We start from the raw sequence: 71,910 nt of genomic DNA on the forward strand, positions 1-71,910 counted from the left end.
GGCTCTCGACCTTGAAAAACATTTCAATCGACTTCCAAACTTTCCCCCGTTTCCACCACTGCCATTACAGACTGAGCAAGAATCTTTGTCTGTTTGGGGTGTCCTCAGGCACAGAACAGCCATATGTTTAATACCAGCGCTGAACAGGTACAGTGAGGGGAAAAAAGTATTTGATCCCCTGCTGATTTTGTATGTGTGCCCACTGACAAAGAAATTATCAGTCTATAATTTTAATGGTAGGTTTATTTGAACAGTGAGAGACAGAATAACAACAAAAAAATCCAGAAAAACGCATGTCAATTTTTTTTAATTGATTTGCATTTTTAATGAGGGAAATACATATTTGACCCCTCTGCAAAACATGACTTAGTACTTGGTGGCAAAACCCTTGTTGGCAATCAGAGGTCAGACGTTTCTTGTAGTTGGCCACCAGGTTTGCACACATCTCAGGAAGGATTTTGTCCCACTCCTCTTTGCAGAACTTCTCCAAGTCATTAAGGTTTCGAGGCTGACGTTTGGCAACTCGAACCTTCAGCTCCCTCCACATATTTTCTATGGGATTAAGGTCTGGAGACTGGCTAGGCCACTCCAGTACCTTAATGTGCTTCTTCTTGAGCCACTCCTTTGTTGCCTTGGCCGTGTGTTTTGGGTCATTGTCATGCTGAAATACCCATCCACGACCCATTTTCAATGCCCTGGCTGAGGGAAGGAGGTTCTCACCCAAGATTTGACGGTACATAGCCCCGCCCATCGTCCCTTTGATGCGGTGAAGTTGTCCTGTCCCCTTAGCAGAAAAACACCCCCAAATAATAATGTATAATAATGTTTCCACCTCCATGTTAGATGGTGGGGATGGTGTTCTTGGGGTCATAGGCAGCATTCCTCCTTCTCCAAACACGGCGAGTTGAGTTGATGCCAAAGACCTCCATTTTAGTCTCATCTGACCACAACACTTTCACCCAGTTGTCTCTGAATCATTCAGATGTTCATTGGCAAACTGCAGATGGCCATGTATATGTACTTTCGTGAGCAGGGGGACCTTGCGGGCGCTGCAGGATTTCAGTCCTTCACGGCGTAGTGTGTTACCAATTGTTTTCTTGGTGACTATGGTCCCAGCTGCCTTGAGATCATTGACAAGATCCTCCCGTGTAGTTCTGGGCTGATTCCTCACCATTCTCATGATCATTGCAACTCCACGAGGTGAGATCTTGCATGGAGCCCCAGGCCGAGGGAGATTGACAGTTATTTTGTGTTTCTTCCATTTGCAAATAATCACACTGTTGTCACCTTCTCACCAAGCTGCTTGGCGATGGTCTTGTAGCCCATTCCAGCCTTGTGTAGGTCTACAATCTTGTCCCTGACATCTTTGGAGAGCTCTTTGGTCTTGGCCATGGTGGAGAGTTTGGAATCTGATTGATTGCTTCTGTGGACAGGTGTCTTTTATACAGGTAACAAGCTGATATTATGAGCACTCCCTTTAAGAGTGTGCTCCTAATCTCAGCTCGTTACCTGTATAAAAGACACCCGGGAGCCAGAAATCTTTCTGATTGAGAGGGGGTCAAATACTTATTTCCCTCATTAAAATGCAAATCAAATTTATAACATGGATTTTTTTGTTGTTGTTATTCTGTCTCTCACTGTTCAAATAAACCTACCATTAAAATTACAGACTGATCATTTCTTTGTCAGTGTGCAAACATACAAAATCAGCAGGGGGATCAAATACCTTTTTTCCCCTCACTGTACATTAGGATTCCTGTCTGTCAGAAAAGACTGACTGTTTGATCTATTATCTGTTGAACTTCTAACAGTTATAACTCTAACTGACCTCAAATTCATTCTGGCGTTGTCTGTAGACAAATAATGCATATTTGGTTTGTGTCAAAATAGAGTTAACGGACTGAACCAACGGGGGAGGGGTCGGGGGGGGCTTCTACGACTTGTCTGAAACGATTTGCGTTGCAAAAAGTTAAAGGACAAATTATATTTTTTATTATGAATCCTTTTTATTAATTTGTGGAAAAAAAAGAAAAGGATATCACGAGGGGAAAAAAAGACTACATCATCACACTGGGGGTGTGGTCTACTACAAGGATTAACCCCATTGGGCGGTGGAAGAGTGGGCAGGACACATATCCAGCTCATATTTTCTTATTATTCAGGTTAGATCCATTCTGGCAAAATGTATTTAGTCCCAACATGGCAACCCTGCTGGATCCATTTAGTCCCAACATGGCAACCCTGCTGGATCCATTGAGTACCAACATGGCAACACGGCTAGATCCCAGACACACCTCACCTGGCAACCAGGCTGGATCCATCGAGACCCAACATGGAATACCCATTACTCCTCTTCATCATCCTCTTCTTCACAGGAACATTCAGGCAGGGAACGGAGCTGCCACTCCAGTTCATTCTTTTATTTATCCATCACGGGAGAGGGTGTGTATAGTGGAGGTTGGGGCCGGGGGGGAGGGTGTATAGGGGAGAGTGAACAGGGATGTGATTTGTCAGTGTTTGCTCTTCTTTGATTTCTTGTGGGACCGATGCGGAGACCGTGATTTTGACCGTGACTTCTTAGCGGATTTCTTGGGTGTTCTGGAGCGCGATCTCCTGGACCGTTTGGGCGTGCGGGGTAAAGAGGGAGACCTGGGGAGAAAGCACACACAGGAGAGTTAAGGAGAACTGAAGACTAACAGCCTTTAAGAACGTTTTCTGAAAGTTATCCACAAAAGATAGAAGGATCAGATATTTGATTGCCAAACAGTTGTTCTTCCTCTCAAAGTTAAAAGAGAAAAGCAGAACAACATACTTCTAGAGGAATGTTTTGAAGACATCTAAATGCTTCCTGACCTTTTGGACAACTTCTTGCTGCTGGTGACGCGAGGGGAGTCTTTGTGGGAGGAGCGGGATCGTGACGACGCTACGTCCTTGGAGTAGGAGCGGTCCGAGCGTACGGAACGTTCTGACCTCTCCGAGCGGGGGGACGGGGAGCGAGCCCGTCTGCTGCTGCTCCTCGGGGGGCTGCCGGGCGAGCCGCTGTGACGCCGTTTCTTAGCAACCACAGGAGACAGACCACGCCTGGCAGAGAAGATGAAATTGACAGAATAATCGTTTTTTGTTGTTGTCATAAAACGACTGGCTATCGGTTTTTAATTTGAATCCCAGTGAGATATGAATCTCTGTCAAGGAAGCCCTGAACTGCCAGTCTTTTCAAGGGTGCATATGAATGGTATTTAATCCTAATAGGGAGTGCTTTCCTAGGATCTGATAGGAACCCATCACATAGCTCTATCACTAAGTTTGCTCTTGCTATCCAACCATAATTTATGTCGATCTTCATTTTAGATTTGTATAGAAATGTTTTGTTTCATCTTTCTCACCTCGTTTTATTTTATTTCTTAAGCACTTTGAAAGGCATTTGTTGGAAGAAATGTGGTCTATAAATAAAGCTTGATTGATTAATAGAGCCACTAATGTCATTAAGTCTATTGAATGCGTCATGAAGACTACGAGGGACTAACCGGTCTCTCCTGGTCGGAGTAGACTCATCCTTCTCCTTCTTGGCATCTTTTAAACGAGCTTCGCTTTTCTCCTTATCCTTTTTCTCCCTCTCTTTCTCCCGCTCTTTCTCTCGTTCCAGTTTCTCCTTTTCTTTTTCCTGAAAAAAAAAAAAAAAAAAAAGCTTTAAGTTAAATTACTGAATGGAAAGTGACATGATCCATATTTTCCTTTATTCAGCTATGATAGTACACCCAGTAACAATTGGAACTGTTCTCCAGGGAGTATTATTAAATATATATATATATATATATAAATATTAAATATGTCAATATCTGAGGTATCCTCTAGGATATGTCCTTAAGATGTACACTTCAGATCATTTGAGGTAAATAACAATGACCGTAATTCATGTAATAAATTACATTGGGAAACAATAGTACAGCTCCGACATTGCATTCGTAAAGTATTCAGAACCCTTTCCCCTTTTCCAACATTTTGTTACGTTACAGTCTTAGTCTAAAATTGATTAAATAAATAGAAAATCCTCATCAATCTACACACAATATCCCATAATGACAAAGTGCAAACAGGTTTTTAGAAATGTGTGCAAATATATAAAAAACAGAAATACCTTATTCACACATATGTATTCAGACCCTTTGCATGAGGCTCAGGTGCATCCTGTTTCCATTTATCATCCTTGAGATGTCTCTATAACTTGATTGGAGTCCACATGGGCTAAATTCAATTGATTGGATATGATTTGGAAAGGCGCAGACCTGTCTACATAAAAAGGTCCCACGGTTGACAGTGCATGTCAGAGAAAAAAAACAAGCAATGAGGTGGAAGGACTTGTCCGTAGAGCTGCGTGACAGGATTGCGTCGAGGCACAGATCTGGGGAAGGGTACCAAAACATTTCTACAGCATTTGAAGGTCCCCAAGAACACAGTGGCCTCTATCATTCTTAAATGGAAGAAGTTTGGAACCACCAAGGCTCTTCCTAGAGCTGACCGCCTGGCCAAACTGAGAAATTGGGGGAGAAGGGCCTTGGTCAGGGATGTGACCAAGAACCTGATGGTCAATCTGACAGAGCTTCAGAGTTCCTCTGTGGAGATGGGAGAACGTTCAAGAACGACAACCATCTCTGCAGGACTCCACCAATCAGACCTTTATGGTTGAGACAGACGGAAGGCACTCCTCAGTAAAAGGCACATGACAGCCCGCTTGGAGTTCGCCAAAAGGCACCTTTAGACTATCAGACCATGAGAAACAAGCTTCTCTGGTCTGGTGAAACCAAGATTGAACTATTGGCCTGAATGCCAAGCGTCACGTCTGAAAGAAACCTGGCACAGTCCCTACGGTGAAGCATGGTGGCAGCATCATGCAGTGGGGATGTTTTTCGGCGGCAGGGACTAGGAGACTCTAGTCAGGATCGAGGGAAAGATGAACCGAGCACAGCGAGATCCTTGATGAAAACCTGCTCCAGAGTGCTCAGGACCTAAGACTGGGGCGAAGGTTCACCTTCCAACAGGAAACGACTCTAAGCACACAGCGAAGACAACGCAGGAGTGGCTTCGGGACAAGTCTCTGAATGTCCCTGAGTGGCCCAGCATGAACCCGATCCAACATCTCTGGAAAGACCTGAAAATAGCTGTGCAGCGACGCTCCCCATCCAACCTGGCAGAGCTTGAGAGGATCTGCAGAGGAGAATGGAAGAAACTCCCCAAATACAGGTGTGCCAAGCTTGTAGTGTCATACCCAAGAAGAATCCAGGCTGTAATCGCTGACAATGGTGCTTCAACAAATTACTGAGTAAAGGGTCTGAATACTTATGTAAATGTGATTTCATTTTTTCTATTTTATATAACTGTAGACAAAAAAATACAGACCTGTTTTTGCTTTGTTGTTATGGGGTATTGTGATGTCATTATGGGGTATTGTGATGTCATTATGGGGTATTGTGATGTCATTATGGGGTATTGTGATGTCATTATGGGGTATTGTGATGTCATTATGGGGTTTTGTGTGTAGATTTATGGAGAAAAAAAGCAATGTAATCCATTTTAGAATAAGGCTGTAACGTAACAAATTGTGGAAAAAGTCGAGGGGGGGTCTGAATACTTTCAGAATGTACTGTATGTTCCGTCAGGAACCAAGAGGATTTGGTTCATACGTAATACCTTGTGTAACAGTTTGTCTCTGTAGTGTTCCACCTGTTCTTGGAGACTCTGGCCAGACTTCTTGGGCCTTTTCCCAGACTCCAGCTCGTCCTGGAACTTCATCACTTTGACCTGAAGAAAACAGATTATTTTTTACATGTAGAAAAAAAAAAGGGTCAACTTACATGATGTGGCCATTGAACATGTGGAGGAAACCAAACGTCTTGGTATCCTTATTACTATACTATTAAAATTAACAACTCCGAGCCTCATGTGAGTTGTACTTGTTTGTCTGTTTATTTGATAATAATAATATTATATGCCATTTAGCAGACACAGTCAAGCGCAAATGTATTATTATTATTATTATTTTTTTTTTTACATATGGGTGGTCCCAGGAATCGAACCCACTATCCGTGTGCTCCACCAACTGAGCTCCAGTAAAATGCTGCCATGTTTACCTCTATCTCTCGTAGCTTGGTACGTCTGTCCTCATTCATCTCAGAGTGCTTGGTTTTGGAGTCCAAGTCGTCTCTGATGGGGTTGGAGTAACTGGGAGGCTCCTCTGAACGAGAACTCTTGGTGTCCTCATCATCACTGTCGTCCTCGTCCTTATTCTCCTCCTCTGGCTGCTCAAAGATCTCCCACTTTGAGGTGGTCACGGCTGAGGAGGAAACAAATGCACAATTAAGACAAAAACAGGTTCAGGATACTTTCAAGTGGAATCCTAGCTTGGTAGACAGTAGCCTATTCAAGTGGAATCCTAGCTTGGTAGACAGTAGCCTATTCAAGTGGAATCCTAGCTTGGTAGACAGTAGCCTATTCAAGTGGAATCCTAGCTTGGTAGACAGCAGCCTATTCAAGTGGAATCCTAGCTTGGTAGAAAGCAGCCTATTCAAGTGGAATCCTAGCTTGGTAGACAGTAGCCTATTCAAGTGGAATCCTAGCTTGGTAGACAGTAGCCTATTCAAGTGGAATCCTAGCTTGGTAGACAGTAGCCTATTCAAGTGGAATCCTAGCTTGGTAGACAACAGCCTATTCAAGTGGAATCCTAGCTTGGTAGAAAGCAGCCTATTCAAGTGGAATCCTAGCTTGGTAGACAGTAGCCTATTCAAGTGGAATCCTAGCTTGGTAGACAGTAGCCTATTCAAGTGGAATCCTAGCTTGGTAGAAAGCAGCCTATTCAAGTGGAATCCTAGCTTGGTAGAAAGCAGCCTATTCAAGTGGAATCCTAGCTTGATAGACAGTAGCCTATTCAAGTGGAATCCTAGCTTGGTAGACAGTAGCCTATTCAAGTGGAATCCTAGCTTGGTAGACAGTAGCCTATTCAAGTGGAATCCTAGCTTGGTAGAAAGCAGCCTATTCAAGTGGAATCCTAGCTTGATAGACAGTAGCCTATTCAAGTGGAATCCTAGCTTGGTAGACAGTAGCCTATTCAAGTGGAATCCTAGCTTGGTAGACAGTAGCCTATTCAAGTGGAATCCTAGCTTGGTAGAAAGCAGCCTATTCAAGTGGAATCCTAGCTTGGCAGATAGTAGCCTATTCAAGTGGAATCCTAGCTTGGTAGAAAGCAGCCTATTCAAGTGGAATCCTAGCTTGGCAGATAGTAGCCTATTCAAGTGGAATCCTAGCTTGGTAGACAGTAGCCTATTCAAGTGGAATCCTAGCTTGGTAGACAGTAGCCTATTCAAGTGGAATCCTAGCTTGGTAGACAGTAGCCTATTCAAGTGGAATCCTAGCTTGGTAGACAGTAGCCTATTCAAGTGGAATCCTAGCTTGGCAGATAGTAGCCTATTCAAGTGGAATCCTAGCTTGGTAGACAGTAGCCTATTCAAGTGGAATCCTAGCTTGGCAGATAGTAGCCTATTCAAGTGGAATCCTAGCTTGGTAGACAGCAGCCTATTCAAGTGGAATCCTAGCTTGGTAGACAGCAGCCTGTAGTCGTGGTCTCACCCTGTGCCTCCAGCTCAGACTCGTCCACTGCTTCCCATTTTGAAGGGGCTACTTTAAAGGATGCAGCTTTGGCCGCAGCACGATCCACTAAAAGACAAGGAGGAGGTTGATTAGAAAACTGTCCTGTCGACGTTCGGGTTAAGTCCATAGACCTCTTCCAAGGTAAGGAAACAAATATGAAGTCTCCCTTCAATAATCAACGTGTCCGTATGAGGATGTGTAAAGGTTAAATGGTCACCCACAGGGCAGTCCGTCTATGTCCTCCTCCGGGGCTTTGATGGGCACTCCATCCAGATCATCCAGCCCCAGGGAAGCTCCGTCTAGAGGGGCGCCGGGCACCACGGCAGCCCCGTCCAGTCCTATAGGAACCCCATCCACGTCTTCCAGTGGGGCCCCATCCATGTCCTCCCCAATGGGGGCCCCGTCGATGTCCTCCACTGGCTCATTCTGGGCCAACAGACTAGGGGCCAGATGTTCAAACGTCAGTTTCTGTAGTGAGGAGAAGTGGAGCGGTTTAGGGATTAAAACAAAAAAGAAGCTTCCAGAAGTTATTAGTGCTGAGTGGATGACATTACACATCACCAACATTATCAAATCGTAATATTTCCAATAGTCACACAATATTGTCAAACCACGACAACATTTTCAAATCGTAGCTAATAATAAGATTAGCAAGCATTCGTTAGCAGAACCATGAGAAAGAGGACGAGACGGCGAAGTAGGCTAGCTGACCTCTACTGTGATGGGAGTGGAAGCCGCCTCCTCAGCTGACAAGTTGACTAGACCCAGGAAGACGTTCTGTAGCTTGATGAGGAAGGGATCTGGGTACACGGCCCAGTCCTCCCACGCACGGAAACACGCCATCACTCGTTGCTGTGGGCCAAGAGAAAATACTACTTTCACAAATTTGAAACGGTAAAACCCTGTCCAGAAGCAAACCCTATAGCCCCTAAAACCCAGGTCCTAAACCCAGGTCCTACACCCTAGCCTAGGCCCTGTGTAGTTCTGAAAGATATAGGTGTAGGTAACATGATTAAAACTGAGAGGAAAATGAATACAATTGAATATACCTTGAAGTTCTCTGATTGGAGGTGACCCTGTGTCGACTTGTATGTTGCATTGAGGTCCGAGAAGACCTGGCAGAGCTTGGCCTCAAAGCTGTGTGAGGGACACGTTCAACATATCAACTTGTGTTGGAAAACATCTTCAATGCCAATATATATATATATATACACTGCAAAGGAATGCAAACCAAAAGCAAGCAAAGGTCCTTGACACCCACAGTCACAAGCAAACATCACAACCACCGAACCCAAACTCAACTACTTACTATTTTCTGTAGTACGACGCGTTGGCTACTTTAGCAGACGAGTTGTACAGCACGTCAGACACAAGATATAAACGTGCAATCTGAAAAAAAACAAGGAACAATTCAAATAAAAACAACATTTCAGACAAACTGGCCAGTCCTCCCTGATTTAAATGGAATAACTACGATAAATAGGACTAATTTTCTTACGGCACGTTTTACACAAGCCACTCGAGGCTCTTTCAGAAAACCAAACACCACAAGGCAAAAAAGGAAGTTTACAAAGAAACAAACATGGGCGAACGCAAAAAACAAAAGTTGTGCCTACGACACGATCAAGTGTCTTTATATATACATTTACATGGAAATTCATTTGGGTGAGGTAAGCATACAAACCAATGCTATATACATGCAATAGAAAAAGGAAGATGTCTATTTCACATAGTATGTCAGCTAACCGACGGTTTACCTTCTTGGGGAGTGGTGTCTTGAGGATGGAGAGAGACTCTGTGACACACTCTACGATCTCCTCTGCAGCCTCGGCATGACTCAGACAGAACAACATGGCCTCTGCTATGTCACCCTTCCTAGGAGTCAGACCTCTCAACAGCTCTTCTAGCTGATCACGCTCTCTGGGGGGGGGGGGGGGGGATAAGTAGTTCAACATCATTTTTTATGTTTAAAGTTAGTACCCTTGTCCGACCCCGAATGACGCACAGAGGAGTCTATCTCCTGTTTCTGTAGTATGAGGCAGCGTGATGTACCAGTACACCCACTGGACAGGACACTAGTCTATCTCCTGTTTCTGTAGTGAGACAGCTTGATGTACAGGACACCCCTGGACAGGACACTAGTCTATCTCCTGTTTCTGTAGTGGGAGGCAGCGTGACGTACCAGTACATCCCCTGGACAGGACACTAGTCTATCTCCTGTTTCTGTAGTGAGACAGCGTGATGTACAGGACACCCCTGGACAGGACACTAGTCTATCTCCTGTTTCTGTAGTGAGACAGCTTGATGTACAGGACACCCCTGGACAGGACACTAGTCTATCTCCTGTTTCTGTAGTGTGAGGCAGCGTGATGTACCAGTACATCCCCTGGACAGGACACTAGTCTATCTCCTGTTTCTGTAGTGGGAGGCAGCGTGATGTACCAGTATATCCCCTGGACAGGACACTAGTCTATCTCCTGTTTCTGTAGTGGGAGGCAGCGTGATGTACCAGTATATCCCCTGGACAGGACACTAGTCTATCTCCTGTTTCTGTAGTGAGACAGCTTGATGTACAGGACACCCCTGGACAGGACACTAGTCTATCTCCTGTTTCTGTAGTGGGAGGCAGCGTGACGTACCAGTACATCCCCTGGACAGGACACTAGTCTATCTCCTGTTTCTGTAGTGTGAGGCAGCGTGATGTACCAGTACATCCCCTGGACAGGACACTAGTCTATCTCCTGTTTCTGTAGTGTGAGGCAGCGTGATGTACCAGTACATCCCCTGGACAGGACACTAGTCTATCTCCTGTTTCTGTAGTGTGAGGCAGCTTGATGTACAGGACACCCACTGGACAGGACACTAGTCTATCTCCTGTTTCTGTAGTGGGAGGCAGCGTGATGTACCAGTACATCCCCTGGACAGGACACTAGTCTATCTCCTGTTTCTGTAGTGTGAGGCAGCGTGATGTACCAGTACATCCCCTGGACAGGACACTAGTCTATCTCCTGTTTCTGTAGTGTGAGGCAGCGTGATGTACCAGTACATCCCCTGGACAGGACACTAGTATATCTCCTGTTTCTGTAGTGTGAGGCAGCGTGATGTACCAGTACATCCCCTGGACAGGACACTAGTATATCTCCTGTTTCTGTAGTGTGAGGCAGCGTGATGTACCAGTACATCCCCTGGACAGGACACTAGTCTATCTCCTGTTTCTGTAGTGTGAGGCAGCGTGATGTACCAGTACATCCCCTGGACAGGACACTAGTCTATCTCCTGTTTCTGTAGTGAGACAGCGTGATGTACAGGACACCCCCTGGACAGGACACTAGTCTATCTCCTGTTTCTGTAGTGAGACAGCTTGATGTACCAGTACATCCCCTGGACAGGACACTAGTCTATCTCCTGTTTCTGTAGTGTGAGGCAGCGTGATGTACCAGTACATCCCCTGGACAGGACACTAGTCTATCTCCTGTTTCTGTAGTGTGAGGCAGCGTGATGTACCAGTACATCCCCTGGACAGGACACTAGTCTATCTCCTGTTTCTGTAGTGGGAGGCAGCTTGATGTACCAGTACACCCACTGGACAGGACACTAGTCTATCTCCTGTTTCTGTAGTGGGAGGCAGCGTGATGTACCAGTATATCCCCTGGACAGGACACTAGTCTATCTCCTGTTTCTGTAGTGGGAGGCAGCTTGATGTACCAGTACATCCCCTGGACAGGACAATAGTCTATCTCCTGTTTCTGTAGTGGGAGGCAGCTTGATGTACCAGTACACCCACTGGACAGGACACTAGTCTATCTCCTGTTTCTGTAGTGGGAGGCAGCGTGATGTACCAGTATATCCCCTGGACAGGACACTAGTATATCTCCTGTTTCTGTAGTGGGAGGCAGCGTGATGTACCAGTATATCCCCTGGACAGGACACTAGTCTATCTCCTGTTTCTGTAGTGAGACAGCTTGATGTACAGGACACCCCTGGACAGGACACTAGTATATCTCCTGTTTCTGTAGTGAGACAGCGTGATGTACAGGACACCCCCTGGACAGGACACTAGTCTATCTCCTGTTTCTGTAGTGAGACAGCGTGATGTACAGGACACCCCCTGGACAGGACACTAGTCTATCTCCTGTTTCTGTAGTGAGACAGCTTGATGTACCAGTACACCCACTGGACAGGACACTAGTCTATCTCCTGTTTCTGTAGTGTGAGGCAGCGTGATGTACAGGACACCCCCTGGACAGGACACTAGTCTATCTCCTGTTTCTGTAGTGAGACAGCGTGATGTACAGGACACCCCCTGGACAGGACACTAGTCTATCTCCTGTTTCTGTAGTGAGACAGCTTGATGTACCAGTACATCCCCTGGACAGGACACTAGTCTATCTCCTGTTTCTGTAGTGTGAGGCAGCGTGATGTACCAGTACATCCCCTGGACAGGACACTAGTCTATCTCCTGTTTCTGTAGTGAGACAGCGTGATGTACAGGACACCCCCTGGACAGGACACTAGTCTATCTCCTGTTTCTGTAGTGAGACAGCTTGATGTACCAGTACATCCCCTGGACAGGACACTAGTCTATCTCCTGTTTCTGTAGTGGGAGGCAGCGTGATGTACCAGTATATCCCCTGGACAGGACACTAGTCTATCTCCTGTTTCTGTAGTGTGAGGCAGCGTGATGTACCAGTACATCCCCTGGACAGGACACTAGTCTATCTCCTGTTTCTGTAGTGTGAGGCAGCGTGATGTACCAGTACATCCCCTGGACAGGACACTAGTCTATCTCCTGTTTCTGTAGTGTGAGGCAGCGTGATGTACCAGTACATCCCCTGGACAGGACACTAGTCTATCTCCTGTTTCTGCAGTGTGAGGCAGCATGATGTACAGGACACCCCCTGGACAGGACACTAGTCTATCTCCTGTTTCTGCAGTGTGAGGCAGCATGATGTACAGGACACCCCCTGGACAGGACACTAGTCTATCTCAGGGTCTTTAGTGTCAAGGTGCGAGTAACTTTGTCCACATGCTATTGTGCACAGCACATTTAAGCCTGGCACATCAAGAAATTGAAAGTTAGCCTTAGTGAACATTGAATTATATGGGACTGACCTACTGAGTAAATCATTTGTCATAATAACATTTTAGCGAATCACATGACAGCAAGGCATGGCTCTATGCTTGTGGTGTGCTTGCGTACGGGAAAGGTGTTGTGGGAGATGATTGGTTGGTAGAATAAGCTGATTAAGCCAATGCCTATGTGCCGGGAGTTTCTCCAGGTCTTTCTGTGTGGACTAACAAAGGCCACGGTTGACTCGTTGCTTCACCAGATTCTTTGTGCATTTGTTCATTAGAGAATACCAATATGTTAATGACATTACAAACACGGAACATACTCCTCTTTTAAGCATCCTTTCTTCCCAGGCTCCTCCTCTTCCTCCTCTGGCTCCTCCCCCTCTTCAAAGTTGCCGTGTAGGTAGGGGTTGAGGGGAGGAGGGCGCCACAACGAGCCATTCTTGAACATGCGGAATTCGTCCGTCCGCCATTTTGTTGGCGCTTCTCCCTGTGGGGGGGTTAGGACATCATTCACATTAGATTAGACAACAAGGACATTGTTCAGGGTATCAAACAGTAGCAAGTTGAACAATTCCTCTTCTTCCTCCTTTTCAATGTGACAATATTAAGATGACAGACATGTTTGACCTAACCAATCATGAGAAGACAGACATGTTTGACCTAACCAATCATGAGAGGACAGACATGTTTGACCTAACCAGTCATGAGAGGACAGACACGTTTGACCTAACCAATCATGAGAGGACAGACATGTTTGACCTAACCAATCATGAGAGGACAGACACGTTTGACCTAACCAATCATGAGGGGACAGGCATGTTTGACCTAACCAATCATGAGAGGACAGACATGTTTGACCTAACCAATCATTTAAAGGCGGCAAGGTAAAAAAATCTGTCGTTCTGCCCCTGAACAAGGCAGTTAACCCACTATTCCTAGGCCGTCATTGAAAATAAGATTTTGTTCTTAATTAATTGATTTGTCTAGTTAAATAAAGTTTTATTTTTTAAAGGACAGACATCAGAGTGATAAAGGAGAAGGTAATAGGGGAGGATGTGACGCAGGAGAAGGTGTCTGGTCCATACTGACCTGTAGTATGGAGTAGAGTTTCCAACGGTAGTAGACATGCGCTGGGCTCTGGTTCTCAAACAGAAACCTGCCCAACAGAGGCAACACACGATGACTAACAAGTCAACTTGTTGACGAACAAAATACACTATGGTACATGACATAATCAAACCGGTGATCATAGGAGACACAGAAACATACCGGTACATGGGATTGCTGAGCTCTCGATTCATGATCATGGCTTCGAACATGGGGCCCTCACGCACCACAAACTCGATCATTCGGTGGATGAGAGAGAGCAAATTCCTAGAAGAAAAACACAGTTAAAACAAAACGGATTCAGAGCAGTCGACCCTTCTTCTCCTGAGGCCTGTCTGTCTGCTTGTGAGACCTAGAAACAGCCTCTGGGCTACACACTATCACAACACATCCAGATGTACTAGACCAGGGTTTCACAAACTCGGTCCTGAGGGGTACATGTTTTTTTGTGTGTTTTTTTTTTCTCCAGCTGATTCAAATAATCAAAGCTTTGAGTTCATTACTTGAATCAGCTGTGTAGTGCTAGGACAAAAAAACAAAACGTGCACACCTTGGGGGTCTCCAGGACTGAGTTTTGGGAAACGCTGTACTAGACAATTAAACTTTAACTATTTCTTACATTGTATTGTTTGACTACATGAACTAATCTAATGTGTAAGATTGATGAAAGAAACATCTCCCTAAATGTTTGACCGTAGCATTTCTGATATTATAAAAAAGACCTTAAAAATCAATTTTAAGAGCCATTAACAGTCTTAAAAACAAAACACTAGTTATTACTTCTACTAGTTACATAAGCATGCATGGGCCTTTATGAATCAATATAAACAGGCAATGCTATAACTACCATCTCCCCACAGTAAAGACTAGAAGGAAGGGAGGACAGAGAAGCTGGATAATAATACAAGTGTGATAGAGAGGTTTGAGTGACTCTTTATTGAGTGACGTATCAGCCAATACAGTGCCTGTCAAATCCACCCTGAACTCCTGACTGGCTGGCTGGCTGACTGGAAGAACCAAAGCAGTACAGGATTGTTGGCCTAAATAGGCTACATAACAAAAAGACCCTCTATTGGTCATTATGAATCACTAGTTAATGATGTATGAATAAATACCAATGTGTAAATGGGGGAATTAGGCCTTAGAGTGATCTAATATTGGTGCATGTTGGACAAATTAGTGGCCAACAAAAAAAACACAGGATGTCTTTAATTTATTTGTAGACAACACAAATCACATTGATGAGATAGTATTGGAGCTGATCCTACCAATGCATGGTGGGTAAAATTCTGTATACTTTCCCAATCCATCCCATGATGCTTTCAGGTCCCTCGCTGCCGCAGACAGTTCAACTTGTTCTGCTCACCAAGGCCAATGTCAAAGGTCACTGAGACTAATGGGAGGTTTGGATTGGATGTCTGAGCTGGGGCCAGGTGTTGCTGAGCCCGTGATTGGATGACAGAGGCCAAGGGGGCGTGTCGGTGGGAGTGAGCAATAGTCAGAGGGCAGGACCGGTCACTCTAAAGAACCCAACTACTACCAGAATGGTATGGTATGTACGTCATGTGAGAGTAGCTAGCGTCATAACATGGATATTATTAGCCTATGCATGCGAGTGGTGATATAGTGTAGTGAAAATGCTTTTGATGTCCTCTATAACATCAAACAAGTAATGGCATGGTGGTTCACGGACTGTATTGATGTTTGCAGGGAGAGTTGGATAAATGTGTGAAGAGAACAGCATATGGACACTGTGGTGGCAGGAAGCCAATGGTGTGCTGTAGGAATGAGCATCTTGCAGTCTGCTAGCATTAAACCTGATGGGGCTCTTTGGCTACGTCTGCTAGCATTAAATCTGATGGGACTATAAGGCTACGTCTGCTAGCATTAAACCTGATGGGGCTCTTTGGCTACGTCTGCTAGCATTAAACCTGATGGGGCTCTTTGGCTACGTCTGCTAGCATTAAACCTGATGGGGTTCTTTGGCTACGTCTGCTAGCATTAAACCTGATGGGGTCATAAGCCTACTTGTGCTTGCCTCAACCATTGCTCACCCATACTGAACGACCCCCGTAGCATGCAGAGATCTAATTGGTTTATTCATTACGGGTTGTTTTTATAAGTTTTTACACCAATTTAAAAAAGTAAAAACATGTACCTTTCTGTTGGGATAACCACTTTGACTATGGCTTGGGACAGAGTCTGTATATGAAGTCACATCAGATAATAAACATAGAATATGTGAGTATTATTAAAAAGGCAACAGGTGAAAGATATAAATATAAACTGCATCATATGAAAAACAATTTTCCTTTTTTACTGCTGTCAATTTTTACTAAAAAGGTCAAATGTATACAGTTCTTAAAATTACCACACAACTTACCACTGCCTTTTTATTTAGACTAGACACACACACACACACCCCTCTCTATACAGCCATTGTTCCTGTACTGTCATCTTAAATGACTTTCCTTCTAGCCCAGCTAGGAAAACAGAAGTTCAAAATCTCACCTCAATTAAAAGTAGACATTTTAAAAATGGGAACAAACCTATGACTAGTAGACGATATGCCCCCCCAAAACAACGTCACTGGCTGGCCAATGGCCTAAGTAGGCCTATAGGTCTATCAAAACACTTCTAAAACACTGGTACACAACAGGCCTAATACAGCAACATCCCAGACACGGCAAATTACCTTGTCGAATTCCTCCTTGTTCTTGGGCGGAGGGAGCATGACGGCGTTGGGGTTCTTCAGCCTCTCGCGGGTCTGTGCGTTGAAGGGCAGGCCGGAGGGGGGCGGAGGGAGGGTGTTCTCCACCATGGACGGGGGGATGTAGATTGGGTGAGGTGGGATGGGTACACCTTTACCCCAGCCCAGCTTCATCTCAAAGTTCATCATCATCTTCCCTGGATGACACACAAAAATATACTCTTAAAATATAAAAACACTAGTAGCCTTCCACCACATCTGATCTTACTAGCAATTCTACTGAATCAGCTGCTGTTTTCCAATATGTCATGGTCATGTTGTGTGATACAAAGAACCACTGCACAAAATAACCAATATTATCACTGGCATTGACAATGGAAGGCTGCTGATCCCATGCATCATATGTCCTTCAGTTCTGGCCTTGAGCAAGACACTTAACCCCCCCCCCCCCCCCAAAGTAAAAACACTGCACTGATGAGCACTGATAAATCTGATCCGTCAACCCTCCACCTGGAGAGCTACTGGGGGTGCAGGCTTTTGATCAAACCCTGCTCAAAACACAGAGTCAGCTTATCAAGGTCCTGTTGAGCAGCTGATTTATATATATATATATATATTTTTTTTTACAATGTGGTATGTTCGAGCAGGGGTGGAGTAAAACCCTGCATGCTCAGCAGCTCTCCTGGACTCTCCAGGAGGAGGGTTGGCCACCCTGCATGCTCAGCAGCTCTCCTGGACTCTCCAGGAGGAGGGTTGGCCACCCTGCATGCTCAGCAGCTCTCCTGGACTCTCCAGGAGGAGGGTTGGCCACCCTGCATGCTCAGCAGCTCTCCTGGACTCTCCAGGAGGAGGGTTGGCCACCCTGCATGCTCAGCAGCTCTCCTGGACTCTCCAGGAGGAGGGTTGGCCACCCTGCATGCTCAGCAGCTCTCCTGGACTCTCCAGGAGGAGGGTTGGCCACCCTGCATGCTCAGCAGCTCTCCTGGACTCTCCAGGAGGAGGGTTGGCCCCCCCTGCATGCTCAGCAGCTCTCCTGGACTCTCCAGGAGGAGGGTTGGCCCCCCTGCATGCTCAGCATCTCTCCTGGACTCTCCAGGAGGAGGGTTGGCCACCCTGCATGCTCAGCAGCTCTCCTGCAACATTGCAATTACCACCAAATACATTGTCCTTATAAAAATAATTCTAAAATATTTCAATGAAGCAGGCTAAGGTGGGTGAAGTGTAATAACGAAGATGTTTATCTATTTGTAAAGGTTAAAATATTCAGTGTTCAGGGGAGATCATGACAGCATAGGAGTTAATTGTCAATTAGGCTATTCTAAGAATGTTTATTTTTTATTTAAAACTTTGTCAGAATTACATGGCCAGTATTGAATAGAGTAGAATCCTAGCCAATTACGATCGCTTGAGAGACGGTTCTACAACCGGAGTACGCAACATTGGTTTCGTCAACTGTGCACCCGTATCAACTGCGTGTTGGACATCTGTTATTTTAGGACATGGGACATGACATTAATGCATGCTAATAGCTAACTAGCCAGATAGACAATTTTAAATATATTGTGTAGTTTGGCTGGTTATCTAGTGAGTCTGTTGTGTATCATCATTTTAAAGAAATAATTTATGTGCTGCACAATGCCTCTCTCTCCTCTAGCTACAGGCCCACTGGCACACGCGCAGGTGATGCACACAGCATGACTTTTCAAGGATTTTAATTGCTGACCAAAAACGTGCTATGACTGGGCAAATAACTCGCTAGCAATTATTATCAACAACAAATGCGCTTCGATCTCAAAAACGCATCTTGCGACTGCATGATTGAAAGACAGCTCGTGCCTGTCAATGCAAGGCCTCCAATCGTTATACTGCGATGCACTCTGCAGCGATTGGGAGGACAGGTGAGCAAAACGCTGCATCAAGAGGACGCTTTGATCCAATTATGATCGGAGCGGAGTAGCCTAATTATTTCATATTGTGATTTTTTGCGTGATTTGTTTTACTTGTCCAACCGGACAAAATTCAATCTAGAATCTGCTTGTCCAACCGGACAAAATTCAATCTAGAATCTGCTTGTCCAACCGGACAAAATTAAATCTAGAATCGGCTTGTCCAACCGGACAAAATTAAATCTAGAATCGGCTTGTCCAACCGGACAAAATTAAATCTAGAATCGGCTTGTCCAACCGGACAAAATTAAATCTAGAATCTGCTTGTCCAACCGGACAAAATTAAATCTAGAATCGGCTTGTCACACCGGACAAAATTAAATCTAGAATCTGCTTGTCCAACCGGACAAAATTAAATCTAGAATCTGCTTGCCCAACCGGACAAAATTAAATCTAGAATCTGCTTGTCACACCGGACAAAATTAAATCTAGAATCTGCTTGTCCAACCGGACAAAATTAAATCTAGAATCGGCTTGTCCAACCGGACAAAATTAAATCTAGAATCTGCTTGTCCAACCGGACAAAATTAAATCTAGAATCTGCTTGTCCAACCGGACAAAATTAAATCTAGAATCTGCTTGTCCAACAAATGTTTTTACTTGCCCCGCGGGGCAAGAGGACAAGCGTTAATGTTGACAAGGTTTTTGATCCATTATCAGTTTTCATATCATAACCATTAAACTCTTAACTGTTTTAAATGTCACCATTGGCCACATGGTGAAATTCCTGAGCGGTTTCCTTCCTCTCCGGCAACTGAGTTAGGAGGAACACCTGTATTTTTGGGTGTATTGATACACCATCCAAACCCTAATTAATAACTTCACCATGCTCAAAGTGTCATTATTAGTATTTTTACACGTCTACCAATCAGTGCCCTTCTTTACAAGGCATTGGAAAACGTGAAGAGTGATTGAAATTCAATACTCAATTGAGGGACCTTACAGATGATTGTATGTTTGGGGTACAGAGATGGGGTAGTCAATGCAACTTACTTCGTGATTCGTTAAGTACATTTTCACTCCCAAACGTATTTAGGTTTGCCTTAACAAAGGGATTGATTACTTATTGACTCAAGATATTTAATCTCTTAACTTTTTTAACAACTTGTAAAACTGCATAGAAACATAATTCCACATTGACATTATGGGGTATTGTGTGTAGGCCAGTGTCGTGACACAAACCCTTAATTTAGTCCATTTTATATTCAGCCTGTAAAACAACAAAATATGGAAAAAGTCAAAAGGGGGGTGAATACATGTGATACCTGCTGGTGTACTCTACAACTCCCATGTCCCACAGTGCAAAAGGAAAGCCCAGGAGGCAGTACATGTGATACCTGCTGGTGTACTCTACAACTCCCATGTCCCACAGTGCAAAAGGAAAGCCCAGGAGGCAGTACATGTGATACCTGCTGGTGTACTCTACAACTCCCATGTCCCACAGCGCAAAAGCAAAGCCCAGGAGGCAGAAGCGTTAATTGATGTAATGTACGTGAAGTTGCATTGTGGGTCAGTGGTGTGATGATAACTAAAGCTTTAATACCGTTGAGGTTCTTCAGAGCTCTCTCCGCATCCCTCCGATTCATAAAGGCCACAAAGCCACAGTTCCTCTCCCTGGCCCTCTCCTCGTCCGTCCGTGGCCACATGATCTTCACGCTGGCCAGAGGGCCATAACGCCCAAACTCCTGACACAGCATCTCCTCGTTCATCTATACAGCAACCAGAAGAACACAGAGGGGGAGGGAGGGACTTTGTGTTATTGGTGTCATTTTACATTGGAATATCCTCAGTAATACAATATATTAGTAGCAATTCAGTTACTAAAATATTCAATTAGGAAAATAATACATTCATACAACACATTTAGAAGCAATTTCTAAACCACAAAAAAGGTTTACCTGTGGGTTGATGTTTCCGAGATATAAGTTAGTCGTAGAGGGGTCTCCAACGTCATGGGAACCAGGTGCAGAGTCGTCCAGAACTGCAGAGAGAGCAGAGCAGAGAAGTTAGATAAGTTAGATAAACTTAGTGAGACGTAGATATTAAAAGCAACCCACGGTATTAAGTTATCAAATTACCACTGGACGGACGGTTTCTTCTTGAAGAACCATCCACTAAAAAAAGCAGAAAAGCAGGATAAATGTTGTTTCCCAGCGAAGTGGAAATGGGGTGGGAGGAGGACGGAGGCAGTTGGCACGAGGGGCGTGGAGGAGGGGGGGGGGCAGTCAGTAGGAGGAGGGGGGGACAGTCAGTAGGAGGAGGGGGGGGACGAGAGTCAGAATGAGGAGGAGGGGGGACGAGAGTCAGAATGAGGAGGAGGGGGGACGAGTCAGAATGAGGAGGAGGGGGGACGAAAGTCAGAATGAGGAGGAGGGGGGACGAGAGTCAGAATGAGGAGGAGGGGGGACGAGAGTCAGAATGAGGAGGGGGGACGAGAGTCAGAATGAGGAGGGGGGACGAGAGTCAGAATGAGGAGGAGGGGGGACGAGAGTCAGAATGAGGAGGAGGGGGGACGAGAGAATGAGGAGGGGGGGGGACGAGAGTCAGTATGAGGAGGAGGGGGGGACGAGAGTCAGAATGAGGAGGGGGGGCGAGAGTCAGAATGAGGAGGGGGGGCGAGAGCCAGAATGAGGAGGAGGGGGGGGTCGACAGTCAGTATGAGGAGGAGCGACAGTCAGTATGAGGAGGAGGGGGGACGAGAGTCAGTATAGTATGAGGAGGAGGGGGGACGAGAGTCAGTATGATGAGGAGGAGGGGGGACGAGAGTCAGTATGAGGAGGAGGAGGAGAGTCAGTATGAGGGGGGACGACAGTCAGTATGAGGAGGAGGAGGGGGGACGACAGTCAGTATGAGGGGGGACGACAGTCAGTATGAGGGGGGGGGGGGAACAGTCAGTATGAAGAGGGGGGGACGACAGTCAGTATGAGGAGGGGGGGACGACAGTCAGTATGAGGAGGGGGGGACGACAGTCAGTATGAGGAGGGGGGGACGACAGTCAGTATGAGGAGGGGGGGACGACAGTCAGTATGAGGGGGGGGGACGACAGTCAGTATGAGGAGGGGGGGACGACAGTCAGTATGAGGAGGGGGGGACGACAGTCAGTATGAGGAGGGGGGGACGACAGTCAGTATGAGGAGGGGGGGACGACAGTCAGTATGAGGGGGGATGACAGTCAGTATGAGGAGAGGGGGACGACAGTCAGTATGAGGAGGGGGGGACGACAGTCAGTATGAGGAGAGGGGGACGACAGTCAGTATGAGGAGGGGGGGACGACAGTCAGTATGAGGAGGGGGGGATGACAGTCAGTATGAGGAGGGGGGGACGACAGTCAGTATGAGGAGGGGGGGATGACAGTCAGTATGAGGAGAGGGGGACGACAGTCAGTATGAGGAGGGGGGGACGACAGTCAGTATGAGGAGGGGGGGACGACAGTCAGTATGAGAAGGGGGGGACGACAGTCAGTATGAGGAGGGGGGGACGACAGTCAGTATGAGGAGGGGGGGACGACAGTCAGTATGAGGAGGGGGGGACGACAGTCAGTATGAGGAGGGGGGGACGACAGTCAGTATGAGGAGGGGGGGACGACAGTCAGTATGAGGAGGGGGGGACGACAGTCAGTATGAGGAGGAGGAGGGGGGACGAGAGTCAGTATGAGGAGGAGGAGGGGGGACGAGAGTCAGTATGAGGAGGAGGAGGGGGGACGAGAGTCAGTATGAGGAGGAGGAGGGGGGACGAGAGTCAGTATGAGGAGGAGGAGGGGGGACGAGAGTCAGTATGAGGAGGAGGAGGGGGACAGTCAGTATGAGGAGGAGGAGGGACGACGAGAGTCAGAATGAGGAGGAGGGACGAGAGTCAGTGTGAAGAGGAGGAGGGGGGACGAGAGTCAGTATGAGGAGGAGGAGGGGGGCGAGAGTCAGTATGAGGAGGAGGGGGGACGAGAGTCAGTATGAGGAGGAGGGGGGACGAGAGTCAGTATGAGGAGGAGGGGGGACGAGAGTCAGTATGAGGAGGAGGGGGGACGAGAGTCAGTATGAGGAGGAGGGGGGACGAGAGTCAGTATGAGGAGGAGGGGGGACGAGAGTCAGAATGAGGAGGAGGGGGGACGAGAGTCAGAATGAGGAGGGGGGGCGAGAGTCAGAATGAGGAGGGGGGGCGAGAGTCAGAATGAGGAGGGGGGGCGAGAGTCAGAATGAGGAGGGGGGGCGAGAGTCAGAATGAGGAGGGGGGGCGAGAGTCAGAATGAGGAGGGGGGGCGAGAGTCAGAATGAGGAGGGGGGGCGAGAGTCAGAATGAGGAGGGGGGGCCGAGAGTCAGAGTGAGGAGGGGGGGCGAGAGTCAGTGTGAGGAGGAGGGGGGATGAGAGTCAGTATGAGGAGGAGGGGGACGACAGTCAGTATGAGGAGGAGGGGGGACGAGAGTCAGTATGGGGAGGAGGGGGGACGAGAGTCAGTATAGTATGAGGAGGAGGGGGGATGACAGTCAATATGATGAGGAGGAGGGGGGACGAGAGTCAGTATGATGAGGAGGAGGGGGGACGAGAGTCAGTATGATGAGGAGGAGGGGGGACGAGAGTCAGTATGATGAGGAGGAGGAGGGGGACAGTCAGTATGAGGAGGAGGAGGGGGGACGACAGTCAGTATGAGGAGGGGGACGAGAGTCAGTATGAGGAGGAGGAGGGGGGACGAGAGTCAGTATGGGGAGGAGGACGGGGGACGAGAGTCAGTATGGGGAGGAGGACGGGGGACGAGAGTCAGTATGGGGAGGAGGAGGGGGGACGAGAGTCAGTATGGGGAGGAGGAGGGGGGACGAGAGTCAGTATGGGGAGGAGGAGGGGGGACGAGAGTCAGTATGGGGAGGAGGAGGGGGGGGACGAGAGTCAGTATGGGGAGGAGGAGGGGGGGACGAGAGTCAGTATGGGGGGGTTTGAGACAGTCAGTATGGGGGGGGTTGGAGACAGTCAGTATGGGGGGGTTGGAGACAGTCAGTATGGGGGGGGTTGGAGAAAGTCAGTATGGGGGGGTTGGAGACAGTCAGTATGGGGGGTTGGAGACAGTCAGTATGGGGGGATTCGAGACAGTCAGTATGGGGGGGTTGGAGACAGTCAGTATGGGGGGGTTGGAGACAGTCAGTATGGGGGGATTCGAGACAGTCAGTATGGGGTGTTGGAGACAGTCAGTATGGGGGGGTTGGAGACAGTCAGTATGGGGGGGTTGGAGACAGTCAGTATGGGGGGGTTGGAGACAGTCAGTATGGGGGGGTTGGAGACAGTCAGTATGGGGGGGTTGGAGACAGTCAGTATGGGGGGGTTGGAGACAGTGTGGGGGGGTTGGAGACAGTGTGGGGGAGGGGAGGGGGGGTTCTAGGCAGTCAGTGAGGGGGAGGTTCTAGGTAGTCAGCCAAAGGGTCTGAGAGGCGGGGGCCAGTCAGCCAAAAGGTATTTTTGTATTTTAGATAGACTAGCGGTTTCCTAGCCTGAAATCTTAACTGACATGCTCTGTTTGACCATTGAAACAGAGCAAATGAGTTTGGACTCCAGCCTAACCTTACCCTGTCAGTAGTCATACAGCAGACACTTACTTGAGGAGCGTTTTCCCTCCATCCCAGAGAGAGGTTCGAATCGACTGACTCTGCCTTTTATCTTGTGTCTTTCATCTCTCTCCTCCTGTATTCTGAGAGATACAGACAGAGAATATGATGTTATGCAATCAACAAGTACAGTTGTGGCCAAAAGTTTTGAGAATGACACAAATATTAATTTTCACAAAGTTTGCTGCTTCAGTGTCTTTAGATATTTTTGTCAGATGTTACTATGGAATACTGAAGTATAATTACAAGCATTTCATAAGTGTCAAACGCTTTTATTGACAATTACATGAAGTTGATGCAAAGAGTCAATATTTGCAGTGTTGACCCTTCTTTTTCAAGACCTCTGCAATCCGCCCTAGCATGCTGTCAATTAACTTCTGGGCCACATCCTGACTGATGGCAGCCCATTCTTGCATAATCTATGCTTGGAGTTTGTCAGAATTTGTGGGTTTTTGTTCCTCTTGTGGTCAATCCTCTTGAGGATTGACCACAAGTTCTGAATGGGATTAAGGTCTGTGGAGTTTCCTGGCCGTGGACCCAAAAGATCAATGTTTTATTCCCAGAGCCATTTAGTCATCACTTTTGCCTTATGTCAAAGTGCTCCATCACGTTGGAAAAGGCATTGTTCGTCACCAAACGGTTCCTAGATGGTTGGGAGAAGTTGCTCTCGGAGGATGTGTTGGTACCATTCTTTATTCATGGATGTGTTCTTAGGCAAAGTTGCGAGTGATCCCACTCCCTTGGCTGAGAAGCAACCCCAAACATGAATGGTCTCAGGATGCTTTACTGTTGGCATGACACAGGACTGATGGTAGCGCTCACCTTCTCTTCTCCGGACAAGTTTTTTTCCAAATGCCCCAAACAATCAGAAAGGGGATTCATCAGAGAAAATGACTTTACCCCAGTCCTCAGCAGTCCAATCCCTGTACCTTTTGCAGAATATCAGTCTGTCCCTGATGTTTTTCCAGGAGAGAAGTGGCTTCTTTGCTGCCCTTCTTGACACCAGGCCATCCTCCAAAAGTCTTCGCCTCACTGTGCATGCAGATGCACTCACACCTGCCTGCTGCCATTCCTGAGCAAGCTCTGTACTGGTGGTGCCCTGATCCCGCAGCTGAATCAACTTTAGGAGATGGTCCTGGCGCTTGCTGGACTTTCTTGGGCGCCCTGAAGCCTTCCTCACAATTGAACTACTCTCCTAGAAGTCCTTGATGATCCGATAAATGGTTGATTTAGGTGCAATCTTACTGGCAGGAATATCCTTGCCTGTGACGCCCTTTTTGTGCAAAGCAATGATGACGGCACGCGTTTGCTTGCAAGTAACCATGTTTAACAGAGGAAGAACAATGATTCCAAGCACCACCCTCCTTTTGAAGCTTCCAGTCTGTTATTCAAACTCAATCAGCATGACAAGAGTGATCTCCAGCCTTGTCCTCGTCAACACTCACACCTGTGTTAACAAGAGAATCACTGACATGATGTCATAACATTCTTGAGATTTGCACATTGCCATCACACAAACTGAGGCAGCAGACTGTGAAAATTAATATTTGTGCCATTCTCAAAACTTTTGGCCACGACTATACATTGTGACGACCCTCCCACTCTGTCTGCCAAATTATTTTCTCTTTGCTCGTTTTCCTTAATAGGATGTCGGTGGGCCGGAGCCGGGAGGGTCGTCAGCGCAATGGGGGACACCTGTGCTTGGGTGTGTCCCAGGATAAATACACCTCGTCCCCATTCACTGAGGAGACTCTCTCCATGCAGACACACCTGGGCCTGGGTGTGTCCCAGGATAAATACACCTCGTCCCCATTCACTGAGGAAACTCTCTCCATGCAGACACACTGATAGATTTAGGTTGTGGCGTTTTTGTGGCTGTTTTGTTTGTTTGCGTTGGCACCTTTTTAACACCCCTCATAGTCACATTTATACACGCAAACACTCACTTACACTACTGATTACTGACACCATTGTTAATTGTATTTAGTTTACTTTAGTTAATAATTATTTTGTTATTCCTTATCTCCACGTTGTCTCCCTTTTTGTGACGAACTTCGAGCCGGTTCGTGACAACATGGAGCATAAGACGAGGGATGTGAAATTGCTTACTGTTTCAGTTCTTCTTTAAAGAGCTCTAGGTTGCTTTTCTTCTTTCCCTTTTCAGTTGTTTTCTTCAGTGTCTGAAAAGTATTTTTTTTTAAGTTTATTTTTCTTCATTTTTGAAGAAGCCAGTAAAAGGACTACCTATTTTGGTTAATAAATGCTTGTTGCAATAATACATACATGTTTTTTATCTAATGTTAAAAATTGTGGAGGGATATCCAAAGGCAGGAAGCTGCTTTTCGCTGGTGCTGCTGCTGTTGTTTCGAAGCGAGACTTGGGTTTATACAGCTTGCCCTTCTTGTCATCGGAAGCAGCCTCCTCTGTAGGAAAAAGCATACAGTATGTCAACACGAGAGATAGTCTAGTTTTTTTTTTACTAGAATGTACAATACAATACCTCACAACTGTATTTATCCAATACACAGAGACAATGGAAAATGGTCATTTGACTCCCCAACGTACAGTTGAAGTCGGAAGTTTACATACATACATACAGGTGTGAGTCATTATAACAAATTTATTGTTAACAAACTAGTAACCATCTGTCTTCACTAGGTTATGTGGGACGTTAGCGTCCCACCTCGTCAACAGCCAGTGAAACTGCAGGGCGCCAAATTCAAAACAACAGAAATCCCATAATTAAAATTCCTCAAACATACAAGTATTTTACACCATTTTAAAGATACACTTGTTGTAAATCCAGCCACAGTGTCCGATTTCAAAAAGGCTTTACGACGAAAGCAAACCAAACGATTATGTTGGGTCAGAGCCAAGTCACAGAAAACCACGACCATTTTTCCAGGCATAGAGAGGAGTCACAAAAAGCGGAAATAGAGATAAAAATAATCACTAACCTTTGATGATCATCAGATGACACTCATAGGACTTCATGTTACACAATACATGTATGTTTTGTTTGGTAAAGTTCATATTTATATCCAAAAATCTCAGTTTACATTGGCGCGTTACGTTCAGTAGTTCCAAAACATCCGGTGATTTTGCAGAGAGCCAGATCAATTTACAGAAATACTCATAATAAACATTGATAAAAGATACAACTGTTTTGCATGGAATTTTAGGTCCTCTTCTCCTCAATGCAACCGCTGTGTCAGATTTCAAAAAAGCTTTACGGAAAAAGCAAACCATGCAATAATCTGAGTACAGCGCTCAGACAACAAATCAAGCCAAACAGATATCCGCCATGTTGGAGTCAACAGAAGTCAAAAATGGCATTAGAAATATTCACTTACCTTTGATGATCTTCATCAGAATGCACTCCCAGGAATTCCAGTTGCACAATAAATATTTGTTTTGTTTGATAATGTCCATCATTTATGTCCAAATACCTCCTTTTTGTTCGCGCGTTTAGCCCAGTAATCCAAATTCATGACACGTGATCACTAGAAGCAGAAAGTTCCGTTACAGTCCGTAGAAACAGGTCAAATGAAGTATAGAATCAATCTTTAGGATGTTTTTTAACATAAATCTTCAATAATGTTCCAACCAGAGAATTCCTTTGTCTGTAGAATTTGTCTGTGAGCTAACTCTCACGTGAACAAGCATGGCCAGCTCGTTCCTCTCTGGCAGACCTCTGACTCATTCCCCTCTCATCAGAGTCGAAGCCTTAAACAAGGTTCTAAAGACTGTTGCCATCTAGTGGCCTCAGGAAGTGCAATATGACCCCATAGACACGGTGCATTCGATAGGCCAAGAGTTGTTATTGTTATTCATATTTGTCCACTACCCTAGAGAAGTTATTTCACTTAAAATGCACTGTATCACAATTCCAGCAGATCAGAAGTTTACATACACTAAGTTGACTGTGCCTTTAAACAGCTTGGAAAATTCCAGAAAATTATGTCATGGCTTGAGAAGCTTCGGATTGGTTAATTGACATCATTTGAGTCAATTGGAGTTGTACTTGTGGATGTATTTCAAGGCCTACCTTCAAACTCAGTGCCTCTTTGCTTGACATCATGGGAAAATCAAAAGAAATCAGCCAAGACCTCAGATTTTTTTTGTAAACCTTCACAAGTCTGCCTCATCAATGGGAGCAATTTCCAAACCCCTGAAGGTACCACGTTCATCTGTACAAACAATAGCACGCAAGTATAAACACCATGGGACCACGCAGCCGTTATACCACTCAGGAAGGAGATGCGTTCTGTCTCCTAGAGATGTACGTACTTTGGATGCGAAAAGTGCAAATCAATTCCAGAACAGCAAAGGACCTTGTGGAGATGCTGGAGGAAACGGGTATAAACGTATCTATATCCACAGTAAAACAAGTCATATATCAACATAACCTGAAAGGCCGCTCAGCAAGGAAGAAGCCACTGCTCCAAAAGTGCCATAAAAAAAGCCAGACTACGGTTTGCAACTGCACATGGGGACAAAGATCGTACTTTTTGGAGAAATGTCCTCTGGTCTGATGAAACAAAAATAAAACTTTTTGGCCATAATGACCATCATTATGTTTGGAGGAAGTTAAAGCTTGCTCGCAAATGGGTCTTCCAAATGGACAATGACCCCAAGAATACTTCCAAAGTTGTAGCAAAATGGCTTAAGGACAACAAAGTCAAGGTATTTGAGTGGCCATCACAAAGCCCTGACCTCAATCCCATAGAAAATGTGCGGGCAGAACTGAAAAACGTGTACGAGCAAGGAGGCTGACAAAACTGACTCAGTTACACCAGTTCTGTCAGGAGGAATGGGCCAAAATTCACCAAACTTATTGTGGGAAGCTTGTGGAAGACTACTATAAACATTTGACCGTAGTTAAACAATTTAAAGGCAATGCTACCAAATACTAATTGAGTGTATGTAAACTTCTGACCCACTGGGAATGTGATGAATGAAGTAAAAGCTGAAATAAATCATTCTCTCTACTATTCCTCTGACATTTAACATTCTTAAAATAAAGTGGTGATCCTAACTGACCTAAGACCTTTTACTGGGATTAAATATCAGGAATTGTGAAAATCTGAGTTTAAATGTATTTGGCTGAGGTGTATGTAAACTTCTGACATCAACTGTATCTACACATTTAATATTTAGCTAAAAATTTCCCTGATAGTTTTGTGCAGTTTGAGTTGGTTCTACTTACCTTTAGTTGCATTAGCAATGCCTCCCCGGACAAAGGCCTTGACCTTGCCCTCTCCTCCCTCGAACGCAGCCAGGAACTCTTCATAGATCTCTGCAGCTGCCCGCTCATCCTCCTGCCAAGGACCAGACCATCAACATATCTCACAATACCAGAGCACTTGTCCAATAATAAATACTTATTGTACTTTCTGCTGCAAAAACGTTTGCTACTGTTTTCTCTAATATACACGACACTGATTCAACAATCTAATTTAAACACAAACAGTTAAGGCTACAGGAATCCATTTTGGAATGATCAAGTTTATCGAAAATGCAAGGTGCATTAGGATGTTGCCCAAAACAAACACGAGGGCATATCCAGATTTCAATTTGATCCCTTGTTTGGGCCACAACTTGTAACTTGTAACATGAAATACATTTTTGACACTTATATTTACCTTTTTTTTTATTTCCTCTTGTTCCTTCTTGCTTAGGGTCCTCTTGGGCACGACCGTTTTGCCAATGCTGAAGGACTTCAACTTGCTCTCTAGTAGCGCCTACAAATGTAAATAAAAGACAACCCTCGATAGCTAAAGAATTGAATACACTCACATGTCTCATTACAATAACAGTTAAGAGATTACTAATTTGTGCATTTTCCTTGAGGTTGCACGCTGACCTGACAGACACAGTTGTGAAACAGCCAGCTTACAGTATGCTAACTGGTGAAATGACAGGTTGTTGCTAGCTAGCTGCTAGCTAATAGCCAACTGGGTATTTCCTAATACTGTGGATAGTATTGATGTGTTGTTGAATTGGAATGATCGAAATGTTGAGTTTGTCAGTAGCTTAGCTAACTAAGGTAGTTAATCACAGCCTGTCAGGAGGCCTACGGCGGGTCCAATGATTTTTGTCCACCAGCTACAGCCTCAAAACGGCAAAGGACTAGTGGAGGCTATTGTTAGCTAGCTAGTATTTATTTATTCACCACGCTGGTACAACAACCAAAAACAAGCACCAACTCACAGCAACTAGCTAAATGGAGCCAAATGCTATAATAGTAATCAGCTAACTCGGTAAACACATGGCGAAATCAGTCCAATGTTTGAAAACAGGAAAAATACCGGTGTATCAGGCCCTTACAGTAGCTAGCTAGCTAGCTAGCTAGCGTTAATTAGCTAAGTGGTCGTTTCGTACACAAACGCCCCTTATAATTAGGAACACGTATGGCAATAACTGCACAACGTTTATAACCACACAAACTACAATAGACCGTTCGTATAGAGTTTAATTGCCAATGCATCAAGTAAATGTCGATTAATAAATTCACCTTTGCGCTAGATTTCTGCGAACCACCTGGCGTTCGGTCCGCCATCTTGGTTGTGCTAACTCTAATCAATTACCGATTTTGGGATACTTTTTTTTTTACCTAGTCCAAAATAGTCGAATATAGAAATATCGATGACTGTTTGCATGGCTTTGTTGTGGTTTGAATGGCCTACTACCTAAATGGTGGCCTTGCAATAATACGCTTCTGGATAAAAAACAACAACAACTAGAACTGTTAATTAATCATCCAACTGTAAATCACAGTCGTGATTTCTTTTTTGTAGGGTTGGTGCCTACTCCATATTTAAATCCAGTGGTGTAAAGTACTTAAGTATATTTTAGCAATTACAATTACTTTTGATACTTACGTATAATTAAAACCCAATAATTTTAGACTTTTACTCAAGTAGTATTTTACTTGGTGACCTTCACCTTTACTTTAGTAATTTTCTATTAAGGTATCTTTACTTTTACTCAAGTATGATAGTTGAGTATTTTATTCACCACGGTTTAAATTGCATTACCCAACTTGTCTATTGACGACCTGGCTTTTCAAGCCAAAATCACACATTCAGACAACCTGAAAACATGTATTGGAGAAGCGATGCTTCATTTGCTACACCAGATGGAGCCATTTATAGCCAAACCTCTGTGTGTGTGTGTGTGTGTGTGTGTGTGTGTGTGTGTGTGTGTGTGTGTGTGTGTGTGTGTGTGTGTGTGTGTGTGTGTGTGTGTGTGTGTGTGTGTGTGTGTGTGTGTGTGTGTGTGTGTGTGTGCGTGCGTGTGTGTGTGCGTGTGTATGTGTTAAAAGATCTAAAATTTGACCAACTTTTATCTAGGGCTTTAGTGTTGTGAGAATTAGAGTTAGAATTACATTCAAGATTAGGGTTCGTTTTAGGGTTTAGGAGCTAGGGTTCGTTTTAGGGTTTAGGAGATAGGGTTAATTTTAGGGTTTAGGAGCTAGGGTTCGTTTTAGGGTTAGGAGCTAGGGTTAATCTTAGGGTTAGGTTTAGGGTTAAGGTTAGGTTTAGGGTTAGGGTTAGGGTTAGGTTTAGGGATAGGGTTAGGTTTAGGGTTAGGGTTAATGTTAGGTTTAGGGTTAAGGTTAGGTTTAGGGTTAATGTTAGGTTTAGGGTTAAGGTTAGGTTTAGGGTTAGGGTTAGGTTTAGGGTTAGGGTTAATGTTAGGTTTAGGGTTAAGGTTAGGTTTAGGGTTAATGTTAGGTTTAGGGTTAAGGTTAGGTTTAGGGTTAATGTTAGGTTTAGGGTTAAGGTTAGGTTTATGTTATGTTATTGTGAATTGGAAACATCTAGGAGAAACAACGGCTCAGCTGTGAAGTGGTAGGCCACACAAGCTCATAGAACGGGACCGCCGAGTGCTGTAAAACGTAGCATGTAAAAATGGTCTTTCCTCGGTTGCAACACCCACTACTGAGTTCCAAACTGCCTCTGGAAGCAACTGTGTTTGTTGGGAGATTCATGAAATGGATTTCCATGGCCGAGCAGCCGCATACAAGCCTAAGATCACCATGTGCAATGACAAGCGCCGGATGGTGTGGCATAAACCTCGCCGCCATTGGACTCTGGAGCAGTGGAAACGCTTTCTCTGGAGTGATGAATCACGCTTCACATTCTGGCAGTCCAGCAGACAAATGTAGATTTGGTGGATGCCAGGAGAACGCTACCTGTCCCAATGCATAGTGCCAACTGTAGAATTTGGTGGAGGAATAATGGTCTGGGGCTATTTTTCATGGTTCGGGCTAGGCCCCTTAGTTCCAGTGAAGGCAAATCTTAATGCTACGGCATACAATAACATTCTAGACGATTCTGTGCTTCCAACTTTGTGGCAACAGTTTGGGTAAGGCCCTTTCCTGTTTCAGCATGACAACGCCCCCGAGGTCCATACAGAAATGGTTTGTCGAGATTGGTGTGGAACAACTTGACTGGCCTGCACAGAGCCCTGATCTCAAACCCATCAAACACCTTTGGGATGAATATGAACACCGACTGCGAGCCAGGCCTAATCGCCCAACATCAGTGCCCGACCACACTAGGGCTCTTGTGGCTGAATGGAAGCAAGTCCCTGCAGCAATGTTGCAACATCTAGTGGAAAACCTTTCCAGAAGAGAGGAGGCTGTTATAGTAGCCAAGGGGGGGGAACGACTCCACATGAATGCCCATGAATTTGGAATGAGATGTTTGACGAGCAGGAGTCCACATACATTTGGTCATGTATTGTAGTTGGGGTGATTGATTGAGGTAATATGTACATAGGTATGTACGTAGGTAGGGGTGAAAGCAGAAAGTCCAGGTACCCATTTGATTAATAACTATGCAGCAGTCTTATTTATGGCTTTGGGATAGAAGCTGTTCAGGAGCATTTTGGTCCCAGACAGACTAAGACTTGGGTGGATTCTGGCCATTTTTAGGGCCTTCAATTTTTAGAGGCTTTTTTAGGACCTTCCTCTGGTATAGAGGATACATATGGTGTACTGTTCGTATGGTGCATAAGGGCACATTTTGGAATATGTACTGTAAATACTGTAACATACAGGGCATTCAGAAAGTATTCAGACCCCTTCACTTTTTCCACATTTTATTCCACTACAGACTTATTCAAAATTTGATTTTTAAAAAAAATAAACATCTTCATCAATCTACACACACCCCATAATAACAATTCAAAAACAGGTTTTAATTTTTTTTGCGCAAATGTATTAAAATTATAAAACAGAAATACCTTATTTACACAAGTATTCAGACCCTGTGCTATGAGACTCAAAATGGAGCTCAGGTACATCCTGATTCCATTGATCATCCTTGAGATGTTTCTACAACTTGATTCGTGTCCACCTGTTGAAAATTCAATTGACTGGACATGATTTGGAAAGGCACACACCTGTCTATATAAGTTCCCACAGTTGACAGTGCATGTCAGAGCAAAAACCAAGCCATGAGGTCAAAGGAATTGTCCGTAGAGCTCCTAGCTCCTGGGGAAGGGTACCAAAAAATGTCTGCAGCATTGAAGGTTCTCAAGAACACAGTGGCCTCCGGCATTCTTAAATGGAAGAAGTTTGGAACCACCAAGACTCTTCCTAGTGCTGGCCTCCCAGCCAAATTGAGCAATTGGAGGAGAAGGGCGTTTGTCAGGGAGGTGACCAAGAACCCAATGGTCACTCTGACAGAGCTCCAGAGTTCCTCTGTGGAGATGGGAGAACCTACCAGAAGGAAAACCATTTCTGCAGCACTCCACCAATCAGGCCTCTATGGTAAAGTGGACAGACGGAAGCCACTCCTCAGTAAAGGCACATGACAGCCCGCTTGGAGTTTGCATACTGGTGGCAGCCTCATGCTGTGGGTAGGGACTGGGAGACTAGTCAGGATCGAGGGAAAAATGAATGGAGCAAAGTAATAGGACCTCAGATTGGGGTCAAGGTTCACCTTCCAACAGGACAACGACCCTAAGCACACAGCCAAGACAACGCAGGAGGGGCTTCAGGACAAGTCTTTGAATGTCCTTGAGTGGCCCAACCAGAGACAGGGCTTGAAACCGAATAAACATCTCTGGAGAGACCTGAAAATAGCTGTGCAACGACACTCCCCATCCAATCTGACAGAGCTTGAGAGGATCTGCAGAGAAAAATGGGAGAAACTAGCCAAATACAGGAGTGCCAAGCATGTAGCATCATACCCAAGAAGACTTGAGGCTGTAATCGCTGCCAAAGGTTTTCAACAAAGTACTGAGTTAAGGGTCTGAATACTTGGGTAAATGTCATATTCCAGTTTTTCATTTTAATAAATTACCAACATTTTCTAAAAACTTGTTTTACTTTGTCAAATTGATGAGGGAAAAAAACATTTCATCCACTTTCAAATAAGGCTCTAACATAACAAAATGTGTAAAAAGTGACGTGTAAAAAGCCTACTGTAATAGTCTTATCTAAAAAAAATTAAAAAAGATGTATAGACTATTTTAGTTGTTTAGGCATATTTTACATTGATGTATTCATTATTCACTTTTTTTTTTTTTAAACGCATGTCATTCTGAAGACCACATAGAAACAGTCTATTTTCAAAGTGCATACATTTTGTTCGTGTGGAACTCTGTTCCCTGGACAAATCTTTCACTAAGGATATTCACATTATTCTATCGAAGGTAAAGTTATTATGCCAGGTGTGGTATTAAACTAAAGCAAGAGTCCCCATTCCCCCATACTCCTCCCACCCCAATACTTCCAGTGCGTCTTTGATCCCAGGGTTTGGAAAAAGGCAGCTGCCTGCCGATAACCACCAGAACAAATGCCATATTCAGTCTGTGTTACAGCTTGCAGCCTGCGAAACTCCCTCCACGAACTTCCCTGCGTACTTTTCCCCACCGCTCGAGCCACTGAATGTCATTCATGCCACGGAGCGAAAACAGGCGAACTGGTGCCTGGTCCGTTCACCCGACAATGTGGAGAATTTGCTATATTTCTTGCGTTTGGGGTGTCCTGTCTTTGACAGAGGTCTGCGCGCAGTCTCTACTGGGGTCACGACAGAGGTAGGTTACCTTTTCCCTTCACTTTAATCTAACAATCTATAGTTTTTTGGGCTCTGTGTTAAACTATTGGTCAGGAAATACAACGGTGTAGCACTAGCCTACTGTACAAAGCCTTATCACGAGTTGTCAATGATACGTTAGTCTACAGCACAATGCTGAAGGAACCGCATCAATCATCATCATCATTTATCATCATCACCACCCGGGAGTTATTATTCTGGAGGAATCTGCAGTGTGCGCTGTAGGCATAAGGACGCACACAGGCGCATTGCCGAGAAAATCCCATAATAAACACCAACAACACCTTTACACCTAAGTTTTTTTCTCATTTCAAAGATTCCCTGATAGACATTTGAATTAGAGTGAGAAGTTGTCACAAATATTTTTTCTCATGTTTCCAGACCAACGTTTACATGCGGGGGCAATATGACGGAGGATTCTGGGGTCGTTGGGAGCCTGGGTTATCCAGGGGTGTATCCCCCAAATACCAAATGTGTTTGGAGAATCACGGTGAGCCAAACATACTTGTAGCCTACTGTGAATACATGATTCTTGTTTAACAGTTATCAACTTAGTGTGTTCCTAATTAGCTACTGAATGCTATTACTTTACCAGGGCCATGTCAGACAGAACGAGAAGCAATATCAGTGAACTAAAATGATTCTTGAAATACACTTCAATGGTATACCAATCCACAAATTTTAACTGTGTAATTGGTAGTCTGGTATTTGGCTAGTGGCTACAACACCCCCTGGGGCACTTTGAGCTGCCTGCTTGGTATTTTCAACATGCAGTCTAGTCACATGGCTGGAATGAATGCTAAATCAAGGAAATAATCACCAACAACACCAAGTCCTGTAATTAAAGAAAAACTGTATGTTTCTTACTCGTTAATAACATGTGTATCCTTGCTAGATTTAGACTTTGAATGATTTGACTGTTGATTGCAGATTGGTGTTTTTAAAAGAGGAAGAGTTTCATATAGGTTCATTCATTGCATATCAGAGGAAGATCTGTTTCCTGTTATATTGAGTTGTCAGATAGGCCCCTTATGTGATTGTATAGATTGTACTGTATACTGTATGTGATTGTATAGATTGTACTGTATACTGTATGTGATTGTATAGATTGTACTGTATATTGTATAGATTGTACTGTATACTGTATGTGATTGTATAGATTGTACTGTATATTGAATAGACTGTACTGTATACTGTATGTGATTGTATAGATTGTACTGTATACTGTATGTGATTGTATAGATTGTACTGTATACTGTATGTGATTGTATAGATTGTACTGTATATTGTATAGATTGTACTGTATACTGTATGTGATTGTATAGATTGTACTGTATACTGTATGTGATTGTATAGATTGTACTGTATACTGTATGTGATTGTATAGATTGTACTGTATACTGTGTGTGATTGTATGTTGTCTCAGGTCCCTGAGGGTAAAGTGGTGGTCCTGTCCTTCCGCTTCATTGACCTGGAGAGTGACAACCTGTGTCGCTATGACTACGTAGATGTGTACAGCGGCCATGCGAGTGGCCAGAGGCTGGGCCGCTTCTGTGGGACCTTCAGGCCAGGCGCCTTGGTCTCCACCGGCAACAAGATGCTAATTCAGATGGTGTCTGATGCCAACACGGCTGGGAGTGGCTTCCTGGCGGTGTACTCGGCTGCCGAGCCGCACGAGAGAGGTAAGCAGAATAGAATATAGACGAAGAATAGAATAATACTATACTCGTTTTTAAGGGTTTACGTGTCTTACTCAAGTGCACAGTGGCAGGAGACGGATCTAGGATGCTATAGGGGAGTCTATTTGTGCTTCTACACCTGCATTGCTTGCTGTTTGGGGTTTTAGGCTGGGTTTCTGTACAGCACTTTGAGATATCAGCTGATGTAAGAAGGGCTATATAAATACATTTGATTTGATTTGATCTATTTAAACTTGAGATTTGAGATTCTCACCGGTTGTCTAGGCTACCTCCCGGGCCAGGAACCACTGTGTGGGTTGAAGAGGGGCTGGGCCATCTCTAAGCTGTTGTAGCCCTAGGTGTAGTGTGTAGGGAACACTGTAGTCATCTGTATCCAGCCTCTACCCAAGCATGTTCAGCGGAGCCTTAGACGCTGAGTCCTAGACGTGACTCTTCTCTGACACATCGTGACACATCGTAAAGACATCCGATGTCAGTGAGTGTTTGTGTGTTTAGGGCCAAAGGTCACATTTTAACAAGCTAATTAACGTGCCTCTTAACCTCCTCTAGCTGCCCCTAGTAATGATACAATACCCAGATGGAGATATCTGAGAGGGGAATTGTTTACATCTGAGAACGAAAAGGCAGTTGTAGCTTGATAAATCACTCCCAACGGATAGCAGGTGAGTGGAAGGAACAGTGGAACTTGGTAAGATAAAGTTCAGACTTCATATGTAGTTTAAGACGAGACCTATTGACGTAAAGCTTGCTCCAGGACGAGGTGAATGAAAAACAGGAACGTCTCGACACATTTCACAGTAGGACGAGGAATTTGTCATGGCTTGTTTTTCCCGGACGGAGAGCTCTAGAGGCAGACGGGTCAGCGCCGTCCCGTCCTCTTCTCACCAGGTGACGTCTCCCGGAATTAGTTTGTGGAATTTTAATGGTTGGTTGTATACCTTCTCCCTTGTCTCCGTACCTCTTCAGTGGCTGACAGCTAGAATGTCTCTGGGTCTGTCAGTTTAGATAGACTGGTGTTCTTCACACACCTGATGCTGGAGCAGATGGACTGTGGTTGCTCTGCCTGTCTCCCCGTTCCTGGGAGTGGTTAAAACTGAAAAGCACCACACAGCCCTCTTCCATTGGTTCAATGTCTATTTTAGTTACTCAGACAAATTGCACTCGCCGTCGTCTGCCAGCCATGAGTATGGGAGCTCAGCTGTAGTGGAAACACTGTTAGTCACTAAACTGCATGTTACAGGAGATCCAACTGTGTTTTTTTTTATAGATCCACAGATCTCTTGCCAGTCCAAAGCAGCTTGTGTGGTAGGCTGACGTGTTCTTTCTCCGATGTGTGATGGCTTGCCTAGACTTCCTGTTAACAACACATTCCAGCAGGGGACCAAGGCATAGAGACAGACAACTGTCTTTTTTTAGTTACTCGTAAATCACAAAGTAAACATGAGATGAGAGTTAGCCTACTGATTAGAACATTCTAGGTCTCATTATAGAATTATTTCATGCACAACATTCCGTCCTTTGACGTTAAAGAGGAAGAGATATTTTGCACAATAAGGAACGATGTTCAGTAGTTCTTTAAAGTAACAGCATGTGAAGCAGTATTATCTGCCAGGGACTATAACTAAACATTGTGGTTTGACTTTTGCACCCATCAGGGGACCAGTACTGTGGAGGTCATCTGGATAAACCGTTCGGGTCAATTAAAACCCCTAACTGGCCTGAGAAGGACTACCCCGCTGGGGTCACTTGCTCATGGCACATAGTGGCTCCTAAGAACCAGGTGAGTGTTACTACCAGATGCCTCAGCAGTAGTTAATTGGGGATCCTAACAAATACTACTACTGCTCACAGTTCAACTTGACGAATGACACCATTGAGAGTGATTGAGATCGTTTTAGGTTTTCACATCATTGCTTTGTGGTTTGCTCACGTTTAGTGCTGCACAGTGTAATACACCTTTAGAATGTGGGCTGAAAGCAATGTGTTCTATGTAACCTGTGTTCTATGTAACCTGTGTTCTATGTAACCAGTGTTCTATGTAACCAGTGTTCTATGTAACCTGTGTTCTATGTAACCGGTGTTCTATGTAACCTGTGTTCTATGTAACCTGTGTTCTATGTAACCCGGGTTCTATGTAACCCAGGTTCTATGTAACCTGGGTTCTATGTAACTTGGGTTCTATGTAACCTGGGTTCTATGTAACTTGGGTTCTATATAACCTGTGGTCTATTTAACCTGTGTTCTATGTAACCTGTCCACTAACACAGATCATTGAGGTGAAGTTTGAGAAGTTCGATGTGGAAAGAGACAACTACTGTCGCTACGACTACGTGGCCATTTTCAACGGGGCAGAGGTCAACGATGCCAAGAGGATCGGGAAGTACTGTGGCGATAGCCCCCCAGCGTACGTCACACACCTGTTTCTACTACGCATTTATCTTGCTAATGTAGCTACCGCTTATCGTTTTGATCTTGATCAACAAATCAATTCACATTTGATTTGTCACATGCACCAAATACATCAGGTGTAGACTTTACCGTGAAATGCTTACGAGCCCTTTCCCTACAATGCAGAGTTAAAAAGTAAGACAAAAACTACCCAAAAAAGGAAACAGTAACAGAATAAAATAACAACAATGAGACTATATACAAGGAGTACCGGTTCTGAGTCAATGTGCAGGGGTACCAGGTAGTAATGAGACTATATACAAGGAGTACCAGTACTGAGTCAATGTGCAGGGGTACCAGGTAGTAATGAGACTATATACAAGGAGTACCAGTACTGAGTCAATGTGCAGGGGTACCAGGTAGTAATGAGACTATATACAAGGAGTGCCAGTACTGAGTCAATGTGCAGGGGTACCAGGTAGTAATGAGACTATAAACAAGGAGTACCAGTACTGAGTCAATGTGCAGGGGTACCAGGTAGTAATGAGACTATATACAAGGAGTACCAGTACTGAGTCAATGTGCAGGGGTACCAGGTAGTAATGAGACTATATACAAGGAGTACCAGTACTGAGTCAATGTGCAGGGGTACCAGGTAGTAATGAGACTATATACAAGGAGTACCGGTTCTGAGTCAATGTGCAGGGGTACCAGGTAGTAATGAGACTATATACAAGGAGTACCGGTTCTGAGTCAATGTGCAGGGGTACCAGGTAGTAATGAGACTATATACAAGGAGTACCAGTACTGAGTCAATGTGCAGGGGTACCAGGTAGTAATGAGACTATATACAAGGAGTACCGGTTCTGAGTCAATGTGCAGGGGTACCAGGTAGTAATGAGACTATATACAAGGAGTACCGGTTCTGAGTCAATGTGCAGGGGTACCAGGTAGTAATGAGACTATATACAAGGAGTACCAGTACTGAGTCAATGTGCAGGGGTACCAGGTAGTAATGAGACTATATACAAGGAGTACCAGTACTGAGTCAATGTGCAGGGGTACCAGGTAGTAATGAGACTATATACAAGGAGTACCGGTTCTGAGTCAATGTGCAGGGGTACCAGGTAGTAATGAGACTATATACAAGGAGTACCAGTACTGAGTCAATGTGCAGGGGTACCAGGTAGTAATGAGACTATATACAAGGAGTACCGGTTCTGAGTCAATGTGCAGGGGTACCAGGTAGTAATGAGACTATATACAAGGAGTACCAGTACTGAGTCAATGTGCAGGGGTACCAGGTAGTAATGAGACTATATACAAGGAGTACCAGTACTGAGTCAATGTGCAGGGGTATGAGGTCGTTGAGGTAATGGAGGTATTTTTTCCCATGTAGGTGGGTGTAAAAGTGACTAGGCAATCAGGATAGATGGGAAACAGGATAGATAATAAACCTACAAATGCCTGATTTACTGATAAACCTTTGCACAATGTATTCATTAGCCCATGTGATATCTCTCTCTCTCTCTCTCTCTCCCACCCTTCAGTCCAGTATTCTCTGAAGGTAACCAGCTCCTGATCCAGTTCCTCTCAGACCTCAGTTTGACTGCAGATGGGTTCATCGGCCACTACAAGTTCAGACCTAAGAAGTTCCCCACCACCCCGGTACCACTGACCACCACCACCCCCCCAGCTGCTACCACCAGACCCATACGTAGGTAGCTCTCTTTCCTCTGTTTAATCCAAGCAGGAGATATATGTCCTCTTGTCCAGCACATTAAAGTCTTGTTGTTACAATATAAAAAGCTTTTAGCACTACAGAAATCCAATTCAGAATCATCATCATCATCTTCATCATCATTATCTTCTTCAGGCCACACGTGTGGCTTGAAGTTCTACTGTGGTATTAGCCTGGTCCCAGGTCAGACCTACTGTGGTATTAGCCTGGTCCCAGATCAGACCTACTGTGGCATTACCCTGGTCCCAGGTCAGACCTACTGTGGCATTAGCCTGGTCCCAGATCAGACCTACTGTGGCATTAGCCTGGTCCCAGGTCAGATCTACTGTGGTATTAGCCTGGTCCCAGATCAGATATACTGTGGTATTAGCCTGGTCCCAGATCAAATCCACTGTGGTAGTGTCTGTTGCCCAGGATGAAAGGCAATGGAGCACACACTAGTTGAAGTATCCTGAGGTAAGGAATGATAGTTACTAGTTGAAGTATCCTGAGGTAAGGAATGATAGTTACTAGTTGAAGTATCATGGGGTAAGGAATGATAATTACTAGCTGAAGTATCCCGAGGTAAGGAATGATAATTACTAGCTGAAGTATCCTGAGGTAAGGAATGATAGTTACTAGTTGAAGTATCATGGGGTAAGGAATGATAGTTACTAGTTGAAGTATCCTGAGGTAAGGAATGATAGTTACTAGTTGAAGTATCCCGAGGTAAGGAATGATAGTTACTAGTTGAAGTATCCCGAGGTAAGGAATGATAATTACTAGCTGAAGTATCCTGGGGTAAGGAATGATAGTTACTAGTTGAAGTATCCTGAGGTAAGGAATGATAATTACTAGCTGAAGTATCCTGGGGTAAGGAATGATAGTTACTAGCTGAAGTATCCTGAGGTAAGGAATGATAATTACTAGCTGAAGTATCCTGGGGTAAGGAATGATAGTTACTAGTTGAAGTATCATGGGGTAAGGAATGATAGTTACTAGTTGAAGTATCCTGGGGTAAGGAATGATAGTTACTAGTTGAAGTATCCCGAGGTAAGGAATGATAATTACTAGCTGAAGTATCCTGGGGTAAGGAATGATAGTTACTAGTTGAAGTATCATGGGGTAAGGAATGATAGTTACTAGTTGAAGTATCCTGAGGTAAGGAATGATAGTTACTAGCTGAAGTATCCTGAGGTAAGGAATGATAATTACTAGCTGAAGTATCCTGAGGTAAGGAATGATAATTACTAGCTGAAGTATCCTGAGGTAAGGAATGATAGTTACTAGTTGAAGTATCCTGAGGTAAGGAATGATAGTTACTAGTTACTAGTTGAAGTATCCTGGGGTAAGGAATGATAGTTACTAGTTGAAGTATCCTGGGGTAAGGAATGATAGTTACTAGTTGAAGTATCCTGGGGTAAGGAATGATAATTACTAGCTGAAGTATCCCGAGGTTAGGAATGATAGTTACTAGTTGAAGTATCCTGAGGTAAGGAATGATAGTTACTAGTTGAAGTATCCTGAGGTAAGGAATGATAGTTACTAGTTACTAGTTGAAGTATCCTGGGGTAAGGAATGATAGTTACTAGTTGAAGTATCCTGGGGTAAGGAATGATAGTTACTAGTTGAAGTATCCTGGGGTAAGGAATGATAGTTACTAGTTGAAGTATCCTGAGGTAAGGAATGATAATTACTAGCTGAAGTATCCTGAGGTAAGGAATGATAGTTACTAGTTGAAGTATCCTGAGGTAAGGAATGATAATTACTAGCTGAAGTATCCTGGGGTAAGGAATGATAATTACTAGCTGAAGTATCCCGAGGTAAGGAATGATAGTTACTAGTTGAAGTATAATGGGGCAAGGAATGATAATTACTAGCTGAAGTATCCTGGGGTAAGGAATGATAATTACTAGCTGAAGTATCCCGAGGTAAGGAATGATAGTTACTAGTTGAAGTATCATGGGGTAAGGAATGATAATTACTAGCTGAAGTATCCTGGGGTAAGGAATGATAATTACTAGCTGAAGTATCCTGAGGTAAGGAATGATAGTTACTAGTTGAAGTATCCCGAGGTAAGGAATGATAGTTACTAGTTGAAGTATCCTGGGGTAAGGAATGATAGTTACTAGTTGAAGTATCCTGGGGTAAGGAATGATAGTTACTAGTTGAAGTATCATGGGGTAAGGAATGATAATTACTAGCTGAAGTATCCCGAGGTTAGGAATGATAGTTACTAGTTGAAGTATCCTGAGGTAAGGAATGATAATTACTAGCTGAAGTATCCTGGGGTAAGGAATGATAATTACTAGCTGAAGTATCCCGAGGTAAGGAATGATAGTTACTAGTTGAAGTATAATGGGGCAAGGAATGATAATTACTAGCTGAAGTATCCTGGGGTAAGGAATGATAATTACTAGCTGAAGTATCCCGAGGTAAGGAATGATAGTTACTAGTTGAAGTATCATGGGGTAAGGAATGATAATTACTAGCTGAAGTATCCTGGGGTAAGGAATGATAATTACTAGCTGAAGTATCCTGAGGTAAGGAATGATAGTTACTAGTTGAAGTATCCCGAGGTAAGGAATGATAGTTACTAGTTGAAGTATCATGGGGTAAGGAATGATAATTACTAGCTGAAGTATCCTGAGGTAAGGAATGATAGTTACTAGTTGAAGTATCATGGGGTAAGGAATGATAGTTACTAGTTGAAGTATCCTGAGGTAAGGAATGATAGTTACTAGCTGAAGTATCATGGGGTAAGGAATGATAATTACTAGCTGAAGTATCCTGAGGTAAGGAATGATAATTACTAGCTGAAGTATCCTGAGGTAAGGAATGATAGTTACTAGTTGAAGTATCCTGAGGTAAGGAATGTTTTTTGGGGCGCACACACAACCCTTTATTGTTTTTCCTTCACTGAGGCCAGTACTCACAATATCAAATCCCTAGTCAGATGATCGCCTTGGCAGCCCTCCACCATGATGTAATCTGGGCCCTGTGATGACCGCCTCAGATTGGCTTATCTTTCAGTCGTTTTGTTCTCCACCAGTAGAAACAACATTTGGACAATGGTTGGAGAGTCATTTTCTAGTCTTCCTGATACCGTTACCATAGTAGCTTTGATTGTAAAAAAAAAACAGATGGTAGCCAGCAGTAACCAATTTTTGTTTTATTTTTTATTTAACTAGGCAAGGCATAAGAACAAATTATTACATATGACAATGGCCTTGTTCAGGGGCAGAACAACAGATTTTTACCTTGTTAGCTTGGGGATTTGATCTAGCAAACTTTTGGTTATGAGTCCAATAGCTCTAACCACTAGGCTACCTGCTGGTTACTAGTCCAATAGCTCTAACCACTAGGCTACCTGCTGGTTACTAGTCCAATAGCTCTAACCACTAGGCTACCTGCTGGTTACTAGTCCAATAGCTCTAACCACTAGGCTACCTGCTGGTTACTAGTCCAACACTCTAACCACTAGGCTACCTGCTGGTTACTAGTCCAATAGCTCTAACCACTAGGCTACCTGCTGGTTACTAGTCCAATAGCTCTAACCACTAGGCTACCTGCTGGGGCAGCACACCTATACTTTGAGCATGAACTGTACATCATTATTTGATTGTTTTTATTAATATTATTATTCATATTTTTAGCTCCTTGGGTGTAAGAAAAGTGTTTTTCAACTTAAATGTATTATGAATATGAATATTATGAATATGAATATTATGAATATGAATATTATGGATGTGAATATTATGAATATGAATATTATGAATATGAATATGAATATTATGAATATGAATATTATGAATATGAATATTATGAATATGAATATTATGAATATGAATATTATGGATATGAATATGAATATTATGAATATGAATATTATTAATATGAATATTATGTGGGGCAGCAGGTAGCCAAGTGGTTAGAGCGTTGGGCCACTAAACGAAAGGTTGCTTGTTCAAATCCCCAAGGTAAAAATCTGTCTTTCTGCCCCTGAACAAGGCAAGGCCGTCATTGTAAATAAGAATGAGTTCTTAACTTAATAAAGTTTAAAATAATAATGTGATCTGTTATGTAGGATTCAGTGGTGGTCGGTGGCGTTTTAAGATGAGGGAGGATTAACATTTTTTAATGAACATCGCTTTACAGCATATTGGATGACTGTCATTCATATTCCATTCACCCAGGTCAATGTAACATCGCTAGGTTTAGATTACTACATGATACTCTAATTTTCCCTATAACCATCAGGAGGTTGCTACAACCTAGCCTATGAATGAAAGTTTACAACGTAGGTGTACACAGGTCGAGAGAATTTTGAGTAATCAAGGTAATAGACAGTGACACATTCAATACTACCTTGCACACTCTTGCCTGCATCTAGCTGATCTAAGGTGTAATCATTAGTCCAACAGTTGCAAACAAGAGTTTCTATTGGATAAATTCAGGTATGTTTATCCCCATTTCATTACGTTTAAGAAACGTTTTTCAACAGAATCGGGGCAATGATTACACCCTTGATCACATGCAAACACAGTTCACGTTCATAGCAGCCACATACAAACAGCTGGTTGTATATATATATAATTCCTTCTCGCATCTATCTACGCGCTCTCCTTCTCTCACCTTTTCCCTTCGCTTGTGGACTTCAGTGCACAACACATCAGCTGTCTGTGAACAGGCAAAAAAAAACGTTCCAAGTCAAACCTTCATATCATGACCGCTACACACAGCCACCATCGTTAACACATTTTGTATTGAAGTCAGTGTACCCAGAGGAGGACGGAAGCTAGCTGTCCTCCGGCGACTCCAAGGTGCTACCTTACAGACTGCTGTTAATTAAAGGCTACTGTAGGCCTTCATCGCAAAATAGTGTGTTTTAGTCAATTATTTGGTGACTTGAATATATTTAACTGTAGTTTTATCTCAAAATGTTTCACTATTTAAGATGGTCCTCCCTTTCCTCCTCTGTCCTCCTCTCGGGAGCCTCCACTGGAAGGATTCGAAGTTACTTACAGTTTTCAATGGGACGTGTTTATACTAATTAATTAGCCTATGTTAGCCTATATATAATATATAAATATATATATATATATATATAATTGATTGATTAATTAATTAATTGATTTCAATGCATTCCCTGAATTGTCTCGAGGTTAAATAAAATCAACCCAAATCCTACTTGCTAGCATCACCCGAATGTGGAAGAATGTGAATTAAGGGACTGTGTTCTCTTTTCCTCTCTATGTCTCCCCAGCTCTGAAGTACTCTGTAGGTCTGTGCCAGCAGAAATGCAGAAGAAGTGGAACCGCTGAGAGCAACTACTGTACCAGTGACTTCGGTAAGAGAAATACTATTTTCCCTCAGCTAATGCTACATCTGTTACTATGGCTGCCCTAACCTAAAGCTGCCAGTACTACTGTCACAAATACTTAGCAGGAACAAACAATAACAGGTCAACAGTGTGTGTGTGTGTGTGTGTGTGTGTGTGTGTGTGTGTGTGTGTGTGTGTGTGTGTGTGTGTGTGTGTGTGTGTGTCAGTCAAATCAAATCCAACTTTATTTGTCACATGCGTGGAATAGTGTAGACCTTACCGTGAAATGCTTACTTACAAGCCCTTAACTCTCAGTGCAGTTCAAGAAAAGTTAAGAAAATATTTACCAAATAAAGTAAAGTAAAAAAAGAATAAAAAAGTAACACAATAAAATAACAATAACGAGGTTATATACAGGGGGTACCGGTACAGAGTCAATGTGGAGGCTATATACAGGGGGTACCGGTACAGAGTCAATGTGGAGGCTATATACAGGGGGTACCGGTACAGAGTCAATGTGGAGGCTATATACAGGGGGTACCGGTACAGAGTCAATGTGGAGACTATATACAGGGGGTACCGGTACAGAGTCAATGTGAAGGCTATATACAGGGGGTACCGGTACAGAGTCAATGTGGAGACTATATACAGGGGGTACCGGTACAGAGTCAATGTGGAGGCTATATACAGGGGGTACCGGTACCGAGTCAATGTGGAGGCTATATACAGGGGGTACCGGTACCGAGTCAATGTGGAGGCTATATACAGGGGGTACCGGTACAGAGTCAATGTGGAGACTATATACAGGGGGTACCGGTACAGAGTCAATGTGGAGGCTATATACAGGGGGTACCGGTACCGAGTCAATGTGGAGGCTATATACAGGGGGTACCGGTACCGAGTCAATGTGGAGGCTATATACAGGGGGTACCGGTACCGAGTCAATGTGGAGGCTATATACAGGGGGTACCGGTACAGAGTCAATGTGGAGACTATATACAGGGGTACCGGTACAGAGTCAATGTGGAGGCTATATACAGGGGGTACCGGTACCGAGTCAATGTGGAGGCTATATACAGGGGGTACCGGTACCGAGTCAATGTGGAGGCTATATACAGGGGGTACCGGTACCGAGTCAATGTGGAGGCTATATACAGGGGGTACCGGTACCGAGTCAATGTGGAGGCTATATACAGGGGGTACCGGTACCGAGTCAATGTGGAGGCTATATACAGGGGGTACCGGTACCGAGTCAATGTGGAGGCTATATACAGGGGGTACCGGTACCGAGTCAATGTGGAGGCTATATACAGGGGGTACCGGTACCGAGTCAATGTGGAGGCTATATACAGGGGGTACCGGTACCGAGTCAATGTGCGGGGGTACAGGTTAGTCGAGGTCATTTGTACATGTATGCAGGGGTAAGGTGACTATGCATGGATAATAAACAGAGGGTAGTAGCAATGGGGGGGTGACAGAAAATCCTCCCAACATTAATTAATCCCACATTAACATTAATCCCAGTCCATATGAACCATCCCTCCCACAACAAGCCCATGTTGTCATGGTCCCCTCCATCATGACACACTACCCATGGCCTTCTGGGTGTTTTCAGCGCGTCACAGAAGCTTCCTTGAGTGTTTTCTGAGAGGGCAGTGAATTTGCGTGGGACAGACACAGTTCTCTTCTCACAGAGTAAACGGTTGCTAACAGAAAGTGTTAATTCAGCCAACATTCTCCAACATCCTCCAACATTCTCCAACATACTCCAACATTCTCCAACATACTCCAACATACTCCAACATCCTCCAACATTCTCCAACATACTCCAACATCCTCCAACATTCTCCAACATACTCCAACATCCTCCAACATTCTCCAACATCCTCCAACATTCTCCAACATACTCCAACATCCTCCAACATACTCCAACATTCTCCAATATTCTCCAACATACTCCAACATACTCCAACATACTCCAACATTCTCCAACATCCTCCAACATCCTCCAACATCCTCCAACATTCTCCAACATACTCCAACATCCTCCAACATACTCCAACATTCTCCAACATTCTCCAACATACTCCAACATACTCCAACATACACCAACATCCTCCAACATCCTCCAACATTCTCCAACATACTCCAACATACTCCAACATCCTCCAACATCCTCCAACATTCTCCAACATACTCCAACATCCTCCAACATACTCCAACATTCTCCAACATACTCCAACATACTCCAACATTCTCCAACATACTCCAACATACTCCAACATCCTCCAACATCCTCCAACATACTCCAACATTCTCCAACATACTCCAACATCCTCCAACATCCTCCAACATCCTCCAACATTCTCCAACATACTCCAACATATTCCAACATTCTCCAACATACTCCAACATACTCCAACATACTCCAACATACTCCAACATTCTCCAACATTCTCCAACATTCTCCAACATACTCCAACATACTCCATGACCTCAGTTTGCTGCCCCGTCCTTCAGACTACCTCTATTCGTTACTTTTTCTCTGAACAGATGTTGATGGAATGAGGCAGGTATTTTATTCATGCTTTTTTTTCTCTGGGAGATTGGGTCAGATATTTGCATGGGAAAAGGGTTCTGGCTCACTGGCTGTCAGTGAAGCCCAGTAATGTGGCGTTGGTGGAAAATGTTATTGTATAATACATTGGCAGACAAGCTGCAGTCATATCAAGCCAAGAGCGTTACATCACACGTTCTAATGACTAGGCTAGACACAAAAGGACCTAACAGACAACTCGACTGACACGTCTTTTCCTTCCTGTTTACACATGGTTTTCATTATGTTCTATTCAACCAGTACATTTTGATGAAAGCCCCCACGGCAGGAAACGTCCCAGCATCACAGTATTCGTATTGAAAGATATTCAATCTTGATCACACAGAGCCGACTCACACAGAGCCGACTCACACAGAGCCGGCTCACACAGAGCCGGCTCACACAGTTCTGTTCAGCACACCAATCCCAGCCCTATAAACTCCCTGTGGTTCTGTTCAGCACACCAATCCCAGCCCTCTAAACTCCCTGTGGTTCTGTTCAGCACACCAATCTCAGCCCTCTTAGCTCCCTGTGGTTCTGTTCAGCACACCAATCCCAGCCCTCTAAACTCCCTGTGGTTCTGTTCAGCACACCAATCTCAGCCCTCTTAGCTCCCTGTGGTTCTGTTCAGCACACCAATCCCAACCCTCTAAATTCCCTGTGGTTCTGTTCAGCACACCAATCCCAGCCCTCTAAACTCCCTGTGGTTCTGTTCAGCACACCAATCTCAGCCCTCTTAGCTCCCTGTTGTTCTGTTCAGCACACCAATCCCAGCCCTCTAAACTCCCTGTGGTTCTGTTCAGCACACCAATCCCAGCCCTCTAAACTCCCTGTGGTTCTGTTCAGCACACCAATCCCAGCCCTCTAAACTCCCTGTGGTTCTGTTCAGCACACCAATCCCAGCCCTCTAAACTCCCTGTGGTTCTGTGACAGTGATAACAGGAACTGTCATCACGGCGGTGGTGCGAGGAGGCAGCGTGTACGCCACCATCTCCATCATCAACGTCTACAAAGAGAGCAACCTGGCCATCCAGCAGGCCGGCAAAACCATGAGCACCAAGATCATCGTCCTCTGCAAGAAGTGTCCGTTCATCCGACGAGGTGTGTAGTCGTACAACAACGAGCCACAGCTCTGGTCCAGCGCGTTATGTGCTCGAACGGTTTTATATGGTCTATGGGCTTGAAGAAGGCTCGAACTGCTCGTATAGCCCAGGACCAGAGCTATGTGGACCACTACTAGGGGACTCTGGGGCTCACTCTCCCCTGGATATATTAATGAGTTTGACTTGGTTTAGTAACAGACATTCACCATGATATGCATGATAGCACCAGGTATTAGTCCATGATAGACATTCACCATGATATGCATGATAGCACCAGGTATTAGTCCATGATAGACATTCACCATGATATACATTATGGTGTGCGGGTCAGCTGTTTGTTCACCCGCACCAACCCGCAATTGGTAATAACCTATCCGCAACTACATGAGAGAAAGTGTCAAATCTGAGGCTCACACCCGCCCCTAACCTAACTAATATAGAAAACGTGCTGTAGGCTACAGTCAGAGAAGATTATTTTTTTGCCTCATAAACATAAGTTTCTGCTTATAATTTCAGACATTTTGGTATTTATTAGTCAAGTTGTTTATAATTCGATACATAGCGCCTCTTTTCTGTCGTTATATGTTGCCCTACAAACGAAATAATCCGTGCTCACCAAAATAATGTCGCAAATCGATTGAATGAGTGCTTCAATCTAGTTGACATTGGTACAGTACTTTCTGTTGTCTCTGCTTCTTTCTCATAGCAATGACGTTTAGGGACCGGGGAGAAAATGCAATATCTAAACAACAACAAAAAAAGGGGAAATGACATCAGTTTGACCAGTTGTCAGGAAATAGAAAGCTGTGGAAACGACCCAGTTCAGCTTGGATGAATATTTAATGTGGTTGAAATACTATCAGCTTTTATGATGCTGATAAAGACCGCACCTCTACAGACGGTATCTAACTGAGCATTCTCATTCTATCAAGAATGAATCGATGTAAACTTTCTTTTTCTGCCTGTTCCCAAAAGCATTAGGTGATTGGTGTGTAGGTTATTTGGTGTACAGTTAAGACCTAAAGGTTAAAGGTTAGGATCACACACTAACGGCAGATAACGTAAATAATGAAAGAAAAACCACAATGTAGCCTGTAGATATAATTTGCAATTTAAAAAAAATGCATTTTCTCTATTCTCAAGATAGCACCAACGAGCCAATGTGTTTTTCTTTCAGTTCAAATCCTATAGTTGAGTAATACTCACACAGTTTCACGTGACTTTGAAGTGTGGCACTGAGTGTGAAAAACACATGTAACAGAGGCGTGTCCCAAATATACAAGATACTTAAGAAACAGTGGAGGCTGCTGAGGGGAGGACGGCTCACAATAGTGGCTGGAATGGAGCGAATGCAATGGCATCAAACATATGAAAACCATGGAAACCTTATGTTTGAAGTATTTGATACCATTCCACTGATTCCACTCCAGCCATTACCACGAGCCCGTCCTCCCCAAATAAAGTTCCACCATTCTCCTGTAATAGGAACGGTAGACCCCAGTTGCAGGTGTTTCCACAGACTGTCCTATCTTGTGTATGGCTCTGAATTTGCTTCCATTGCTGTATTCCACCTTCAAGCTCATCTGAAGGAGTTTGAGGTAAGCGGCAAAACTCACTGTCGGAATAAGATCTATACCTTCCCTCAGCCGTTGATCCATAATGCGAATATATACCCACAAACAGTATATGTTTATAAACACACTGTATATGGAACCCAGAGGAGAAAGAGGGGATACCTAGTCAGTTGTACAACTGAATGCCTTCGACTGTAATGTATATTCCGCATTTAACCCAACCCCTCTGATATCTTAACAGGAAACTGCCTTGTTCAGGTGCAGAACAACATATTTTTATCTTGTCAGCTCAGGGATTCAATCTAGCAACCTTTCAGTTATTGGCCCAATGCTCTAACCACTAGGCTACCTGCTGGTTACTGGCCCAATACTCTAACCGCTAGGCTACCTGCTGGTTACTGGCCCAACGCTTTAACCACTAGGCTACCTGCTGGTTACTGGCCCAATGCTCTAACCACTAGGCTACCTGCTGGTTACTGGCCCAACGCTCTAACCACTAGGCTACCTGCTGGTTACTGGCCCAATGCTCTAACCACTAGGCTACCTGCTGGTTACTGGCCCAATGCTCTAACCACTAGGCTACCTGCTGGTTACTGGCCCAATGCTCTAACCACTAGGCTACCTGCTGGTTACTGGCCCAACACTCTAACCACTAGGCTACCTGCTGGTTACTGGCCCAACGCTCTAACCACTAGGCTACCTGCTGGTTACTGGCCCAATGCTCTAACCACTAGGCTACCTGCTGGTTACTGGCCCAACGCTCTAACCACTAGGCTACCTGCTGGTTACTGGCCAACGCTCTAACCACTAGGCTACCTGCTGGTTACTGGCCCAACGCTCTAACCACTAGGCTACCTGCTGGTTACTGGCCCAACGCTCTAACCACTAGGCTACCTGCTGGTTACTGGCCCAATGCTCTAACCACTAGGCTACCTGCTGGTTACTGGCCCAATGCTCTAACCACTAGGCTACCTGCTGGTTACTGGCCCAACGCTCTAACCACTAGGCTACCTGCTGGTTACTGGCCCAACGCTCTAACCACTAGGCTACCTGCTGGTTACTGGCCCAACGCTCTAACCACTAGGCTACCTGCTGGTTACTGGCCCAACGCTCTAACCACTAGGCTACCTGCTGGTTACTGGCCCAATGCTCTAACCACTAGGCTACCTGCTGGTTACTGGCCCAATGCTCTAACCACTAGGCTACCTGCTGGTTACTGGCCAAATGCTCTAACCACTAGGCTACCTGCTGGTTACTGGCCCAACGCTCTAACCACTAGGCTACCTGCTGGTTACTGGCCCAATGCTCTAACCACTAGGCTACCTGCTGGTTACTGGCCCAACGCTCTAACCACTAGGCTACCTGCTGGTTACTGGCCCAACGCTCTAACCACTAGGCTACCTGAATAGACGCTGATGTGCTACCTTTCTGAATGTCTCAGCCGTTCCACCAGTGCATTCAGCCTCTGTCTTTGTGATCTCACTAGGCCTCAACTACATCTTCATGGGCTCAGCGGACGAGGATGGGAAGGGGAAGATCGCCCCACATCACTTCGTTATGGCCTTCAAGGCCAAGAACCAGAGGGGCCTCAACGTACTGAAGACCAAACGCTGCTGAGATCAGCTACATGCTGCCTGAGACTCCAGCCCCCCCCCCCCCACCACCATCACCACCACCACCATGTAACGCCATTCTCGTTAGTCTCCGCCCAGCATACCCTGGCTCCGCCCTTCATCACCTCTCATCCGTCACCACAGGACTAGTCTACAGACCTCAGGCTGTGATTGGCTCTTTGTTTCTCTTTCTTTTCCCATGCTGTTTTCCTCTCCTCTGAGCTGGACCTGTTTTGAGCACAATGTGAAGATGTGAGTGTAATAATTGAAAGAGGAGAGGAAGATAGAGAGTACCAGTTGGAACGAAACAGGAGAACATGTTTTGTAATATGCTAATACCTAAGTTAGTTCCCTTTTTTTTTCTATTTAAAAAAAAAAACATCAACATTTTCTAACGTTTCAAGGCCACTGAAAACCGCCAGATGTCACGATGAGTGTTGGCTTGGATCAAACATAGGGTTTGGTTACAGGAAGTACATTATTGAGGACTGGGTGTTGTAGTTTTAAGGACAGTGTTTACTACCTGCTCTTTATCCTCCATGTTCACTTTGGATATAGGAGGTATTTTATATTATTTGGGGTCGAAAAGTGCAATAGTTTAATATATACTATTCCCAACGGAATGATTTGGTTTCAAACTGGTGTTCTGTTTAGTACTGTCACCTTATTAGCCAAAGCGTTTACGATGAATGGAATACAACACAGCACTCCATCTCATTATGTCAGCTTGGTTTTGTCGCCTTGCATTCAAATGTAATGTTTGTAATAAAAAAGTGGAGATGTGAACTTAAAGGATAATTCCTCTCAAAAACGACATTTTAGTATTTGTTTCATTAGTCCATTGTTGATATAGTCCCAAAATGTTTTGCATGTCACTAATCACTTTTTCACGATATATAACTTTCAAAATACCGAAATTCAACCGGTATGATGCATTTTGTCAAAAGATCGTTTTTGGGTGGAGTTTTCCTTTAATCAATATAAAGTATTTTCATATGAAAGAATTAGTAAATGTTATTTATATTTTATTATTTCCATCTGACCAAATAAAAAATCTAAATTGAAGTTTATTATTATGAGGTGATTCTTCATATGGAATGTCATCTTTAATTAATTGACCAGTGGTAACTTGTCATGTTAACATTGTATATATGAAGATAAATAACTGTTATATCCGGTCTACATAGAGTTAGTGGTAACTTTGGCCAGGTGTGGAGGCAGCTGTTGGTCAGGCTGAATGCTCCATTGAGCACTGGGAATGATCAGGTGTGGAGACAGCTGTTGGTAAGGCTGAATGCTCTGTGTTAACCAGGGATATGCTGGCGCTGAACAGTGAGAAACACTCTCAGATGCCACTATTAAAACCAACTGTCTCCTCCTCACAGCCAGCTCTCTGTGAGAAAATAATCTTCTGTTTTCAAGTATTTTCCCAAGCGTGGGATTCAACTCAATATTTAGTCGCTCATCGTTTCTCACTGCCAAGGTAAAAAAGCAGAGGCGGGACCAAGTCACTATTATTCGAGTCACAATCAGGTCTCAAGTAACGAGGTCAAAGTCTCAAGTCGAGTCTCAAATAGAACGGGTCGAGTCCCAAACGGGTCGAGTCCCAAACGGGTCGAGTCCCAAATAGAACGGGTCGAGTCTCAAATAGAACGGGTCGAGTCCCAAATAGAACGGGTCGAGTCCCAAATAGAACGGGTCGAGTCCCAAACGGGTCGAGTCTCAAATAGAACGGGTCAAGTCCCAAATAGAACGGGTCGAGTCCCAAATAGTAATTGTAATTGTTGCTTGATTCCCCATCGCTGGTGAGCTTTCAAAATAAACAGCTCATATTCTTGATGACCAAACTGCATGTTCGTTTATGGCAATCCTCTCTCACCTGTTCCTATGGCAATCATCTCTCACCTGTTTCTATGACAATCCTCTCTTACTTGTTTCTATGGCAATCCTCTCTCACCTGTTTCTATGGCAATCCTCTCTCACCTGTTTCTATGGCAATCCTCTCTCACCTGTTTCTATGGCAATCCTCTCTCACCTGTTTCTATGGCAATCCTCTCTCACCTGTTTCTATAGTTGTACAGTAAATCAGCAATCTGTTCGATAGCTCTGCAGTTTTCAAACTTTTTGACACGCAACCCCCAAAAAGTAGGTGTTCAAAGCTTATGCGACACAAGCACAATCGCTACAGAAATGTAGCCTGTCACAACAGCCATAAAAACAGTGCCGCATTTTCAAAAAGCACGGTGTAGAAATAAACTGTGTTTTACACCTGCATTTTGAGATGAAAGTCATTCATGTTAGCAGTCAAGTATCAACTAGGGATATTACATCACATTGTCACTTCTCTGGAGTCCAGAACAAGCAGAATCATATTGCCTGCCTGTATGCAGGGGGGGGTTGTAGGATCATGTGACCTGTATGCAGGGGGGGGGGGGGGGGGGGGGGGTTGTAGGATCATGTGACCTGTATGCAGGGGGGGGTTGTAGGATCATGTGACCTGTATGCAGGGGGGGGTTGTAGGATCATGTGACCTGTATGCAGGGGGGGGTTGTAGGATCATGTGACCTGTATGCAGGGGGGGGGTTGTAGGATCATGTGACCTGTATGCAGGGGGGGTTGTAGGATCACGTGACCTGTATGCAGGGGGGGGTTGTAGGATCATGTGACCTGTATGCAGGGGGGGTTGTAGGATCATGTGACATGTATGCAGGGGGGGGGGGGGGGGGGTTGTAGGATCAGATGGAAAGCATGATCTTTTTCTTCCTTACAAATATCATCATTCATTTGCCAGAATATGTTACATCTTCATCCAAGTATTGAAGGTAGTGTGGTGTTACATCTTTAGACATATAGCCAGTATCACCACTGATGAAAATAATTAGAACCCACCCAAATAGGCCTGTGTGAAATATGAAAATAATCAATGAGATCACCATCACCAGACTATTGTTATGGCAGAGATTTGTCCGTAGCCGATTGCTAAACAGTACTTTGTACGGTACTTTATGCTAAGCTACTCTGTTTTTGGCCAGGAGAAAAGAGAAAATTAAACAAGGGCTTTGTGGTCACTAATGAACAACATGTTTATCTTTAACCCTCTCTAACAATACAGCTACAATATGCTGACCTCACCGCCCGCGTTTAACGCGAGTCTGTGTAGCCAGGCGCTAAAATAACGCTTGATGTGCTGCAAGTCCTGCCTTTCCCATCTCCTCATTGGTTTTTGGGGGCATATACCCATGTGTTTGATTGAAAGATCCCCCCCCCCCACCAAAAAAGGGCCTTGTGCATTTCAGGTAAAATAACAACCCAATGTTTATTTTAAAAAATATATAGTTAACCTTTATTTAACTAGGCAAGTCAGTTATGAACAAATTGTTATTTCTACCCCGGGCCAAACCCTCCCCTAACCCGGACGACGCTGGGCCAATTGTGCACCGCCCTACTGTATATCCCAGGACAAATTAACTAACAACAGCAAGCTAAATGTCCATGAATGTTTCGACCTGCCCCGCCTTGACAAGTGCCCCGCCTAGACAAGTGCCCGGGCTAGACAAGTGTCCGGCCTAGACAAGTGCCCCACCTAGACAAGTGCCCCGCCTAGACAAGTGCCCCGCCTAGACAAGTGCCCCATGTAGACAAGTGCCCGGCCTAGACAAGTGCCCCGCCTAGACAAGTGCCCCGCCTAGACATGTGCCCCACCTAGACAAGTGCCCGGCCTAGACAAGTGCCCGGCCTAGACAAGTGCCCGGCCTAGACAAGTGCCCCGCCTAGACAAGTGCCCCGCCTAGACATGTGCCCGGCCTAGACAAGTGCCTCGCCTAGACAAGTGCCCCGCCTAGACAAGTGCCCCGCCTAGACAAGTGCCCGGCCTAGACAAGTGCCCGGCCTAGAGAAGTGCCCCGCCTTGACAAGTGCCCCGCCTAGAACAAGTGCCCCGCCTAGACAAGTGCCCGGCCTAGACAAGTGCCCGGCCTAGACAAGTGCCCGGCCTAGACAAGTGCCCCGCCTAGACAAGTGCCCCACCTAGACATGTGCCCCACCTAGACATGTGCCCCGCCTAGACAAGTGCCCGGCCTAGACAAGTGCCCCGCCTAGACAAGTGCCCCGCCTAGACATGTGCCCCGCCTAGACGAGTGCCCCGCCTAGACAAGTGCCCCACCTAGACATGTGCCCCACCTAGACAAGTGCCCCGCCTAGACGAGTGCCCCCGCCATGGAGAGTAATCCACAGAGACAAAACGTTACAAAACCTGGACAGATCATCTCAAGTCAAAGTTGAGTCCCGAGACTTGAGGCTCCATTATTTTCTTTTATATCAAGTCTCAAGTTATTTTAGTTCTGTTTTGTTAAGAATAATTACATTAGGGGGCTGGCTGAATCTGGAGACTTTGGTGTAGAATACAGTACATATTTCCAGATGAGCTCATGGTTTAAATCTCTTCTCTGTGACTGGACACAAAGTCTTTTCTGAGCATGCTAGGGTCAGAGATACAACACCCTGAGTGAAGAAGCTGAGAGGGATGGTTGGGGTTGAGAACAGTCTTAGCTGGTTGGTTGAGAACAGTCTTAGCTGGTTGGTTGAGGTTGGGAATGGTCTTAGCTGGTTGGTTGAGGTTGGGAACAGTCTTAGCTGGTTGGTTGAGGTTGGGAATGGTCTTAGCTGGTTGGTTGAGAACAGTCTTAGCTGGTTGGTTGAGGTTGGGAACGGTCTTAGCTGGTTGGTTGAGGTTGGGAACAGTCTTAGCTGGTTGGTTGAGGTTGAGAACAGTCTTAGCTGGTTGGTTGAGGTTGAGAACAGTCTTAGCTGGTTGGTTGAGGTTGGGAACGGTCTTAGCTGGTTGGTTGAGAACAGTCTTAGCTGGTTGGTTGAGGTTGGGAACGGTCTTAGCTGGTTGGTTGAGGTTGGGAACGGTCTTAGCTGGTTGGTTGAGGTTGAGAACAGTCTTAGCTGGTTGGTTGAGAACAGTCTTAGCTGGTTGGTTGAGGTTGGGAATGGTCTTAGCTGGTTGGTTGAGGTTGGGAACGGTCTTAGCTGGTTGGTTGAGGTTGGGAACGGTCTTAGCTGGTTGGTTGAGGTTGGGAACGGTCTTAGCTGGTTGGTTGAGGTTGGGTTGGAGTCACGGATGGTTCATGCATAACTGCTAGGGTAGAACATGGTTGGGTTGAAGTTAGGTTCAGACCAGATCAGTCCTAGCTCCATGGGTAGAACATGGTTGGGTTGAAGTTGAGGTTAGGTTGAGACCAGATCAGTCCTAGCTCCGTGGGTAGAACATGGTTGGGTTGAAGTTGAGGTTAGGTTGAGACCAGATCAGTCCTAGCTCCGTGGGTAGAACATGGTTGGGTTGAAGTTGAGGTTAGGTTGAGACCAGATCAGTCCTAGCTCCGTGGGTTGGGTTGAAGTTGAGGTTAGTTTGAGACCAGATCAGTCCTAGCTCCGTGGGTAGAACATGGTTGGGTTGAAGTTGAGGTTAGGTTGAGACCAGATCAGTCCTAGCTCCGTGGGTTGGGTTGAAGTTGAGGTTAGGTTGAGACCAGATCAGTCCTAGCTCCATGGGTAGAGCATGGTTGGGTTGAAGTTGAGGTTAGGTTGAGACCAGATCAGTCCTAGCTCCGTGGGTTGGGTTGAAGTTGAGGTTAGGTTGAGAACCAGATCAGTCCTAGCTCCGTGGGTAGAGCATGGTTGGGTTGAAGTTGAGGTTAGGTTGAGACAAGATCAGTCTTAGCTCCGTGGGTAGAACATGGTTGGGTTGAAGTTGAGATTAGGTTGAGACCAGATCAGTCCTAGCTCTGTGGGTTGGGTTGAAGTTGAGGTTAGGTTGAGACCAGATCAGTCCTAGCTCCGTGGGTAGAACATGGTTGGGTTGAAGTTGAGGTTAGGTTGAGACCAGATCAGTCCTAGCTCCGTGGGTTGGGTTGAAGTTGAGGTTAGGTTGAGACCAGATCAGTTCTAGCTCCGTGGGTAGAACATGGTTGGGTTGAAGTGGAGGTTAGGTTGAGACCAGATCAGTCCTAGCTCCGTGGGTAGAACATGGCTGGGTTGAAGTGGAGGTTAGGTTGAGACCAGATCAGTCCTAGCTCCGTGGGTTGGGTTGAAGTTGAGGTTAGGTTGAGACCAGATCAGTCCTAGCTCCGTGGGTAGAACATGGTTGGGTTGAAGTTGAGGTTAGGTTGAGACCAGATCAGTCCTAGCTCCGTGGGTAGAACATGGTTGGGTTGAAGTTGAGGTTAGGTTGAGACCAGATCAGTCCTAGCTCCATGGCGTACTTGGAGGTTCTGAAGCCTAGCAGGCCGCTGACAATCCACAGGAGAGTTCTGCTGTTCAATAGAAAAAACTAACAATTTCACATAATAACAGGAAGAATTACACTAATTTTTTATTATTACTATTCTTTTGTTTAACTATGCAAGTCAGTTAAGAACAAATTCTTATTTACAATGACGGCCTAGGAACAGTGGGTTAACTGCCTGTTCAGGGGCAGCACAACAGATTTGTACCTTGTCAGCTCGGGGATTTGAACTTGCAACCTTTCGGCCGCTAGTCCAGCTCTCTAACCACTAGGCTACCCTGCCACCCCATTCACTTGTGATAATGAATTACCATATTACAGTATTTCCACAAATATAGCCAAAGAAATAGAAAATGCTGGGCAGAGCAACATAGGAAATACACACCGTGAAGATAAACTGTGACTGCAGCTGGCAGGCTGAGACAGTGAGGGACAGGTTGAAAGTTTCTCTCATGAAATAAATCAAGTCATCTACTCTACCCAACTGCTGTTTCTACAGGAACCTCAGATTGAAATTTAAAACAGACTTTTGGCCCAGTGTTGAGGATAGAGAGGACAGGACAAAATGAATCCACTGATTGGGAATGAGACAATCATAAGACAGAGAGGAGGTCTGGAAGCCTTGCTTAATCAATTAGGATGTTCACCAGGGAGATAGTTTCCATGTGAGGTGATGATAGAATGATGGTGATTTGTGTTCCTTCTATTGCTAGTGCTGCCTGGTGTGTGTGTGTGCGTGCGCGTGTGCGTGTGTGTGTGTGTGTGTGTGTACCTGCGGTGGTCCTAGTATGGAGTTGGTGGTGTACATGAAGAAGAGTTTGTAGGTAACTCAGGACGTTAGGATGGGGTGGAAGGCATCCTTATTCTTCCTCGCTCTGTGTCCTCCCCGTTCTTAAACTGGCAGAGGAGATCACGTTAATACACACGCACACACACACACACACACACACACACACACACACACACACACACACACACCTTGCTGTGGGCCACTATCTCGAGGGCGAAGGTGGACAGGTAGAGGGAGTTCATGACGAAGCTCAGCTGATTCCTCATCCAGGAAGTCCTTCAAGACCTCGTACCATAGACACTTCACCTACAACCACACCATACCTAGAGGTTCAGGAAGGAATTTAGTGTCACCGAACAGAGTATAGGGAAAGTACTATAGAGTCTTCACGTCCGACCACACATAGAGGTTCAGGAAGGAATTTAGTGTCACCAAACAGACTATAGGGAAAGTACCATAGACGCTTCACGTCCGACCACACCATACCTAGAGGTTCAGGAAGGAATTTAGTGTCACGAAACAGACTATAGGGAAAGTACCATAGAGTCTTCACGTCCGACCACACCTAGAGGTTCAGGAAGGAATTTAGTGTCACCAAACAGACTATAGGGAAAGTACCATAGAGTCTTCACGTCCGGGAGGACAGGAAGTAACAACCACCATACAGAGACATGAACAGAGGAACGGGAAAGGAATTTTGTGTTCACCCCCGGAATGTTCTAATTTCTGACATTTCACAATGACGTCAAGATTGAACAGGGAATGCCGTAAATTACCCCACAGAGAGGCTCCTGGGAAAAATTATACATTTGAAAAACAGAAACTACAGGATTTATGCTGGACGGATAAGGCACAGGAAATCCACATTTATGCCGACAATTAAAGCTATCTATGACTCTAGAAGTCGCTCCATCACCCCCATGAAAACCGCTGATGGTCTGACTCTCCTGAAGGATTATGTCCTCGTGATAGCAGACTGGTGTTACAGTACCACATAGAGTGGTATAGAGGAGGGTGAGGAGGAGGTTGAGGTGGGTGAAGGGAGGAGGTCGAGGAGGGTGAAGGGAGGAGGTTGAGGTGGGTGAAGGGAGGAGGTCGAGGAGGGTGAAGGGAGGAAGATGAGGCATCACCACTTTCTGGTTGTACTTGATGGCCAGTTAGTTTCAGCCTCACCTCTTTCTGGTTGTACTTGATGGCTAGTTTGAGTCGGCTGAGGTTCATGCGTTCCTCCATCAGGCCTCTCTTGTCCACCGTGACTTCGTTCGCCGTGTGGTTGAGAATCACCTCCAGCTCCCTGGAGTTACGTGCCTGGGCCAGGAGGTCCTTAGCAAACATCTTACACTGCTTAGCTAACTCCTCATAGTCATTCCTGGTACTATGGAGAAGAGAGGTGAGGAGAGGGGGAAGAGGAGAGGAGCGTAAAGGAGAGGGGGAAGAGGAGAGGAAAGGGGGAAGAAGAAAGGAGAGGAGTAATAGGAGAGGAGAGGGGGAAGAAGAAAGGAGAGGAGGAATAGGAGAGGAGAGGGGGAAGAGAAGAGAAGAGAGGAGCGTAAAGGAGAGGGGGAAGAGGAGAGAAGAGGAAGTGGAGAGGGGGAGGAGGAAGAGGTGAGGGGGCAGAAAAGAGGAGAGGGGGAGGAGGAGAGGGGGAAGATGAGAGGAGACAGGGGAGAGGAGAGGGATAAGGAAAGGAGAGGAGGGAGGTGAGAGGAGAGGAGGAAGAGGAGAGGGGTGATAGGGGGGAGAGGAGAGGAGAGGGGGAAGAGGAGGACAGAGGAGAGTAACGGAGAGGAGAGGCAAGGAGAGGAAATGAGAGAAGAGGAGAGGAAAGGAGAGCAGATAAGAGGAGAAGGAAGATAAGTGTGGGTGTCGAAGAGAATGATTAAAACAGCTTAAGTGGTTAGCATTTCATTTGATTTATTTAGCCAAGGTCAAGGCTGTTTGAGAAGGTTTGAATCCTATGCAACCTGCCTACATAGTTTGAAGTACAGTACCAACATAGCTACTGTAGTAGGTCAAAGCTGTTTGCTGGAAACCCTTGGTAGAGCATGGGTGGAGTAGGCATTCTGGTGCTCATGTGAATTTCCTTTATTTTTAGACCAACAGTCTTTGTGTTTAATACCCATCCAGCCTTTCATTAAACAGCCATAGAACCAAAACCCATCATATAGAACAGGAAACCAGTCATATAGAACAAAAACCAGTCATATAGAACAGAAACAAAATGAACAAGCTGTTGTAGAAGGCTACGGAAGAGGGCCTTTCACCCCCAGGCTTTGAGGGTGTGTGTGTGTGTGTGTGTGTGTGTGTGTGTGTGTGTGTGTGTGTGTGTGCTCTATAGGATCTTACCTGGTGTGTTGAAGGCTGTCCTTCTTGTTCTTGATGTTACAGAGAGTAGAGACAGCCCACAGGTAGATATCCTGCTTCAGCAACACGGCCCACAGCGTGAGGCCTGGGCAGGTAGATATCCTGCTTCAGCAACATGTCCCACAGCCCACAGCGTTAGGCCTGGGCAGGGAGATATCCTGCTTCAGCAACACGGCCCACAGCCCACAGGTAGATATCCTGCTTCAGCAACACGTCCCACAGCCCACAGGTAGATATCCTGCTTCAGCAACAAGGCCCACAGCCCAGAGCGTGAGGCCTGGGCTGGGAGATATCCTGCTTCAGCAACACGGCCCACAGCCCAGAGCATGAGGCCTGGGCTGGGAGATATCCTGCTTCAGCAACACGTCCCACAGCTTGAGGCCTGGGCGGGGAGATATCCTGCTTCAGCAACACGTCCCACAGCGTGAGGCCTGGGCAGGGAGATATCCTGCTTCAGCAACACGTCCTAGAGCGTGAGGCCTGGAATGGGAGATATCCTGCTTCAGCAACACGGCCCACAGCCCAGAGCGTGAGGCCTGGGCAGGGAGATATCCTGCTTCAGCAACACGGCCCACTGCGTGAGGCCTGGGCAGGGAGATATCCTGCTTCAGCAACACGGCCCACAACGTCAGGCCTGGGCAGGGAGATATCCTGCTTCAGCAACACGGTCCACAGCCCACATTGTGAGGCCTGGGCAGGGAGATATCCTGCTTCAGCAACACGGCCCACAGCATGAGGCCTGGGCAGGGAGATATCCTGCTTCAGCAACACGGCCCACAGCGTGAGGCCTGGGCAGGGAGATATCATGCTTCAGCAACACGGCCCACAGCGTGAGGCGTGGGCAGGGAGATATCCTGCTTCAGCAACACGGCCCACAGCGTGAGGCGTGGGCAGGGAGATATCCTGCTTCAGCAACACGGCCCACAGCGTGAGGCCTGGGCGGGGAGATATCCTGCTTCAGCAACACGGCCCACAGCATGAGGCCTGGGCGGGGAGATATCCTGCTTCAGCAACACGGCCCACAGCGTGAGGCCTGGGCGGGGAGATATCCTGCTTCAGCAACACGGCCCACAGCGTGAGGCCTGGGCAGGGAGATATCTTGCTTCAGCAACATGGCCCACAGCCCACAGCGTGAGGCCTGGGCGGGGAGATATCCTGCTTCAGCAACACGGCCCACAGCGTGAGGCCTGGGCAGGGAGATATCCTGCTTCAACAACACGGTCCACAGCCTACAGCGTGAGGCCTGGGCAGGGAGATATCCTGCTTCAGTAACACGTCCCACAGCGTGAGGCCTGGGCGGGGAGATATCCTGCTTCAGCAACACGTCCCACAGCGTTAGGCCTGGGCAGGGAGATATCCTACTTCAGCAACACGGCCCAGAGCGTGAGGCCTGGGCAGGGAGATATCCTGCTTCAGCAACACGTCCCACAGCGTGAGGCCTGGGCGGGGAGATATCCTGCTTCAGCAACACGTCCCACAGCGTGAGGCCTGGGCAGGGAGATATCCTACTTCAGCAACACATCCCAGAGCGTGAGGCCTGGCCAGGGAGATATCCTGCTTCAACAACACGGCCCACAGCGTGAGGCCTGGGCGGGGAGATATCCTGCTTCAGCAACACGGCCCACAGCGTGAGGCCTGGGCGGGGAGATATCCTGCTTCAGCAACACGTCCCACAGCGTGAGGCCTGGGCGGGGAGATATCCTGCTTCAGCAACACGTCCCACAGCGTGAGGCCTGGGCAGGGAGATATCCTACTTCAGCAACACGGCCCAGAGCGTGAGGCCTGGCCAGGGAGATATCCTGCTTCAGCAACACATCCCACAGCGTGAGGCCTGGGCGGGGAGATATCCTGCTTCAGCAACACGGCCCACAGTGTGAGGCCTGGGCGGGGAGATATCCTGCTTCAGCAACACAGCCCACAGCGTGAGGCCTGGGCGGGGAGATATCCTGCTTCAGCAACACAGCCCAGAGCCCAGAGCGTTAGGCCTGGGCAGGGAGATATCCTGCTTCAGGGAGATATCCTGCTTCAGCAACACAGCCAGGATCTCATAGTTGCCAGGATCACTGGAGCCACATCGATGGTGGTGTAATACCCTGGGTTCTGGATCCATTTCTGACAAAAAAAATCAGAAATGTTCAAGAAATTTTCAATGGGAAGTTAAGCCTGGGAAGTTTGCTTAAATGCATAAAAAAAAGTTAGCTTATAACAGTGAACCTTTTTTTTTGGGACACACAAGGCAATTCTAGGTCTTGTGGCATATTTTGGTTAAACTATCCCCAATTCAATGGAATTGCAACCCTCTGCATGCACAGTGCATTCTTCAATCACATGTACAGCTGATTCTCAAGATCTTGCACACTAATGACATGCTATTGAGCCCACGCTACTACACTATCTGAGCCAAGGACTACATGCTTTCTGGTAAGTGACATCGTTATTATTATGCTATTAGAGTACCTTAGATGACACTGTCGTAAATCGACACCGTTATTATTATGCTATTTGCAACAGATGATTTACTACCGCTATCAATAACATAATGGTTCTAATTTGATTGATTGTACTGAATATAATTGATGATGGGAGGCCTAAAACTATTAAATGTATTAAATACACCAGTGTTCTATGTAATACATAACATGTTTAGCCAATGCCATGTCCTCTACAAAATGTTGGGATTTAAAAAATAAATATCGACCCAAAAGCCTGTAACAACTCACCTTTCTCACTGGCCAGTAGGAAGAGCTTCTCGTCTAGAGTAGTGACCTCCTTGACCTCCCGCGTGTCTTTCAGGACCAGAAATGTATCCGGAGAGGACACGTCAGTGCCCTGATAAAGAGCAGCCATTTCGACTGAGGAGTAGGGAAGAACACAAGGCGACCATTTAACCATGAAAGCCCGTCAGGATGACATATACTACACAAAGACGTTTACTTTATTTCCCGCTAAAGAACGGCAGTTGTGCACAATAACATGTATTGTTTTTGCATCCGTATTGGTAACGTTTCCTCCGTTTTTACGCAGCGTCGGCGTTTGGCGCGCGTAACAGACCTTCCAGTTGTTTCCTCGTAATTTCCTTTCCACATGCTATTCTTCTTCAAATGTAAAGATAATTAGCCATCTCCATCAGCGTGTATACAAGCACCGATTTCTTTATGGCTTCGCAGGATCTTAGCGCAATGTGCCTGATAGTGTTGGTACTGCGCAAGCACATTATCCACCTGCTTTCCCATCTCGCCGGCGCAGGCAGCATCCTCAGCGGTTCCACAATTACATGACAAACTTGGCTTCTATTTTTGCCATTTGCTACATTTTATTTGAGATATTCTTCAGGAAATAAAAAATATCTACATCCCAACACAGAATGTAGGCTACATCAGATGACGAAGAGCTGAGGACGTTTAGGATAGGCTGTTTCATAATCATATTTTAGAGAGACAACGACATACAGTTAGTTCAAAAGGTTCCCTCTGAAGTATTTCCAAAATACTGTAATACAATCATAGTCTGTAAACATAATGCTAAATAAAATACACAGTTAGATTTGGAAAAAAAAGTGTCTCAATGTTTCAATTTGCCCATTCATAACATAAAATCTCACCGAACCTTGCTCTAATTTGTTCATATGACAGGAGTTATATGACCACATTGTGTGTGTGTGTGTGTGTGCCTATATGTGATGTATCCTGCATATTCCTTTCAGAAATGCAATGAAATACACTGCATCTCAGTGCAAGAGGCATCACTATAGTACCTGGTTCGATTCCAGGCCGTGTCACATCTGGCTGTGATTGGGAGTCCCATAGAGTGGCACACAATTGGCCCAGTGTCGACGGGTTTTGGCCGGAGTAGGCCGTCATTGTAAATAAGAATTTGTTCTTCACTGGCTTGCCTGGTTAAATAAAGGTTAAATATAAAAAAAATATGTATATATTAGATCAATATAATACCACTGTTTGTAGGAGCAGCGTGACTTTGAGGACATAATGTAACTACAGATAAATGTCGCTTTTAAATCACACTGCACTGTCACGACTTCCGCCGGTCTTCTAGCCATCGCCGATCCACCTTTCGTTTTCCATTTGTTTTGTCTTGTCTTCCCACACACCTGGTTCCAATTCCATCATTACGTGTTGTGTATTTAACCCTCGGTTTCCCCCATAGCCTTGTCCAGATTTGTTTGTTGTAGTGTTTGTGCACGTTATGTCTGGCGTGCGAAGGGTTGTCCCCCCCCCATTGTATTTATTTATTATTTTTTGTTCACGTGATTTTATTATTACACTGCACCGTTGTAACACGGCCTTCGCTCTCCTGACTTCTCTGCCACCAGTACACACTCATTACACTGCACCGTTGTAACACGGCCTTCGCTCTCCTGCTCCTGACTTCTCTGCCACCAGTACACACTCATTACACTGCACCGTTGTAACACGGTCTTCGCTCTCCTGCGCCTGACTTCTCTGCCACCAGTACACACTCATTACACTGCACCGTTGTAACACGGCCTTCGCTCTCCTGCTCCTGACTTCTCTGCCACCAGTACACACTCATTACACTGCACCGTTGTAACACGGTCTTCGCTCTCCTGCGCCTGACTTCTCTGCCACCAGTACACACTCATTACACTGCACCGTTGTAACACGGTCTTCGCTCTCCTGCGCCTGACTTCTCTGCCACCAGTACACACTCATTACACTGCACCGTTGTAACACGGCCTTCGCTCTCCTGCTCCTGACTTCTCTGCCACCAGTACACACTCATTACACTGCACCGTTGTAACACGGCCTTCGCTCTCCTGCTCCTGACTTCTCTGCCACCAGTACACACTCATTACACTGCACCGTTGTAACACGGCCTTCGCTCTCATGCGCCTGACTTCTCTGCCACCAGTACTCACTCATTACACTGCACCGTTGTAACACGGCCTTCGCTCTCCTGACTTCTCTGCCACCAGTACTCACTCATTACACTGCACCGTTGTAACACGGCCTTCGCTCTCCTGACTTCTCTGCCACCAGTACTCACTCATTACACTGCACCGTTGTAACACGGCCTTCGCTCTCCTGCTCCTGACTTCTCTGCCACCAGTACACACTCATTACACTGCACCATTTAATACAAGACAGCTTTTAGGTAATGGACATGCTATTGTACCATTTAACCCAGGAAGACTAGGGATACATGATGGTCAAATTACACTGGTGTCATGCGTAGGTGTAATAGGTGGCAGGGAAGTCAGGCGCAGGAGAGTCAAATGGAGTGTAAAATGGAGTCTTTTAATAAAGTCCACGGAGTATGCTCCATAACACTAAATGTACATAAACACACAAACATGGGTACGAGGACCCGACGCGCACCTATACAACAATCACACTACACTGACAATAAAACAATCTCTGACAAAGACATGAGGGGAACAGAGGGTTAAATACACAACAGGTTATGAATGGGATTGAAAACAGGTGTGTGGGAAGACAAGACAAAACCAATGGAAAATGAAAAAAGGATCAATGATGGCTAGAAGACCGGTGACGTCGAACGCCGAGCACCGCCCGAACAAGGAGAGGCAACGACTTCGGCAGAAGTCGTGACAACTGGGCTATGATTTATGGTGCACACACATGCATCTTGGGTGTATTTCATGTAAAAAGGTGTTATTTTTCTAGTCTGGGTGAACATATTTTGTGGAATAATTGTAGGCCTAGTTCTGGAGAACAAAGAATACATTTCACAATGAATCAATTCAGTTTCTTCATCTTATTTTTTCTGTAGAAAACAAACAGATGGCAATCTTTGCAAAGCAACTGCAGAACACACAGTGAGCAGTGACTATATCCAAAAGCCTAGAGTAATGAAAGTAAACACTTGCCATGAGGAAATCCATTAAGGAAAAGAGTAGCCTAACACTGACCTAAAATCGCCTATATAATCTTGATACTTCTGCAGGACTTGCTTGACTCCCAATAGAGATGCTCAAACCTTCCCCTTCGTGGCTTCCATTGTTCTAATAATACATGAATTTACACAAGTGAGCAGATGATTTTCAGTCTGTTGAGCATTTGGGTGACCTAAAACATATGGGTTTATCGCTTCCCAGCTCTGTCAATTCCATGCTGACAGCCGTCGCATATTACCAGCGATTCCAATTTGCCTGGTGAGAGAAAGGACAGGTCAGGATTGGTTGTTCACTTATCGGGTTGACCGGCTCTCAACGGGAACTGCTTATTGCCTACTGTTAAACCGGGTCTAGAGTAACCTTTTGAGACTGTGGGCAAAACAAATGAATGTCATGGGAGCTATCGATTACTTAAATGAGAAGGAAAGACAGACATGGTAGAAAGACACATTTTATAATGTGAATGACTGACATTGAATGTATGCTATTATCTGTTCTCTCTGACAATAAAACAAAACACCCCCCCCCAAAAAAAAAAATTATACAAAACATCTGATTTGAAAAATAGTGCCACACATACTTGATAAGAAGCTATGTAACGTTGAAAACTGTTTTTAAAAAAGACCATGCATGTGCCCCCGACCTTCCCCTCAGTCCAGTTAGGGTGGATTTCTCCCCTTTTCAGGTGTCTATCACAGCCTCCTGGTTTCCACCAATTAGGAGCGTCCGAATGCAAATCTGAGTATCATGTAGTAATCTAAACCTAGCGATGTTACATTGAACTGGGTGAATGGAATATGAATGACTGTCATCCAATATGCTGTAATAGAAATAAGGACATGCTCATGAGAAAAATAAATCGTCCTCCCTCATCTTAAACGTCACCAACCGCATCACTGTAAGTAAAAATACTTAAAAGTACTACTTATGTAGTTTTTTTGAGGGTATCTGTACTTTACTTTACTATATAAATATTTGACAACTTTTACTCCACTTACATTCCTAAAGAAAAGAATGCACTTTATACTCCATACATTTCCCCTGATAACCAAAAGTACTCGTTACATTTTGAATGTTTAATAGGACAGGGACATTGTCAAATTTAGGCACTAATGAAAGAGAACATCTCTGGTCATCCCTGCTGCCTCTGATCTGGTGGACTCACTAAACAGAGAACATCCCTGGTCATCCCTGGTGTCCTCGGAGTGGGCCACAGTGTCTCCTGACCCCTCCTGTCTCAGCCTCCAGTATTTATGCTGCAGTAGTTTATGTGTCGGGGGGCTAGGGTCAGTTTGTTATATCTGGAGTACTTCTCCTGTCCTATTCGGTGTCCTGTGTGAATCTAAGTGTGCGTTCTCTAATTCTCTCCTTCTCTCTTTCTCTCTCTCGGAGGACCTGAGCCCTAGGACCATGCCCCAGGACTACCTGACATGATGACTCCTTGCTGTCCCCAGTCCACCTGGCTGTGCTGCTGCTCCAGTTTCAACTGTTCTGCCTTATTATTATTCGACCATGCTGGTCATTTATGAACATTTGAACATCTTGACCATGTTTTGTTATAATCTCCACCCGGCACAGCCAGAAGAGGACTGGCCACCCCACATAGCCTGGTTCCTCTCTAGGTTTCTTCCTAGGTTTTGGCCTTTCTAGGGAGTTTTTCCTAGCCACCGTGCTTCTTCACCTGCATTGCTTGCTGTTTGGGGTTTTAGGCTGGGTTTCTGTACAGCACTTTGAGATATCAGCTGATGTACGAAGGGCTATATAAAATAAATTTGATTGATTGATTGATCCCTACTGCCTCTGATCTGGTGGACTCACTAAACAGAGAACATCCCTGGTCATAACTGCTGCCTCTGATCTGGTGGACTCACTAAACAGAGAACATCCCTGGTCATCCCTACTGCCTCTGATCTGATCTGACTCACTAAACAGAGAACATCCCTGGTCATCATTACTGCCTCTGATCTGGAGGACTCACTAAACAGAGAACATCCTTGGTCATCCCTGCTGCCTCTGATCTGGTGAACTCACTAAACAGAGAATATTCCTGGTCATCCCTGCTGCCTCTGATCTGGTGGACTCACTAAACACAAATGCTTTGTTTGTAAATTATGTCTAAGTGTTAGAGTGTGCCCCTGTCCATCCATAAATTAAAAAAACAAGATAATTGTGCAGTGTGGTTTGTTTAATATCAGGAATTTGAGATGATTTATACTTTTGATAGTTAAGTATATTTTTGCAATTACTTCTCAGATGTTGGCAAATTAGGATACCTAGTCAGTTGTACAACTGAATGGATCCTCCGCATTTAACCCAACACCTCTGAATCAGAGAGGTGCGGGGTGGGGCTGCCATAATCGACATCCACGTCACCCAGAGAAGAGTGGGTTAACTGCCTTGCTCAGGGGCAGAACGACAGATTTGTTTCCTTGTCAAGTCGGGGATTCGACCCAGCAACCTTTCGGTACTGACCCAACTCTCTAACCTCTAGGTTATCTGCAGCCTGGAGTGTCAGAGTGCACTCAGAGTGCGCTCTGGGAGTTCTTAAATTCTCAGATTGTCAATTTTTTGTCAGGTTGTCCATTCATAAATTCAGAGCGTTTCGCTCTAGGAGCGTTCAGAGCGCACACTGGACGCTCTGGTCGAGGACTGACGTTGATCCGAGCATTCTGACCTCACGACGGCAGTCAAGTACCCTGGCTAAATTGGCTAGCTTGCTAGCTACTTCCAGACACAAATGAGGGACCTTTACTCGGACTATTTTACTCGCCCTAGCATAAGTGTTTAGGCTGTTTTCATGTTGTCTAGAGCGTTGGTGTATGTTGCTGTGCTGCTGGCAACGATTTAATTACGTTTTTTTTTTGCCTACGTTTACTGACACTGGTCATAATCACCAGTTGTTGCGCGTTTGTAAATTCATAATTTATTCTGCGCTCTGATACACAGACGAGAGTGCTCTGAAATCGGAGAAGATAGCCAGAGGGAATTTACGAACGCACCCCTAAGTGCTTTTAAAATAAATACTTTTAGACTTTTACTCAAGTAGTATTTTATTGGGTGACTTTTACTTGAGGTATCACCTTTTACTCAAGTGTGACAATTGGGTACATTTTCCATCACTACCTGTTTGTAACATGCATCTAATGTTTGTGTATATTTCAGACATCTGCATATTGTTTATATTGTCTATGCCAGCATTGCCTTAATTGCATGATTATTTATGCATCATATGTTCGTTTAGAGATTGCAATTGTATGGCATGTAGTTGATGCACATGCTACCACTGCGCGTTCATAGTTCGCGCTAGTGCTATGCCATAGCGAGTTCTAGAACTTAATAGAAGTTTCAGAGACCCTTCTTGGAGCTCGAGCATGTGCAGAATAATTTACGGCCTGCTGTCACCAGGGCAGATAAGA

General features: G+C 45.2%; 2 protein-coding genes across 6 annotated transcripts; one reads left to right on the forward strand and one right to left on the reverse strand.

The window, feature by feature from the left end:
• Nucleotides 1-1,969: 1,969 nt before the first annotated feature.
• LOC110489554 (U2 snRNP-associated SURP motif-containing protein) lies at nucleotides 1,970-30,670 on the reverse strand. 4 transcript variants are annotated; one of them, XM_036945717.1, is made up of 25 exons: nucleotides 30,581-30,670; nucleotides 29,709-29,807; nucleotides 29,273-29,384; nucleotides 26,347-26,486; nucleotides 26,173-26,243; nucleotides 24,055-24,146; nucleotides 20,556-20,591; nucleotides 20,376-20,458; nucleotides 20,021-20,186; nucleotides 16,517-16,728; nucleotides 15,980-16,023; nucleotides 13,984-14,088; nucleotides 13,804-13,870; nucleotides 13,035-13,201; nucleotides 9,396-9,558; nucleotides 8,948-9,027; nucleotides 8,688-8,775; nucleotides 8,350-8,490; nucleotides 7,860-8,106; nucleotides 7,618-7,704; nucleotides 6,126-6,328; nucleotides 5,686-5,796; nucleotides 3,525-3,661; nucleotides 2,854-3,081; nucleotides 1,970-2,649 (listed from the first exon to the last, which is right to left on the reverse strand). In XM_036945717.1, exons 1-25 carry the CDS (start codon nucleotides 30,623-30,625, stop codon nucleotides 2,511-2,513), a joined length of 3,063 nt encoding a protein of 1,020 aa, XP_036801612.1. In that variant the 5' UTR covers nucleotides 30,626-30,670; the 3' UTR covers nucleotides 1,970-2,510. The 4 variants fall into 4 exon arrangements, with proteins under 4 accessions (XP_036801612.1, XP_036801613.1, XP_036801615.1 ...); XM_036945718.1 differs by lacking the exon at nucleotides 20,556-20,591; XM_036945720.1 differs by lacking the exons at nucleotides 15,980-16,023; nucleotides 20,021-20,186; nucleotides 20,376-20,458; ... (5 more) ...; nucleotides 29,709-29,807; nucleotides 30,581-30,670 and having other exon boundaries at nucleotides 16,517-16,622.
• A 4,158-nt stretch (nucleotides 30,671-34,828) lies between these two features.
• Nucleotides 34,829-54,220, forward strand: LOC110489555 (procollagen C-endopeptidase enhancer 2). Of its 2 annotated transcripts, XM_021562280.2 has the most exons (9): nucleotides 34,829-35,118; nucleotides 35,520-35,628; nucleotides 36,565-36,820; nucleotides 38,494-38,618; nucleotides 39,106-39,242; nucleotides 40,777-40,943; nucleotides 46,213-46,296; nucleotides 49,799-49,966; nucleotides 53,029-54,220. In XM_021562280.2, the coding sequence occupies exons 1-9, from the start codon at nucleotides 34,970-34,972 to the stop codon at nucleotides 53,157-53,159; spliced, it is 1,326 nt and encodes a 441-aa protein (XP_021417955.2). In that variant the 5' UTR covers nucleotides 34,829-34,969; the 3' UTR covers nucleotides 53,160-54,220. The 2 variants fall into 2 exon arrangements, with proteins under 2 accessions (XP_021417955.2, XP_036801617.1); XM_036945722.1 differs by lacking the exon at nucleotides 49,799-49,966.
• Nucleotides 54,221-71,910: the final 17,690 nt, after the last annotated feature.

Source organism: Oncorhynchus mykiss, chromosome 15 (genome assembly GCF_013265735.2).
Source record: "Oncorhynchus mykiss isolate Arlee chromosome 15, USDA_OmykA_1.1, whole genome shotgun sequence".
NCBI lineage: Eukaryota > Metazoa > Chordata > Actinopteri > Salmoniformes > Salmonidae > Oncorhynchus > Oncorhynchus mykiss.

Excerpts from the sequence above, each read along its gene's own strand:
- LOC110489554 (XM_036945717.1), bottom strand. The coding sequence starts at position 30,625 with ATGGCGGACCGAACGCCAGGTGGTTCGCAGAAATCTAGCGCAAAG. Across the intron at positions 26,487-29,272 it reads CATTGCTAATGCAACTAAAG|AGGAGGCTGCTTCCGATGAC; the intron begins GTAAGTAGAACC and ends TTTTTCCTACAG. Across the intron at positions 24,147-26,172 it reads TTTAAAGAAGAACTGAAACA|AATACAGGAGGAGAGAGATG; the intron begins GTAAGCAATTTC and ends TGTATCTCTCAG.
- LOC110489555 (XM_021562280.2), top strand. The coding sequence starts at position 34,970 with ATGTCATTCATGCCACGGAGCGAAAACAGGCGAACTGGTGCCTGGTCC. Across the intron at positions 35,119-35,519 it reads CTACTGGGGTCACGACAGAG|ACCAACGTTTACATGCGGGG; the intron begins GTAGGTTACCTT and ends TCATGTTTCCAG. Across the intron at positions 36,821-38,493 it reads TGCCGAGCCGCACGAGAGAG|GGGACCAGTACTGTGGAGGT; the intron begins GTAAGCAGAATA and ends TGCACCCATCAG.